Raw genomic sequence first — 72,089 nt, 5'->3', positions numbered from 1 at the left:
TAGACACGGACTACTTGCCCCACAATGCCACTGTGCTGAAAGGATTAAGGCAACGAGTCCACACAGCTGCTGGGACTTAGCGCATGCAGCCAGTGAACAAGGGCATGGAGCCCGAAATATGTTTGGCGCTTTGCTGATGGGGTTCAAACGCGCTGTGCTGGTCACCTGCAATAAACGAAGACTATATTTCCACCTGAGTTGGCGTCTCTATGCAAGGAAACTTGAACTTTGGGATGTTTATCAGCGGCGTGCCTCGTCGCAGAGATGCCCCGCCGCGCAGTAAGCGGTACCTTCGGTGCTTTAAGATTGTGTGCACCGTGTGGAGCTGGAAATGCCGGTATTGCCAGGATTGATATTGACTAGCACTGTGGCAGTTTTTCCTCGCAGCACCCACTTGGGACTTTATTTTTGTCATGCAATGAGCCCTGGCAGCAATCATTTGATTTAGACACGGACTACTTGCCCCACAATGCCACTGTGCTGAAAGGATTAAGGCAACGAGTCCACACAGCTGCTGGGACTTAGCGCATGCAGCCAGTGAAGAAGGGCATGGAGCCCGAAACATGTTTGGCGCTTTGCTGATGGGGTTCAAATGCGCTGTGCTGGTCACCTGCAATAAACGAAGGCTATATTTCCACCTGAGTTGGCGTCTCTATGCAAGGAAACTTGAACTTTGGGATGTTTAACAGCGGCGTGCCTCGTCGCAGAGATGCCCCGCCGCGCAGTAAGCGGTACCTTCGGTGCTTTAAGATTGTGTGCACCGTGTGGAGCTGGAAATGCCGGTATTGCCAGGATTGATATTGACTAGCACTGTGCCAGTTTTTCCTCGCAGCACCCACTTGGGACTTTATTTTTGTCATGCAATGAGCCCTGGCAGCAATCATTTGATTTAGACACGGACTACTTGCCCCACAATGCCACTGTGCTGAAAGGATTAAAGCAACGAGTCCACACAGCTGCTGGGACTTAGCTCATGCAGCCAGTGAACAAGGGCATGGAGCCCGAAACATGTTTGGTGCTTTGCTGATGGGGTTCAAACGCGCTGTGCTGGTCACCTGCAATAAACGAAGGCTATATTTCCACCTGAGTTGGCGTCTCTATGCAAGGAAACTTGAACTTTGGGATGTTTAACAGCGGCGTGCCTCGTCGCAGAGATGCCCCGCCGCGCAGTAAGCGGTACCTTTGGTGCTTTAAGATTGTGTGCACCGTGTGGAGCTGGAAATGCCGGTATTGCCAGGATTGATATTGACTAGCACTGTGGCAGTTTTTCCTCGCAGCACCCACTTGGGACTTTATTTTTGTCATGCAATGAGCCCTGGCAGCAATCATTTGATTTAGACACGGACTACTTGCCCCACAATGCCACTGTGCTGAAAGGATTAAGGCAACGAGTCCACACAGCTGCTGGGACTTAGCGCATGCAGCCAGTGAACAAGGGCATGGAGCCCGAAACATGTTTGGCGCTTTGCTGATGGGGTTCAAACGCGCTGTGCTGGTCACCTGCAATAAACGAAGGCTATATTTCCACCTGAGTTGGCGTCTCTATGCAAGGAAACTTGAACTTTGGGATATATATATATATATATATATATATAATCCCAAAGTGCCTTTGCGCAGCGAGAGAGCACTCTACAGCCTTCCCTCCTTCCGGTTTTAATTTGCAGGCTGCCTTTCATTTCCATCCATCATTCTTCTGTTTTGCCAACGCGTTTCAAGACACTGGGTCTCTTCTTCCAGGGCTGATAAAAGACACATCTGACAGCGAGCATTGCATTCACCTTTTATTCGTGTTTCGTTTTTTGAAACGCCCCCAGTGGGCGATGCTAAGTGCAAGCATTATTTCGTTTTTAGGAACGCCCCCAGTGGGCGATGCTAGGTGCAAGCATTATGGGACATGTGGTCTTCAATGTGCGCAACATTAATCCTTTAGTAAGTTCAAATGTGCGTTTTTCATTTTCATTTCTGTAATTATGCCTTAGTAGGTGACGGACATGAAGGCAGGCTAAGTATGCAAGGGACGCTGTGCTACCGGTCCAGAACAGTCCGGGACCTCGGCCTCCTCAACCGGTAATTTGAAATCCTCACCGGTTGCTGATGGTGCTCATCTCCGCGGCCGGACCGCCGCGTCATATGTAAAATCCCAAAGTGCCTTTGCGCAGCGAGAGAGCACTCTACAGCCTTCCCACCTTCCGGTTTTAATTTGCAGGCTGCCTTTCATTTCCATCCATCATTCTTCTGTTTTGCCAACGCGTTTCAAGACACTGGGTCTCTTCTTCCAGGGCTGATAAAAGACACATCTGACAGCGAGCATTGATGCCATTCACCTTTTATTCGTGTTTCGTTTTTTGAAACGCCCCCAGTGGGCGATGCTAAGTGCAAGCATTATTTCGTTTTTAGGAACGCCCCCAGTGGGCGATGCTAGGTGCAAGCATTATGGGACATGTGGTCTTCAATGCGCGCAACATTAATCCTTTAGTAAGTTCAAATGTGCGTTTTTCATTTTCATGTCTGTAATTATGCCTTAGTAGGTGACGGACATGAAGGCAGGCTAAGTATGCAAGGGACGCTGTGCTACCGGTCCAGAAGAGAATGCTCGCTGTCAGAGACCCAGTGTCTTGAAACGCGTTGGCAAAACAGAAGAATGATGGATGGAAGTGAAAGGCAGCCTGCAAATTAAAACCGGAAGGTGGGAAGGCTGTAGAGTGCTCTCTCGCTGCGCAAAGGCACTTTGGGATTTTATATATATATATATATATATATTTGCTACCAAATCCGACTTTCTCCAAAATCAGACACCGACACTTAGGATGCTTTCAGCCGTCCGGCTTGGGTTTTATTTTCTTACGTAACGCGTTTCGGGACGTATCCCTTGCTCACACCAATATATATATATTACCTACTGGCGGTCGCCAGTAGGTAGTTATAGTTAGGACCACGTTTCCATAGGAAATCCGCAACATTCTATTTTGAATAACTTTGGCGCCGGTCGACGAATCCTCGCGAATTTTTCAAAATAGGTGGGGCGCTACGCTCCGCTCCTACCCTGAAAGTCTCGGGGTGATTCGTCAAGCGGGGGCTGAGATAAAAGGGGGGTCCCAAAACGCGTTTTTCCCATGCATTTTTCCATAGGACCTTTAGACAGGGCTACAGCCCGAACGGCTGAACAGAATTACTAGAAATTTGGCAGAGAGGTAGTCCTCAGGTCAAGGAAGTGCCTTTTGTAGGTTTGGTGTAAATCTGTTCAGTAGATTCTGAGAAAATAGCCTTTAAATCAATATATATATCTGAGCCAGCTTACGGTGCGCTTACGATACGCTTACCGTACGCGTACGGTGGCGTGCGCGAGCGCGATTCTAATTGGCTGTTACATCTAAGTAAACATTCGAATCGGTCGAAACCAGGAAGCGGCGGCCGCCATTTTCTCTCTCGCACTCTGAGGGGGGGGCTGTAAACAAAGGCAAAAAACATATAAAGGGGCTGTTTAGACAGCGCCCATGCACATAGCCATGTTAGTTGAGTCCTCAAAGATCCCCCAAGGCCAAAAACGGTAAATTTTTATTTTTTGAAAATTTCGCCGATTACGCTTACGGTGCGCTTACGTTAAAAATGTTAATAAAAAAAAAAACACTCTCTGTGCATGGCATAATATTGTCATCACTTACAAATTAAATTTAACAGATTACCTATCACAAGGAAGCGCATAATATGTCCTCCATGTGCGCACGGTGCGTAACGTGGGCACGCGGTGCGCGTAGCGCACTGCGTGCCCACCTTGCGTGTACGGCACTAACTGCGTAAAGTGGGCACGCGGCGCGCGAAGCGCACCGCTTGCTCACTGTGCGCGCATGGTGCGCGAAGCGCACCGTGCGCGCACGGAACGAACTGCGTTAAGTGGGCGTGCACGCCACGAATGGCGTAAAGTAACTTAGCATTTAAAAAAACGTACAAATTCACTGAAAAAACCATAGGTTTCACACACGTTATAGTTAGGAATTAGCATTTAAAAAACCTTGCTAATTCAATGAAAAAACCATAGGTTTCACACATGTTATAGTTAGCTGGAAATTTTACTGATAAAAAAACAATGAAATTCCCCCGTTATAGTTACTGTAGGCAACTATAACTCACGCGACCGTAATCCTCTGCTGATGACATATGTGTCTTTATGAAAAAAAAAAAATTGTAAAATATGTATAGCTAAAATTTAATGGAAGAAGACATGGGCAAATAAGTGTTAAATACAGTATTAGCATCAGCAGAGGATTACGGTCGCGTGAGTTATAGTTGCCTACAGTAACTATAACGGGGGAATTTCATTGTTTTTTTATCAGTAAAATTTCCAGCTAACTATAACATGTGTGAAACCTATGGTTTTTTCATTGAATATATATATATATATATATATATATATATATATATATATATATATATATATATATATATATATATATATTTTTATTTTTTTTGCCTCCATTCCTGAAATTCAAGTTCATCAAGCTCATTGTTAGATGAAGACAATGAAAACTGCAGGACATAGTTTGGACTTTTGCGGTAGCGAACAAATCAAACAAGAAAGAATAGGAAGTCTTTATCTGTATTATGTTTGTACAACTGCAACATAAGATCGTGTATATTTCCTTGTATTCCTATCTGTGTAGAAGTGTTTAGGCAAATGTGATCCTCAAGCAGTTTTTTGCTGTGGGGAAAGGAATCTTGAACAAGCATTTGCAATGCAATAGGTCTCGTACTTGCAAGATTTTGACCTATTGGCATTGTAAATGGCAATGCAATCTATTTATTTGTTTAAAAAAACATGCAATAATAAAAGGCATTGTCATTTACAATACCAATAGGTCAAAGTTTCTAAAATGCAAGACCTATTGCATTGCAAATGCTTGTTTACAACTGGCATTCTGAACTCAAATATCTGAAAGTGCTTTCATAAGTGTTAATGAAGAAAAAAATAGTTTCAGTGAAATAAAATATTTGTCTAAGATCACACAATTTAAGCTGAAAAGCCGCAATTTATCCATGTTTTCTAATTTAACTTTGTGCAAATCAGCCAGGAAATGGGCACCAAGGTGTCTTGTTAAGGCTTTGTTTTAATCTCTTTGTGGATTTTTCAGCAGTTTTTATATAGCATGAACTCGGCCCAAATGTATTTGAGCACTTTACACGACTGTTACTTATATTACACGATAAGATGATATTCATTGTTCATAGGCAGGGGGGCGATTAAGTGATTTACCCAAAAACACAGGATTTTGAGCCGATTCCTAAACTAGAAGCTAACATATTGCAAGAGGGAGTTGGGAACTGAAAAGTGAAATAAGGCAAGGGGAGAGTAAGAGAGAAAAGTGGGAAGGGAAATGGAATAGTAATGAAAGTGTGGACGAGCTAATGAAAATGTGGGTAAGAAGGTAGAAATGTAAAACAAAGAAGTGAAAGAAAATAAGTGATGAGGAGTATGAAAGGGAAATAATAGAAGGCAATAAAATTGAGAGGAGTGAGTGGGCGAAAGTAGGATGAGACTAAAAATGAGGGAGGAGGACAGAGGGAAAAGGGATAGAAAGAGATGGAGTGAAATCGAGAGTTAAGGAGAGGGACTGAGTGGCAGAATGACTAGGAGGATAGATAGATAGATATTGCACACTATACACAAAGTTATTTCTAGGCCCTTACACTGATAATGTAGCCTGTGAGGACCAGAGTTAGAACAGGTTATCTTTACGACTTGTCTTGAAGATATAAAAACTTTTCCTGTAAGAGCTTATCTAACAGGACTTTCCACCACCAAATCCCCAAACTTCCTAGTCTATGCCCTTTGACAGTAAAAAGTTAAAAACCCTTCTGGCATAGCAAATTGCTGCCAACTGAAAGCAGCATTCTGCTAGGAAGGTACGCCCACATTTTCATTCAGTGAAGAGGATGGGTTCCCTCTTAGCTTTTTAGAGAGCACGCACTAGCGCTTTAATTGAATTCTAGTGCCTGCAGGGTGCCATAGAAGAGCTTGTCTAACTGGTCTGTTTTAGCTGATCCATAGACGCAGCAGACTCCTGCCTGTTGGCTTTTTTGAGGATTTGAGGCTTTTCTTAACAAAGTGCCAATAGAGAACATTAGTGTGAACTAGAAAGTAGGTAACCACTGCACCAATTAAGGAGGCTAGAAAACCTGGTGGAAGGAGGAATTGTACCCTTTTCAAGCTCGTGGAGAGATGACAACCATTGGGCAGAGAGAAATGGAACAAGTGAACAATGAAACAAGGTAAGGGACAGAGATAAAGAAAGAAGGGGGAAAGGAGAAGATGGAGGGTGTGTGTAAAAGAAGGGAACAAGAGAAAGTATATAGAAAAGAAAGCAATACCAGTGAAAAGAGGGCGGGGGAAAGGAAAAGGAACATGAGGGGTATGCAGTGATAGGAGGGGAAGAAGTGGGAGTAAAATGGAAAAGAGGAAAGGGGGAGGTGTACAGAAAAATTGAGTAAAGAAGAAAAAATGGGAAGAGAGAGTAGAAGGGAAGCAAGGAAGAGGAAGAAGAGGGATTGAGTGAAATAAGGGAGGGGTATGGACAAGACGTAAAGAATAAATAAAGGGAAATGAGGGAGGAGAATTGTGAAAAAGATCAATTTCCCACTCGCTGCAGAGTAACTGAACTGTAGTTGGAACCTCCTTGTCTCAAGCGCTTCGACGCCTCGTCAGGGGTAGTAAGCGCTATATAAATGCAATTACAATACAATACAATGCACCTTAGCTCTCTGTCTTGCTCCACTTGCCTTTGCAATGAATCTTTGACCAGGGTTTCCAGTGCTGCGGTTGGCACTTCAATGTTCTAATTATGTTTTCATATCATTATCATGCACAAATGTGGTCTGCTCCACTCCCTTGTGCTAGCTCAGATGTCCTTGATTGATTGTGATCCTGTTCGAACACTCAGACCTTTGTCACTTGTCTGTGATGCTTAAGCATCCTTTTCTATATAGACCAAAAACATTGATTGGTTCTCTTGCCATTCTGACTGCTTGCCTTTGTCGTCTCAGATTACCTCCTGTCATCACGTGTGTGTGTCTTCTTGAAACACAGATTACTTGAAGTCTCGGAGAGACTGCGCATGCACGCTGCCTAGCCATGACCTAAAAAGCAGATGCCCAAACGGGTGCTGTCCATGTTTGCCCTCACCCTCAGGGTGAAAAAAACAGTAACTCTGCATCAACACTACCCTTCACTGCCTTTGATGTAACTTCAAAGAAACTGGTTATAGTTATTTCAGTCTCATCATTTCAAAACTGTGGCATTTTCAATATTCTAGACAACGAAGCCATAGTTGTTTATTTTTTATCTTATGCAACTAACAACCATTGACAACGCCAACAGTCCTGGCTTGTAGTTGTAATGTTACTTGCGGTATTATATATCTGAATGCAATGATAGAAACAGCAAAATACCAGTCAGGGGCACACTATGCTAAGGGTTTGAGTTTACTTGTTTTTTAAGCCACACCCTAAATTACATAGGCTAGGTACCTTTCAGAGACCCCTCCCCTCCCCCACACACACACAGTTTTTCCTTCCCAGTTAAAGCCCTGGCTCTCATCGAGGCAGCGCTGCTGTTTCTTCAGTGAGCCCCGAATACCACTATCTGGCACTGCACCAGTACTGCTCTGCCGCTCATTACACCGAGGCACCAGTACTGTACGCTCCTGCTCTTACAGTAGGCTTAATGAGCGAACCGCACTGTGTCCCCAGTGATGCCAGTGCCACTACTCCGGTGCTTCCAGTGACGTGCCAGTACTGTTCTATCAGTGGTCACAGTAAATATCGTTCTGTAGGTTGCAGTGAGGACCCAGTACTGTTTTTCCAGAAGTTCCAGTGAGACATCTTGACCACAGCTGTGGTGTCCACAGTGAGGCATCACACTGCTCTTAGAATGGCTGCGGCGGAGCACCAGGACTTCAAGACCAGTGCTCACGTGACACACCATTATTCTAGTACAGACACCAGTACTGCTCTTCCGGGGAGCACAGTAAATCATTCACAATTTGAATCTGTGGAGCTTGAGGTGAAACGCTAGCAAATAAGTCTTAATTCTAGTGCGTGGTCTTACATCACAACATAACATAGGAAAACATTGTACAACATGCCAGCCAGAACAGAGAATGAGAGTTGAAAGTGAGTAGGAATTTACAACAGATAAAAAAGTCAAAAAAGGAGAGAAGAGTGAAACAAGGAGAAGAGGAGGAGAAGCGGAAAAAAATAAGCAGAGGACTGAAGAGTGGTACGGGCTAAAAAAGAAAGTGGACGTGGAGACAAGAAAAATGTGTGTCTGGGAGTAGGAGAGAACTCGTAGAGGTGCAGATCGTCTCACAGTTACGTGAAAAATAACGTCCGTACATTTCGCATTTATTTTGTTACCCGACCAGGAGAAGGCGACCGCCGCAGATGGTGCCTGGCAGCCACCTCCCTTCACAGTGAATAAAGGCAAACATGAGGCATCTCCTGACCTCTGGGGCCTGCAAGCAGCGGCGCTAGGCATCAGACAGGGCTCAGTCGTGGACTGGTCCCCCGTCCCGGTGCCAATAGCTGATTGCGACTCAAGCCGCTGCCAAAGCACCGAGCCTGTGCTGCTGTGGGAGGCAGACGGGAAAAAACATGAGCGGTGCTCAGTGATTTCCCCGGGCTCCTTGGGACAGTGATCGGAGTGGCCTGCCTAGGGACCGCTGCTCTGCTGCAATGGTGTCTCTAGGGGGACCCGCTGATCTCAGCGCAGTTTGGCAGCAATCAGTGTAGAGTGGCATCACTGGATCTCCCCTGGGCCTCCATGGGGATCGTGACCAAAGGTGCCCGGCCCAGAGTTATCGAGTCCAGCAGGTCTCCCCAGAGCAAGAAGCCGTGGCTCAGCAGTCAGAGCTGCAGGCTTCGGAGCTGGGGATCCATGTTCGAGCTCGAGCCTGGGCAGTAGGCTTAATATCCTGGAAATGTTCTATCCACACTAAATAAAATAAATAAACTTTTAAAGTGAATGGCATCCCAAACAGCTTAATTATATAATATAGGCGAGCACCCAGAGCAGAACAAAGCACGGGACTTCCTTCCTCATTACTGACTTATGTGGGGGTCGCAAGTGAGTCTGTGGTGAAGTCGGAAGAGGAAGACTAGGAGACCCTAAAAGAATATAGTGCTCACCAACTACAGATGAACACACAAAAGCGGATAAAAACTGTAGTTGGGCTGTGCTGCTTCTGGAATAACCGAAAGTGAGTATGGGAACAACAGCCAATAAAAAGCCGGATAAGAAGAGCAATGCCAGAGTTAAACCAATGGCAAGCAGCCTGAGAAATTACCTAGAGTTTCACATAACCTACTGATTACTTGATGCCTCGCAGAGGCAGCGCATGCGCTTCTCTATACGAGACCTAAAAATGGAGGCGTTGACTTTTGATATACAACTAAATGAGTCTGGTTTTCCTGATTTTGTTACCTCGGTATAAGAATGAAGGTGTGCTTTCCAGAAGTTTCTGCATCTCCTAATTCTGAGATCCAGTATGGAAAGGTACTCTCAAGAGCTAGGTGACATAAATGACACCCTACGAACATGATTATGCTGTACATAGTGTCGGATCAGGTTTAACACCAGAGCTTCAATATCAAGCTCTCTTCGTATCCTTGGTGTGACAGTTGTGGTATTTCCTAATAGAGGAAGACCATGTCCTCTTATTTTCATTAGGGTAGTGTTTTTAGTTACTTGCTACTATTTTGAGAGCTTTTACTTGTGTTCCGTGAGGGTCATACAAGACAGAGCCACTGTCTTGGAGGATTTCAGCAGTGTAGGAACTTCTAGTATGAAGGCTACTTGAGAAGTGAGAGGGGGACTGTGAGAAGTTGGCCTGGCATATGCTGGTCACTAGTTATAGTGGCCACCTTGCACCAGTCTAATTCGACTCTTATGGCAGATAGGTTTAAGACAACCTTTTAAAGAAAGCTAGTGGTAGCTGTGGAGAGCAGCCTTCAGGCTAAGTCTCAGAGGAATGTAAAGCAGTTTGTTTTACCTTATAATCTCTTGAATTGCCAAATGAAAGGACACCACACAGGTATATATATCAAATATATATGTATTTATTACTAGACACGCTCTACTAATCTCTTTATAAGATTAAAAGCCAGGTACATATTCAAATGTCAATGTTTCACAATAAATTAAGCACAAATATGGCTGGAGCCCTAGGGGCGTACCAGACCATATACTAAAAAAATGGTATAAGAATGTCGACTTGCAAAATGACAAGGCCTAGGGCCTAGGGAATCAATGGGGCTTCACTACTGCAGTATTAGCAGGTAAGTAACAGGCCCACGGGAGACGCGTGCAGTGTGTGAACACAGCCGCGGGTTCCCTATTGATTACAATGGTGCAAGCCGAGGTTGGATTTTTAAAGTTCTAGGGTACTTCGAGGAAGTCTACAAGCAAGCCACTTACAAGGTAAGTACTTTGAGGGCCAACACACACTAGGGCACCGGAGTGCACGAGTTACCTCACCCAGGGAAGCCGGGTGCATAGGTGTCTTTTGGTGTTGGGTCGGGTCGCGTTGCTGTTTTCTATGGAGACCAAAGAAGACTTGCTGCTTGCGTTGACTGAAGAAGTGTCCGGTGGAATCCAAAGGTGGATTCAATATGGAGGCGACCTGAAAAGTGAAGGGACAGTGTTCAAAGTCACTTGCCAGTGACCGGTGGCCAGGAAGATGGCTGACCACAGATGTTGGGTGATTTCAGGTCATCGATGGTGTTTTAAGTCTTTGCTCACGAGGTCCAGGAGAGATCGAGGATGACCAGCAGCTAGATTTGGAGTGTCCCACAAGGTCTGCAGCTGATGGCGGTATTGGCACCCGGATTGGAGTCAACAATCCTTGGCAACTGCAAGACTCGTGTAGACTGAAGAAAGTCAATGGTGCAGACCAGTAAGGTCTGAGGGACTCACCCAGCAAGGGTAAGTGAGGGCAGGCCTGGGGCAACCAGGGGAGCCCTTTTAGTTGATAAGAAAGTCTTCGGGGGACCCACAAGCCAACAGGCAAGTGATCGCGAAGATGCCTCTTCAGGAAATGCTTCACAGGAGCCCACGGTCACTCGGGATGTGGTAGGCATCTGATTCTCGCTGAAAAACCTGCTGGAGGCTTTGGCCACAAATGGTCCAATGAACAAGTCCATAGGACATAGTGAAGGGTTTGCACTTGACGATAGTGCAGGGTCCCTGGGTATTGCTGTTCCTCGTCACTCGTGGGGTCCACTCACCACAGCTTTGCTGGGGACTCACAATGGCTGTCAAGAAGTCAGGAAATTCACTTCCGGTGCAGTAGGGACTTCAAACTCCGGCAGGAGCGGGAACGTTTGCAACCGTTGATTAAGGCTTTTGGTGCCTGCCAAGCAGCGGAGTCACTCCTTGACTCCAAGGGAGATTCTTCTGTCTTCCAAAGGTAGTGAAACATCGAAGGGCCAGGATTCTTCTTTGTAGAGCATCATCCAGGGTTATGTGATTTGCAATGGCAAAGCTTGCTAGCTTATAGTGAAGATAGGGGAGGGACTAGCTCTATGACCACTCCTCTAGGAGGGTCAGGGGAGGGGGTGGTTACACCCACTTCCCTTTGTCCAGTTTCACACCAGAGCAGGGGCAGGTAGCCCCTAACCCGGTTTGAGCTGGCATATGCACAGAGGAGCCTACTGCTCCCCCAGTTCAGGACTTCAAAGCACTCTAGGAGTGCACCCACCCAGCCCCAATACACTAAATCCTGTCTGGAAGGTGGTGACACCTCCCTGTGACAGGATGCCTTTTGTTGGGCTTCCTCCACTGCGAGTTTCAGTCAGCAGCAGGAGGGCATCCCAGTGTCTGTGCTGTGGCATCCATTTTGTTATGCCAGGGCTCTATAGGATTTCCATCATTTTGCATGTCGTCCCCTCTAGAAGGGTGGGATCATGCTCCCACATCATGGACTGATTTGGGGGTAGGATTTCAAGTTGTTTGACACCTAACACAACATGTTTTGATGCAGTCATTCCAAAGTTAGCATTTTAATGCACTTAAGAGTATATGGTTTAACCGCATCCACAAACAGCCATAGAGAATAGACTCTGGTAGCTGCAGAGGGGCCCTGCTCAGGCAGAGGCACCCCCTCACATTGTAAACCAAGCACCCTGCCCTCAGGATTGATAGGACCTGCCATAGGGGTGGCTGATAGGTTTATATGTGTGTGTAGGGTGAGATATAGAAACCTATATCTCAGTGAGGAGCGCTAACACTACCTCACACAGGCTGCAGTAGCAGGCCTGTGGTGTCAGATTGAGAATGCTTCCCAGGGGTGGCATAATACATACTGAAGCCCCTGGTAGGCCTGTGAAGTGCCTATGCCCTAGGTACCTAGGGTACCATATACTAGGGGCTCATAAGGTACCACAGTATCCAATCACAAGTGCATCTAATATGCACACCAAGTTGTTTAGAGAGAACAGAGAGACTGGGGCCCTGATTAGCAGGGACCCAGCCAGACTATAGCCAGAAACCAGTGTATACATCAGAAAAAAAAGTGGGGGCAACATAAGTGCAGATCCTACTCTCCTACACAACCCCCCCCAAACGCAGGGATATTAAACTAACCTTGACCAGTTGAATCTTCATGTTCTAAGTGGAAATACCTTGCGAGTCCATCTGCATTGGCATGGTGGGTCCCAGGTCTATGTTCCACTGTATAGTCCATCCCCTGTAGGGAAATGGACCACCTGAGCAGTTTAGGATTTTCACCTTTCATCTGTTTGAGCCATAGGAGGGGCTTGTGGTCAGTCTGAACTATGAAGTGAGTGCCAAACAAGTATGGCCTCAGCTTCTTCAGGGCCCACACCACAGCAAAGGCCTCCCTCTGTATAGCTGACCAACGTTTCTCTCTAGGGGTCAGCCTTCTGCTTATGAAAGCTACTGGCTGGTCTTGACCTTCTTCATTAAGTTGAGACAGTACAGCTTCCACACCCAGCTCTGAAGCATCTGTTTGAACAATGAACTTCTTTTTGTAATCTGGACTCTGCAAGATTGGGGCAGTACACATTGCCTGCTTAAGGTCATTGTTGGACTTGGCCCTTCTGGCAGGTTCACCCCTGAACTTTTTTTGCTTTTTATTGGTGATATGGTATGGTGATATTTGGTTTCTGCGCACTTTCCCTGTGTCCCAGAGGAAAGTGCGTGCGCATTCTGAGTGCATGTGGTGAGATAGGCCTGTCCTCCCATAGGAATGCATGGGAAATGTATGTGTCCCTAGTAGTTCCTGATGCGTGGGGTGTGCAGGCCTGAGTTTGGTATGTGCGGACTCGTGTGATTGAATGCTGCGCGATGATGTGTGCGGCGTGCATGTACCTAGTGTGGAAGTGCCACTTCTAGAAGTGGGCACTTCGGTGTGCAGTGTAAAATGAGTGCCTTGTCGCGTGATTGGCTGGTCATGTCATGTGACGGGCTAGGGATTACCCAGAGTCAGGATGAGTCACCCAGTGGTGAATGGGGAGATCAGCAGCTAGATGGGTGGGAGGAGTACACCTGGGTCCTGAATAGGGCAGGGTTTTCCCCACACAATGTTGGCTCCGCCCCCTGTGGTGCGACTGACGACCCTAGCCCTGCCAGTGAATAGAGTGAGGGGCTGAGCACATCAAGGGTGCTCCCAAACCAGCTGCGACTGGTTTTCCCCCTCACCCTGAACCCAGAACAAAGGGTTTTACTGTATAAAAATGGGGCTGTGTCCCCACAGAAGTTGTTCTCTGCCAGGATCTTACCTGAGGGGGGCTGCTGCTGCTGCCGCTGGACCAGAGGACCCCCACTTGGACTACCTCCCTGCCTGGAGGCCCAGTGAGCTGGCTCTGGGTCCAGCCTTGCCCCCCAGCCCTGCCCTGCTGCATGCAGGGAGGAACTTTGCTGGACTTAGGTGTTGGCTGGCACCCCTAAGCGCCTGGAAGCGCTTTTCTTTCCCCCAAAGCGCTTGGATTTGCCTTTAGCGCTCAGGAGCGCTTTATCTTTGGAAGCCGGTGCCCACCCGGCGTTTTGCCCTGTCTTTGCCGATTCCGACGTCCACTGGCAGGTGCCCACCCTGCCTGGGGCATTGCCATGGTCATTGGCGGGTGCCCACCCCGCTTATTTGTCATAAATTCACGGCGGGTGCCCACCCCGCCGTATAGTCCTTATCCCGAGGGAGCCTACCCCTCTTACTGCCGTGGAATCACCGCCGTGGCCGGGCTCCTAGGAAGTCAGGCAGCGCTGACCGGGACGTGGGCGGGGCCTCAACACGGAAGCAGACGGGAGCCTACCCTGCGCTCCGTTACATGAAGCAGGAAGCGGGCGGGAGCCCACCCCGCGCTCCTGCACTGAAGTCAGAAGTCTGGGAGGAACGAGCCCCGCAGACCGAGTGCTGCCTTTCGCCACCTCTCCCCCCAGCCAGTGAGTGAAAAAGGGAGTCCGGGTGGGGAGAGGCGGAAGTAGATCGGCCCCGCTGCACAGAGGCTGCTCCAACGGGACTGCAGGGTGGTCTCCGAGTGCGAGTGGCGCTCCGACGTAGGGGGACATTTGCTCAGAGCGCGTGGACGCTCTAAACAATCGGGGAATTTCTCTGATGTGTGGAGCCCACGAGGCTCCCACGTGCCGCCGTGCCCTTGAGCCCCCGAGAGGCTCCAACGACGGGGCCATCCTTATTTTCTCGAGCGCGAGTGGCGCTCCAATGAAGGGGCCCATTGTTGTTCAGAGCCTGCGAGGCTCACGAGTCCCCCGAGTGGGACTCCAACGTCGGGGCCATTATTTCTCGAGCCTAAAGGGTTCCAACGTTACACGGGCACTTCAGCAGTGTTTTGAGTGGCCCCAGATAGCAGCGGGCCACTCCCACCTTGCCCCACATTAGTTTACAGAGCCACAGAGGCTCTAGGATGGCTTTTATTGTTGATTAGAGCCCCGAGGCTCCAACGGAGGGGCACATGGTTGAAAGAGCCTAGAAGGCTCCAAAAAGGCTCATTGTTTGGATTTCAGAGCCCAGAGGGGCTCAGGGGACAGTCTGTGGACAGAGCCTGCCAGGCTCAAGCGTTGGCCCCAGCATTGTCATACAGCTGCCCAGCACTTTGTGGGCAGCTGCTCCGTTTAGGCCCCTGACTGTGCTGGGACATAGGGCGTCCTAGCCCCGACCAGGCCAGTTGGCCCAGGGATTGCCACAGATAGTGGCTAATGTGAGTTTTTGCGCCATTGTACCTTTCCTGCACCTCTGAATGTGTTTATGCGTCATGTGCTTTGCTTTACACCTCTGAATGTTATGCATCATGTGTTTATGTGCTTAGACCCCTACAGGTATTGTGATACTAAGGTGGTTGCTTTTCTCCTAGTACAGGTGGTGCTAGTGAGGTCCTGATTCCCTGCGCAATATTTGCCTAAGGTGGTTAGGGTTGCGTAGGTGGTACTTACCTGATACCAGTAGTTACTGGTTGGGTGCTAGATGTTCTATTTTAGTGCTACAGTGATTGTAAGTGCTATGGTCTACAGTATTATTCCTATGTTCTAAAAAGTGCTAATTCCGGACAGTGGTCCATGTGGCCCTGTCCCCTGTACATATAATCCCTTGTAAATTCTGCCCGTGCCTGTTGGCACATTGTAGAGTGTGTGTTTTTATCTAATGTGTTGTGTATAATACAAAGGTTATTTTTATAGAATACCTTGTGTGGAGTTTCCTTTGTGGTGGGCCTTGGGTGTTGTTGCTGGGTGCGCGCGCAAACGGTTTACACATCGCCTCAGGGATAAGCCTGTCTGCTCGTGCCAAGCTACCAAGGGGGTGAGCAGGGGTTATCTTTGGCGTGTTACTTCCTTGCCCTGACTAGAGTGGTGGTTTCTGCCTGGCTTTGGTGCAAGCCCTAGCCAACCAGAAATCGCCATTTCTAACATTGGTGATCAGCGGTGGGATTTGGACTTGCGTTTGCGCTGTACCGCAGCGGCAACTGGCCGCACTACAAAACTCTGCATTTAGATAAATCACATGGTATAGGGATTATTGTTCTAAGTTTGTTTTTAATTGTCATTTCTTTGGAAATGTGTTTTTGTGCACTCTGAGTTAGGTGTCCCTAGCTCGGGAGGGTAGATCATCCCCCTCAGTGCATTGTGTTTCTGGATTCACCAGAGGGTGGGATCCAGTGGTGGCAGCGTAATAGTGTCCAGTACATTTGTCCCCTGCCCTGCGCCCAGAGTTGGTACCTGTGTCACGTGGTGGTCAGGTTGAGGAATCAGGGGTGGTAGAAACTGCCTTACCAGTCCGAGGGGAGGGTTGTGTGTGGATGGATGGTGTGTGGCACTAGGCAAGTGAGTGTGAGTTCTCTGGGTTAGAGAGCTTGCTGAATCTTTTTGTGAATTGTGTACCCTGTGTTAAACGCAGACCCCTAGGTTCTCTGTGTGATCTTTTCTCTAGAACGTCTGCCAGAATGGAGCCTGCTTTTGATCTCAGTGATCTAATTTATTACAGTATGCAGGAGTTGGAAAGGTTCTGTAGAGAGAGAGGCATAGGGGTGAGAGAGTCAGACACTATGTGTGAACTTAGGGGCCACATGATCCAGTGGGTTAAGAGGCAAAGGGATCTTGAGCGCAGTACGGAAGGGGCCCGGGCCTCACACCTGGAGGGTGGTGGGTCTGTGGGGAGCCCTGAAGATTCAGAAGAGGAGGTAGAAGATGACTGTACCTGGACGCCAGTAGAGAGTGAAGACCCCATAGGTAGGGAGTCCCTGGCTGGGTCCAGAGTAGGAGGCAGCGCCTCATCCCTTTCCCTGTCCCCAGAGGAGTGGGAAGATAGGAGGAAAGAAAGGGAGCACCAGCTGACGTTAGAAAAGCTCAGGTTGCAGCATGCCCAGGCTATGGCGCAGCTGGAGGTCAAAAGACAGATGGCGGAGGCTGAGAGGGCCTTTGCCAGAGAGAAGCTAGCTCTGGAGGGTAGGTTATCCCCTGAGCGCAGTTGTGGTTTTCTGGACTCCCCAGGGAGGGTTGAATCCAGTGGTAGCAGCCAGATAGATTCCAGTGTAGGAAATCCCAGTCCCAGTTCCCCCAGTCTGGTACCTGTTCCCCAGGAGGAGGAGTTAAGGTTGAAGTTCAGGGGCAGTAGGAAACTGTCTCACCAGTCTTGGGAGGAGTTTGTGGATGAATGTGAGGATGCACTGTTTGATTGGATAAGAGTTCCCGCAGAATCTGATTATGACAAACTGTGTGATCTGATTCTCAGAGAACACCTGCTCAATTGTTGTGTGCCGGGGTTGCGCCAACACCTGTTGGGGTGTGGAGTGTCTGCACCATTTGAGCTTGGAGATGAAGCAGAGCGCTGGGAAAGTGCTAGAGGTCCTCTAGTGTCATTAGTGAGTGATTCCAACAATAGTGGGTCAGAGATCCTCCAGCCCAGCGTGGTGGAGGAGGCTCAGTGTAGCCCAGCTAGGTCCCAGGATAGCAAGGAGGGTGTAGGGGCTCACTGCCTGGCTCAGTGGAGCAGGAGTGAGGGGGTGACCGAGGGTCCCCAGACACCCGAAACCCTGCCTCAGGACTTGGATGGTTTCAGGAGGGAACACCAAGTTGGGGACCTAGGCTGTCCTGTTAGTCCACTTGAGGAAGATCTCTTAGTGAGTGGGGGACCTGGAGCGCCTGTAAACGGGGCTCCTGTGGTTCTAGAGTCTGGCAGTCCCGCTCCGGTAGGGAGGGTACAGGAGTCCAGCGTGAGGAGTGATTGGGGGATGAGTTCCCCAGTGGAAGAGCCTGTGGGTCAGGGACTACCCAGTTGGGCTAGGATCCCGTGTAGTGACCAGGGTGACACCACTTCTGTTCTGGGGGATCTCCGTGCACTGTCAGGTGGACAGGGGACGGGAGATCAGCGCCAGACAGACAGTCGCTCGACATATGTGTCATTTGATAGCCTCAGGGGGATGGAGTGGAAATCCCCAGAAGTCCTGGAGTGCCAGGCAATTATTCCACCAAAGGTTCTAGGCCGGAGGTTGGGAGGCCAGGTTCAGAATCAGCCTGACCTGAAGGGTGGGACGTCTGTAACCAGCGTCCCGACTGGTTCTTCTTCCAGAGGTACCGCCCCAGTTGGTAGGGAGCAGGGCTCTGGAAGGGGGTGCAGAGGGTGGGAGAGCCCACCTCTGGCCCCGGTACAACCTGAGGGGTTGAACCCTGGGTTGGAATGGCGTTCTAGGTGTACCCCTCGCCGGAGGAGGAGGAACCCTAGGAGAAGAGGTGGGGGAGGAGAGCCTTCAATGAGACTCCTGGTCCACCTGAGGGTGTAGACCCTAGGCTGGAGAACCAGTGGCAGTCTAGTCCTGTCTTGCAGAGAGGAAGAGTGGAGAATGCCCGCTATGTGCCAGGGGTTACTACCCCCCACTCTGTGATTAGGCAGAGACCGGTGGCACCTGGGTGGCCTAGGGCCTGGTTTTGGCCGCGGACAGCTTGGGAGTACCAGTGGGGTAGCCCAGTTGGTCCAGACAGTGGTGTTAGAAAGAATTCCATGGGTTCACCGTGGCGTAGAACCGGAGGGTGTCCCTGCAGTTGCGGGCCCGCGTCCGTGTTCTATCGCCCCAAGCAGGGAAGTCCATCACGGTGGTGATTGGTCTGCCCTGCGTTTTGGCTGGAAGGGGGTTGTGTTGGACTTGGCCCTTCTGGCAGGTTCACCCCTGAACTTTTTTTGCTTTTTATTGGTGACTTGGTATGGTGATATTTGGTTTCTGCGCACTTTCCCTGTGTCCCAGAGGAAAGTGCGTGCGCATTCTGAGTGCATGTAGTGAGATAGGCCTGTCCTCCCATAGGAATGCATGGGAAATGTATGTGTCCCTAGTAGTTCCTGATGCGTGGGGTGTGCAGGCCCGAGTTTGGTATGTGCGGACTCGTGTGATTGAATGCTGCGCGATGATGTGTGCGGCGTGCATGTACCTAGTGTGGAAGTGCCACTTCTAGAAGTGGGCACTTCGGTGTGCAGTGTAAAATGAGTGCCTTGTCGCGTGATTGGCTGGTCATGTCATGTGACGGGCTAGGGATTACCCAGAGTCAGGATGAGTCACCCAGTGGTGAATGGGGAGATCAGCAGCTAGATGGGTGGGAGGAGTACACCTGGGTCCTGAATAGGGCAGGGTTTTCCCCACACAATGTTGGCTTCGCCTCCTGTGGTGCGACTGACGACCCTAGCCCTGCCAGTGAATAGAGTGAGGGGCTGAGCACATCAAGGGTGCTCCCAAACCAGCTGCGACTGGTTTTCCCCCTCACCCTGAACCCAGAACAAAGGGTTTTACTGTATAAAAATGAGGCTGTGTCCCCACAGAAGTTGTTCTCTGCCAGGATCTTACCTGAGGGGGGCTGCTGCTGCTGCCGCTGGACCAGAGGACCGCCACTTGGACTACCTCCCTGCCTGGAGGCCCAGTGAGCTGGCTCTGGGTCCAGCCTTGCCCCCCACCCCTGCCCTGCTGCATGCAGGGAGGAACTTTGCTGGACTTAGGTGTTGGCTGGCACCCCTAAGCGCCTGGAAGCGCTTTTCTTTCCCCCAAAGCGCTTGGATTTGCCTTTAGCGCTCAGGAGCGCTTTAACTTTGGAAGCCGGTGCCCACCCGGCGTTTTGCCCTGTCTTTGCCGATTCCGACGTCCACTGGCAGGTGCCCACCCTGCCTAGGGCATTGCCGTGGTCATTGGCGGGTGCCCACCCCGCTTATTTGTCATAAATTCACGGCGGGTGCCCACCCCGCCGTATAGTCCTTATCCCGAGGGAGCCTACCCCTCTTACTGCCGTGGAATCACCGCCGTGGCCGGGCTCCTAGGAAGTAAGGCAGCGCTGACCGGGACGTGGGCGGGGCCTCAACACGGAAGCAGACGGGAGCCTACCCCGCGCTCCTTTACATGAAGCAGGAAGCGGGCGGGAGCCCACCCCGCGCTCCTGCACTGAAGTCAGAAGTCTGGGAGGAACGAGCCCCGCAGACCGAGTGCTGCCTTCGCCACCTCTCCCCCCAGCCAGTGAGTGAAAAAGGGAGTCCGGGTGGGGAGAGGCGGAAGTAGAGCGGCCCCACTGCACAGAGGCTGCTCCAACGGGACCGCAGGGTGGTCTCCGAGCGCGAGTGGCGCTCCGACGTAGGGGGACATTTGCTCAGAGCGCGTGGACGCTCTAAACAATCGGGGAATTTCTCTGATGTGTGGAGCCCACGAGGCTCCCACGTGCCGCCGTGCCCTTGAGCCCCCGAGAGGCTCCAACGACGGGGCCATCCTTATTTTCTCGAGCGCGAGTGGCGCTCCAATGAAGGGGCCCATTGTTGTTCAGAGCCTGCGAGGCTCACGAGTCCCCCGAGTGGGACTCCAACGTCGGGGCCATTATTTCTCGAGCCTAAAGGGCTCCAACGTTACACGGGCACTTCAGCAGTGTTTTGAGTGGCCCCAGATAGCAGCGGGCCACTCCCACCTTGCCCCACATTAGTTTACAGAGCCACAGAGGCTCTAGGATGGCTTTTATTGTTGATTAGAGCCCCGAGGCTCCAACGGAGGGGCACATGGTTGAAAGAGCCTAGAAGGCTCCAAAAGGCTCATTGTTTGGATTTCAGAGCCCAGAGGGGCTCAGGGGACAGTCTGTGGACAGAGCCTGCCAGGCTCAAGCGTTGGCCCCAGCATTGTCATACAGCTGCCCAGCACTTTGTGGGCAGCTGCTCCGTTTAGGCCCCTGACTGTGCTGGGACATAGGGCGTCCTAGCCCCGACCAGGCCGGTTGGCCCAGGGATTGCCACAGATAGTGGCTAATGTGAGTTTTTGCGCCATTGTACCTTTCCTGCACCTCTGAATGTGTTTATGCGTCATGTGCTTTGCTTTACACCTCTGAATGTTATGCATCATGTGTTTATGTGCTTAGACCCCTACAGGTATTGTGATACTAAGGTGGTTGCTTTTCTCCTAGTACAGGTGGTGCTAGTGAGATCCTGATTCCCTGCGCAATATTTGCCTAAGGTGGTTAGGGTTGCGTAGGTGGTACTTCCCTGATACCAATAGTTACTGGTTGGGTGCTAGATGTTCTATTTTAGTGCTACAGTGATTGTAAGTGCTATGGTCTACAGTATTATTCCTATGTTCTAAAAAGTGCTAATTCCGGACAGTGGTCCATGTGGCCCTGTCCCCTGTACATATAATCCCTTGTAAATTCTGCCCGTGCCTGTTGGCACATTGTAGAGTGTGTGTTTTTATCTAATGTGTTGTGTATAATACAAAGGTTATTTTTATAGAATACCTTGTGTGGAGTTTCCTTTGTGGTGGGCCTTGGGTGTTGTTGCTGGGTGCGCGCGCAAACGGTTTACACATCGCCTCAGGGATAAGCCTGTCTGCTCGTGCCAAGCTACCAAGGGGGTGAGCAGGGGTTATCTTTGGCGTGTAACTTCCTTGCCCTGACTAGAGTGGTGGTTTCTGCCTGGCTTTGGTGCAAGCCCTAGCCAACCAGAAATCCCATTTCTAACAGTCATCAAATGCCTTTTGACAGCTAGCTGTCCACTGAACCTTTTTTTGGCATTTTCTTAGAGGTCAGATCATTAAAGGGGGTCACTATAGATCCATATCCCTTAACAAACCTCCTATAGTACCCAGTCAGGCCTAAAAAGGGTCTAACCTGAGTCTGGGTTGTTGGAGCTACCCATTCCATGATAGTTTGGATTTTGCTCTGCAATGGTTGAACCTGACCTCCACCTACAAGGTGGCCCAGGTACACAACCTGACTCTGCCCTATCTGGCACTTAGTGGCCTTGATAGTGAGGTCTGCTTTTTGCAGGGCCTCCAAAACATTCCTGAGGTGGACCAGGTGATCCTGCCAGGTGGAACTAAAGACAGCAATATCATCAAGATAAGCTGAGCAATAGGTTTACATACCAGTCAGAACTTTATTCACAAACCTCTGAAAAGTGGCAGGTGCATTCTTCAAGCCAAAGGGCATTACCACAAAGTGATAGTGCCCACCAGGAGTTGAAAATGCTGTTTTGGCCTTGGCATCATCAGCTAACTTGATTTGCCAGTAGCCAGCTGTTAGGTCAAATGTACTAAGATACTTGGCTGAGGCCAAAGTGTCCATAAGTTCATCTGCCCTTGGAATTGGATAGGCATCAGTCCTAGTGACTGCATTGAGGCCTCTGTAGTCAACACAAAACCTCATTTCTTTCTTACCACCCGGGGTATTAGGTTTAGGTACAAGGACTACTGGGCTAGCCCAAGGGCTATCTGAAGGCTCAATAACACCTAGTTCCAACATTTTCTGGACTTCAGTCCGGATACAATCCCTGACATGGTCAGGTTGCCTGTAGATTTTACTCTTCACAGGCAGACTGTCTCCAGTGTCCACCTCATGGGTGCACCAGGAAGTCTGACATGGGGTCAGGCTAAACATATGCCTGAACTGTTGCAGAACTTGTCTGCATTCAGTTTGTTGATGCTCAGTGAGGCTGCTTGCCAAAGCAACACCATCAACTGACCCATCATCAGGGTTCTGTGAGAGCAGGTCAGGGAGAGGGTCACTCTCCTCCTCCTGGTCCTCATTAGTTGCCATGAGCTGGCCCATGTCAGCCCTGTCCACATATGGTTTTAATCTGTTGAAATGGAGCACCCTAAAGGGGCTCCTTGGAGTTCCCAAATCCACCAAGTAGGTGACTTCTCCCTTTTTCTCAACAATTGTATGGGGGCTACTCCATTTGTCCTGGAGATCTGCTGGGGCCACAGGCTCCAACACCCACACTTTCTGGCCTGGCTGATAAACAGTCAGGACAGCCTTTTGGTCATGCCAAGCTTTTTGTAATTCTTGGCTAGCCTCAAGGTTTTTAGTTGCCTTCTTCATGTACTCTGCCACCTGGGAGCGGAGACCAAGTACATAGTCCATCACATCCTGTTTAGGAGGTTTGAGAGGTAACTCCCATCCCTCCTTCACCAGACATAAGGGTCCTCTGACAGGGTGCCCAAACAGACGTTCAAAAGGGCTGTAGCCAACCCCCTTCTGTGGAACCTCCCTGTATGCAAATAGAAGGCAGGGAAGTAAAAGGTCCCATTTTCACCTAAGCTTTTCTGGGAGGCCTTTAATCATTTTGTTGAATCTCTCAACTAACCCATTGCATTGTGGGTGATAGTGAGTAGTAAATTTATAATTGACACTATACTCCTTCCACATTGCTTTTAGATATCCTGACATAAAGTATGTAGCTCTGTCGGATATGACCTCCTTAGGGAAACCCACTCTGGAAAAAACTCAAATGAGGTCTCTTGCTACCACAGGGGCTGTGGTAGTCCTAAGGGGTATAGCTTCTGGATACCTGGTGGCATGATCCACTACCACCAGTATAAATCTGTGCCCAGATGCAGTTGGAGGGTCAAGGGGACCAACAATGTCAATCCCTACCCTTTCAAAGGCAACCCCCACCACAGGTAGAGGCATCAGTGGGGCCTTTGTTGTGCCACCTGACTTGCCACTGGCTTGGCAAGTGACACAGGAGCAACAATACTCCTTGGTGTCCTCAAACATGTGTGGCCAATGAAAATGAGGGACAAGCCTGTCCCAGGTCTTGTTTTGGCCCAAGTGCCCTGCCAAGGGGATGTCATGTGCTAGGGTCAAGAGGAACCCCCTAAACTTCTGAGGTATTACCAACCTCCTGGTGGCTCCAGGGGTAGGATCTCTAGCCTCAGAATATAGGAGTCCCTCATCCCAATAAACTTTATGGGACCCACTAGCACTCCCAGCAGCCTCAGCAGCAGCTTGCTGTCTGAGGGGTTCAAGAGACGGGCAGCACTGTTGCTCCTCACTCAGATCTTCCCTGGATATGGCTGGGTTCAAACTGGAAAGGCATGGTGTGCATAAAAACGATGGATTTTGGCCTAGATCTCTGTACTGGGGTGAATGTATGACATTGTTCTGCATTCTGTCCATCAACTGTTGTTTTTGTATTTGTCACCCAGAGTGGGAAGGGTATGCCCAGACGTGGGTCCGGTGCTCTCCATGCCACTGGAATCAAGCTATCCTGGCTGAAGAGGGGTGAAACCCTGAAACCAGTCCTAGGATGCTTGTTTTCAGTCCAGGGAGGACCTAGCTTGGCAGTTTGGGCTGGACTGTTCCCATGAGGCACATGGCCAAGACTGATTTGCATATGGCTGGGTTCAAACTGGAAAGGCATGGTGAGCATAATAACGATGGATTTAGGCCCAGGTCTCTGTACTGGGGTGAATGTACGACATTGTTCTGCATTCTGTCCAACAACTGTTGTTTTTGCATTTGTCACCCCGAGTGGGAAGGGTATGCCCAGACGTGGGACCCGTGCTCTCCATGCCACTGAAATCAAGCTATCCTGGCTGAAGAGGGGTGAAACCCCGAAACCGGTCCTAGGATGCTTGTTTTCAGTCCAGGGAGGACCTAGCTTGGCAGTTCGGGCTGGACTGTTCCCATGAGGCACAGGGTCAAGACTGATTTGCATATGGCTGGGTTCAAACTGGAAAGGCATGGTGAGCATAAAAATGATGGATTTAGGCCCAGATCTCTGTACTGGGGTGAATGTATGACATTGTTCTGCATTCTGTCCATCAACTGTTGTTTTTGCATTTGTCACCCCGAGTGGGAAGGGTATGCCCAGACGTGGGGCCAGTGTTCTCCATGCTACTGGAATCAAGCTATCCTGGCTGAAGAGGGGTGAAACCCCGAAACCGGTCCTAGGATGCTTGTTTTCAGTCCAGGGAGGACCTAGCTTGGCAGTTTGGGCTGGAGTGTTCCCATGAGGCACAGGGTCAAGACTGATTTGCATATGGCTGGGTTCAAACTGGAAAGGCATGGTGAGCATAAAAACGATAGATTTAGGCCCAGATCTCTGTATTGGGGTGAATGTATGACATTGTTCTGCATTCTGTCCATCAACTGTTGTTTTTGCGTAAGCTACGAGGTTGGCCTGAGCCAGAGGAATGGATGCCGAGCTTCACAGTCAGAGCCACAGTCAAACAGCTGAGATCACTGACCATTTAAGGGATTGGCTTGATCATTCAGTTGTTCAAGGGCTGTTGTCACACTTGAGTTGAGTAACCACAAGGCTGGTGTTCACTCACAAGGAGCACCATCAATTCTGCCTGGAAGGAGATGTTCTGGACTATGCTGCTTCACAAAATCTTTATGGTAGAATAGCTTTTATGTTGCTGATGGCAGGCCTATGTTTTGGTTGGTTAGTGTCCAGGCAAGCTCACCATTTCATGAAGAAACTGATGTCTGAGCATCGACCATCTGTTATGTTTGGAGATTTTGATGCATTTTGAGATTGTGATACTTTTGCCTGGTTCGCCGCATAACCCAACGCCGTGTGATGGTCAGATTCGAAGTAATTTAAGCAATACAATAATTTTAGGTTTGGATGGTATGGACAGAACAGAAAAGGAGGCCTAGTGCTTATTTTCTGTACGTGTTTACTCTCAGATGGACCTTAGTAGGTTGTGTGGATTTCCCAAGGATGAGTGATTAATGATTTTTTGTCTGTCAATGCTGTCAATCTCCTCGGAGCCTAGGTCTGATTCCCTAGAGTATGACCACCTCGTCCTATGATTATTGGCTTGGTAACCCTGAAGAATTGATGGAAATTCTCGAGTTTGCTGGAGTGGATGTAACTATATATTTCTGGGAAGAAGATGCTGGCTTTAATATGTATGTCATCATCCATGTTTCAAATCTTTGAGTTGACTTACAGTGCCATGTGCTTGGATAAAAATCTTATTTTTGCAAAATACATTAGCTATGTGGCTCAGTCTCATCATGTGCATGACATTTACAGGATAGAAATAAGGAGCTTTGAGACTGCTTTCAGAACTTATAAATGTAGCAGGTGGGGTATGTCATGGGGAAACTGACCAGGGTATAGAAAAACGTAATTATAAAGATGATTACGTGAATCTAATTTGAGTGCCTACGTTCACTTTCCACATCACTTTCCCTACCCCACGACGGCGACACAGCTGCTATTCAATTTAAAATGGTTCCCAGGGTGGAAGCAACCGCCTGCTACACTCTTCCAAACTTCTATGCCCCCCACCACGCACAACATTGTTTTGACTGAAAAAGCGTGAGTTGGGCTAAAGGATGGGAACGCGAAGCATTTAAAAATGATGTTCTAGGAAGAACTCATCGCGTCATCTAAAACATGAATTGCTAGGCGGTATTTCTTGTTGTCACAGATTTAGCAAGTGTTGCACCATGCTGCCAGGCCACACCAGTGGTAGCAACACGTTAAACAAATGCCAAATACAGACTTGGGAGTAAACTGGGTGTGCAGGCATAACACTGCACTACTGCAGTTAATGACTCAATTAGAAGAAATGGTTTGATCAGCTGTGGGTATTTCTGAGGCTTTATTGTGCTACTTGCCAGTGTTTCTCCATACGCTGCCAACCTGCAGCCATTCTTCAAACAGTGTTACATTATATTTTCAGGTTTCGCTGGTTCACAGGCACGTGATTCTTATTGTGCTGCATGTGTGGGCCAAGACTTTGCGAGACAAACCATTAAACAATTCTCCCGAGCCACTATTCCAGTTCCCAAAGGCTCCAACCTCACAGCGCTGAGAACAGGAACTAACCTCGCATGAGAATCATTAATTACACAGTGGTTAGGAGCCGTAGTTAGTTTGCCATCGACAGTGCGTAGCTATAAAGTCATGTTCTAAGTGATTATGTGTCAGGCCTGGTCCAATCATTACTGCAGACTTCCACAAAAGTGTGACCTTGTTAGTGGCCACAGAAATAGTCTTGGCCGTTCTCTAATGTCTCTGCAACTCTTTTCACCACTGTGATATATTTGTTTTGGCTAAAATATAATATTTGTAGTACTCACATAAATATGAACGTTTCCCCTTTGAGTCACCTATTGTCATAGAGCTCGAGTCAGTTAGTAGTGTAATCCGTGCATCATTTATAAAATAATAATTATGAAATAAATGCGGTTGCCCAAAGTTTTAATTAGGAGTCCAACGCCATCGCTGCCCAAAGCCGGGGTTGTTGATTATCAAAGGTGCCTAGTTTTGATTTCAACCCATGCCTCTTTCTTTTAGCCTCTCCACGCTTCCTGTCTCTTTTCCTCACTCATGCAGGGTTTTATTACATCCCTGCTTTAGCCTACTTTTCACTTTCACCTTCATTCTATTCTGCTTAACTCTCTTTTGCTCTTGGTCAAAGTCTGATGTTGAAAAGTAAATTCTGGTCTCCAAAAATTAATGCTGGTACCCATTACCTGCACAAAATAAGTACTGGTAGTGTTGAGGTAACCCATGTGAGCGTTGTGTCATACCGTTTCAATAGCTCAATTGCGTACTGATATCTTTTAGAATTAAAAGACATTTTATCCCAGTACAAAACATAACAAGGAAAAGGGGATATTTACAGCACTTTAAATACATGACCACAAAATGATAGGAATTAAAGAAATACATACATAACAGCCGAAAAGCCAGGTATTAAGAAAACATAAAGAACATGAGGAACAGATGAGGAATATTCAGTGACATGTAACATCTTTTGGAACCGGGGCTTCTAGTTGGCAGAGGGCTGCATCTTGTACAAGTAGGGGCCCACAATCTTAGTCATGGCAAGTGTAGTACACACTAAAAGGTTTACCAGTGCTCACCTTCAGTTAGTGTTAGAAATGAGGGGACTCTGGTTGGCGCAGGCAAGTACCAGCGACAAGCAGGGACCCTTTACTTCTAGTCAGGGCGAAGGGTGACTCCTTAGAATAACCCCTGCTCACCCTCTAGGTGCGTGGCGCGAGCAGTCAAGGCTAAACCTCAAGGGGTACACGGTTAAGCATTTGCAAATATACACACAGTAAACCCTTGTATGCACCACAAACGGACACCAATCAGGTTGTATACAAAAATAAGGCTTTTATATATTTTCAGCAGATTTAGTACAAGACCCAGTAACGGTGAAAATGGTGGGGCCACAATCTCTATGAATACGGAAAGTTCTCTTTATACGGAAAGTTCTTATGCGGACAACAAGGTGACTGTGGTCCTTAGCGCACTTCGCGCTGGGGCGGCAACCGGGAGGCACGCGTCAGACGACAGGGAAAACAGAACGTTGCGGACCCTGGATCCGATGCGAGGTCGTGGTCGAGTTCGTAAGTACAGTACCTTGTCTCTTTTCGTGAAGGCGGGTGCGGGACTTCAGCAGATCTTTTAGAAGGGCGAGGCGGCGTCCGGGGCTCCCACACTTCACGAGGGGGGTCTGGTCCTTCAGGCTCATAGCAAGAGCGGGGTGTTACAGGTGGCAAATGAACAAAGCGGGGCAGCCGGGCACGCTGTCTACGTCCGGGCCGTCCGAGGCTTAAAGATGCTCACAACGCCGATTCCGGCGGGAGGGGTGAAGGTGTGCAGCGAGCCTCCGGCGAGCGAGGTGACGGGGGCAGCCCAGCACGGCGTCGGGGGAGCGGCTCAGATCGAGCGAGGCTCTTCCCAAGGCAGGGGCGGCTAAGCAGTCGGGTCACGGCAAGAGTCTTGAAAGTAAAAAATAAAGCAAAGTCTCTAGCAAAAGGTTCCTCTTCTCTCCTTTGGCAGCAAGGTCACCACTGCAGGCCAGTCCCCCAGGATAGGGACAGTGTTCCTCCTTACAGCTTTCCTGGCGCCTCCTCCTCAGGCAGAGATTCTTCTTGGGTCAAAAGCGAATCTGATTTCTTAGGAGCAGGGCTCCTACCTTTATACTGCATTTCTTTTGTTCTCCCAGGCCAGGGGGGCCCTTGCCTAGTTCAGTCCAGTTCTGGAGCACTTTGTTGATGCGATGCAGGCTTCTTCTTTCAGAGTGCAGGGCAGAGTGATCAGACGCTCCACAGGGGGCGGAGCCGGCATTGTGGTGGCAGAGCACAGTCCTATTCAGAGTCCAGGTGTACTCCTCCCACCCATCTACCTGTCAATCTTTCTATTCACCACCAGGCTACCTAGCCCTGCCCATCTGGGTTCCCCCAGCCCTGTCACTCACGCAAGCCAGACAGCAGATACACATCACGCAGAGGCGGGCTGAAATGGTTAGGCAAGCAAAGGCCAACTTTCTAAAAGTGGCATTTGCAAACGCGGAATATTAAAATAAACCTAACGAAAAGATGTACCTTATTATTCCGAGTTCAGGCATACTAAACTCGATCTTCTACCATGTTCCCTGGGGTGGTTAGGATCATAGGATGTAACAATCGTAACCGCCCATTCTGGCCTATGAGAACAGGGTAGCCTTACAATAGTGAACAACCAAAATGGCGGTAATTCATTATTAGGACAGGCCACACACATCAGGGCTTGTCCTACCTTATGCTACAATGCACCCTGCCCGTGGGCCTACCATAGGGGTGACTAACATGAAGTTAAGGGAAGGTTTAGGGACTGGCAAGTGTGGGCACTTGCCAGTCAGCATGTCAGTACCAGACTGCACGCAGGTTCTGCAATGGCAGACCCTAGACACATTTTTACCAGGCCGCTCCTGTGGGTGGCACAACCAGTGCTGCAAGCCCACCAGCGGTATTCGTATTTACACGCCCTGGCACTCCTGGTGCACTTTACTGGGGTCTGACAGTAAACCAAATAAGCCAATCATGGAATCCAACCAACATATACATTTTACATAGAGAGCACTTGCACTGTGGCACTGGTTGGCAGTAGCACAGTGCTCTGAGCGGCCAACACCATAAAAATCCATGAGGCACAGCGACAAAAAGTGGAAGGGAGACTCATGCCAAGGTGCCAGGTCTTACAGATAGCTTGGCTCAGAGCAGTCAAGCTAAACTTAAGAGGCAATGTGCAAAATATTTGTGCATGAATACACAGTAACACGCTGAAAACATCACAAAAGTACTCAACACCAGTTTAGAAAAATAGCTATTATTTATTGGATTACAACAAAACCCAAAAAACCGCCAAAACTCCAACATACACAAATAAAAATATGAATCTCTTGAAGATTAAATGCAGTTTTAGCACTTCAAAACACAATAGCTCTGTCAAAGGCTTTAACAACAGGTCTTTGGCACATCGGAGACTACCAGGATTTTGCAAGGCATAGGGAAGGTGATGCGTCATTGGCAGTAAGGCGGCAGTTCAGCTGGCGGTGCGGGTCGATTAAGCATTGAGGGTCAAGCCACGAGGCGTCAACTTCGCGGTGTCGATGTCACCCAACGGGGCTGCAGGCGCCTATGATGGGGTCAGGCACCACGGACTTCTGTGAAGCGGTGTTCGAGACTCACACTGTGGCCAATCTTCAGAGGCACTGCGGCAGTGTCAAAGCCTGCTTTGTAAGTCATGGCCGTTGCTTTGAGCGGGGACCATGGCTTCGGTGAAGGCAGCGGCACGGTATTTAGGAGCGATACCAGGTCAGAAGTCACACTTGAAGTCAATGAACTAGTTTCTTCTTGTTTAGTTTGGTGAACCCACTTCCAAGGGCCAAGGAACTGGACTTGTTCACCACTTCGCAAGGTAAAGCTTTCAGCAGAAAAGCCCTGGCACTATAGGTGAAGTCTTTGATGGCAGTAAGACTTCCAACAGGAGGCAAACTCAACTTAAGCCTTTGGAGAACCTTAGAAAGCAGGATGCAGAGAACAAAGTCCAGTCCTCTCACTTCCAAGACAGAAAGAGCAGCCAGTAGAATGTCCACAGTCCAACGTGTTCTGAGTCAATGGTGTCAGAGGTCCAGCACTTATACCCATTTTAACCTTTGAAATCGGGAGATTTCAAAGAAAGGTTTTTGAAGTGCACAAGACCCTGCCCTTCCTGGCCCTCACTCCAGACGCACTACAGGGGGTAGGCAGCTCTCTGTGAGGGAAAAGGCACAGCCCTATTCAGGCGCAAGTGTCAGCTCCTTTTACTACTCTTGCTCAGGAAGATCCATCCGATGGATGATGGGTCATCAGGAAATTCAGGGCACACCTCAGCTTCATTCGCATGTGGCTGTCTAGAGTGAATTCACAAAGTCCAGCTGTCATCCAACCCAGACATATATTCTAGGGACAGACACAGAATTGTAAACTAAGAAAATGCCAAGTTTCTAAAAGTGGCATTTTCAGACCTGCAATTTAAAAACTTCACTATAAGATGTGTTTTTAAATTTTGAGTCCTGAGACACCAAACTCCAATTTGCTATCTGTTCCCAATTGGCCTTGCTGTAGTAAAAAAATTATTTAGCAGTTTTTTACTACCAGAACATGTAAAAGTTAAAACCACTTGTCCTACCTTTTAAACACACTGCACCCTACCCACAGGGCTACCTTGTGCCTCCCTTAGGTGCGCCTTACATGCATTAAACTGGAAGGTTTGGGCCTGGCAAGTGGGTGTACTTGACAGGCTGACATGGCAGTTTAATACTGCACAAACAGGCTCTGCGGTGGCAGGCCTGAGACAAGTTTGAAGGGCTACTCATATAGGTGGCACAATCTGTGTTGCAGGCCCTAAATTCACATTTGATTAACATGCCCTGGGGACCTACAGTGCACGGTACTAGGGACGTATTAGTAAATCAAATATGCCAATCATGGAGAAACGAAATCCATTGCATTTTAGACACAGAGCACAGTGACTTTAGCACTGGTCAGCAGTGGTAGAGTGCCCAGAGACCTAACACCAGCAAAAACGAAGTTCATTACTTGGTCAAAAACAGGAGGCCAGAAGAAAAAAACCAAGGGAAACCATGCCTTAAAGATGCCAGGTCTACCTTGGGCCCCCCCCCCAGCAGAAAGTGGGGGGATCTACCATACCTCTTGGAAGTTCTCATCACTAAGACGGAAATACCTGGAAAGACCATCAGCTTTGGTGTGTTCTGTTCTAGGACGATGCTCCACAATGAAGTCCATTCCCTGTAGGGAGATGGACCACCTCAACTGATTTGGATTCTCACCCACCATCTGCATTAACCATCTCAAGGACCTGTGATCTGTCTGAACTCAGAAGTGAGCCCAACACCAGTAGGGTCTTAGCTTCTTTAGCACCCAGACCACAGCAAAAGCTTCCCCTTCCATTGCAGTCCACCTGTGTTCCGTGGGAAATAACCTCCTACTAATGAAGGCTACAGGTTGATTTAGTCCCTCTTTGTTTATCTGTGAAAGCACTGCCCCCACACCATGCTCTGAGGCATTTGTCTATAGCAAAAAAATGACTTGGAGAAATAAGGACACTTGATCACAGGCGCTGTGCACATGGCTTCCTTCAGGGTGTCAAAAATGGTCTGTCACGCTGCTGTCCAGATCACCTGACGGGGCTGCTTCCTGGAAGTCAGCTCTGTCAAGGGAGCAACAATGTTGCCATATTCCTTGACGAATCTCCTGTAGTAACCAGTGAGACCTAAGAAGGCTCTCACTTCGGTCTGGGTCTTCTGTGGGTGCCCAGGCCAGAATGGTATTATTCTCAGGTTTCAGGGGCTGCACCTTGCTTCCCCTTACTTGGTGTCCTAAGTAAACCACAGACCCCTGCCCTAACGGGCACCTACTGGCCTTGATAGTGAAGCTTGTGTCTGCAGCTGTAACGCCCTGAACGTCTCGGGATCGTTCAACAGACACGATAATGAGGACGCAACCACTTGTGAAGGGTTAGTTATTTTAATGAAGGCAAAAATAATACAAAGAACAAACAAAAGATATAGTCACTGGAATCCTCCAGGCTAAGTACGTTACCAGCCCACCGCACGGATGGTCCTAACCGTCCTCTGCATATACGCCGATCCCGGCGTATGCCAACAGAGGGCAGAAATGAAATGGCCGACAATGCCAATCGGTAGGCTGTGAGGGGCACGAAGAGTGTTGGGGAGAATCGAGGAGTCAGGGAAACACCCAGCCGGGGTCTCTACCTGAAGGGAGCAGCCGCTCAACCTCTTCCTCAGACTGCACCGGGACGCGGAGTCACCTCCTGGTGATGCGTCACCGATACCCCAATCAAAAAGCAAGAAGACTGAACCGAGAGCAGCCGCTCGATCGATCCTGTGGACTTCCGAGTCTGTAACGCGGCAAACACCTCCTGGTGTGCGTTACAGCTGGCAGTCCCTGTATCTCTGGTCTGGCTGGGAGTTACGACTCCAACCAGCAAAAGCGCCACTGCGCTTTGACTCAGCCGAGTCAAAAAGCGAAGCTCAATGGTTGACCGGTAGAGCTTCCGGGTCCTTCACAGGTGACGATGGGGCAAGACACGGCCCAGGGAGTAACGACTCGACCTACCTCCGTTCTTGCCTTACTGGAGCACCACTCCGGAACACTGCTCTTCACGAAGCAGGTACGTCGGTGTAAACCCAATATCCGACAGCGTTGTACCTCCCGGTTCCTCCCTTTATAGGGCGTGTTTTCCTTGAGTTATGTAACAGCTCTCCTGTTTACATAAGGGCGTGTTTTCCTTGAGTTATGTAACAGCTCTCCTGTTTACATAAGGGCGTGTTTTCCTTGAGTTATGTAACAGCTCTCCTGTTTACATAAGGGCGTGTTTTCCTTGAGTTATGTAACAGCTCTCCTGTTTACATAAGGGCGTGTTTTCCTGGAGTTATGTAACAGCTCTCCTGTTTACCTAACCTCTCAACCGCTAAGCATCCTGGGAGATGTAGTCCGTTTTCGCTGGTTACCATTTTCTTCCCCTCGCATGACAGGAATTCTTGACAGCAGCACCTTTAGCACTACCCCCAAGTGGTGCAAGTGGTCTTCCCAACTGGAGCCGAAGACTGTAATGTCATCAAAGTAGGCGGCACTAAAATTCTCCAACCCAGCCAGAACCTGGCTATCCAAACATTGGAAGGAGACGGGGCATTCTTCAATGCAAAAGGCATGACAAGGAACTGGTAGTGCAATTCTTTCATTGAGAACGCTGACCTCTCTTGTGCTCCATCAATGAAGGCAATCTGCCAGTACCCAGATGTTACGTCAAACTTGCTGATGAACTTGGCAGCTCCAATCTTATCATGACCTCATTGAGCCCATGGTAGTCCACACAGAACCTAAGTTCCATTGTGACGCAGGGGACCAGAATCACTGGACAGTACCAATGACTATTGAAGGGTTCAATAACCCCTTACTCCAGCATCTTAGAATCCTCCCCCTTGATGTTGGCTCTCACTCGGTCAGACAGAGTCTTGTGTTTGACAGGCAGGCTGTCACCCATATTCATATCATAGGTGCACCAATGGGTGACTCCTGTGTGAGTGAAAACAGTGGGGCTTACTCCCAACACCTGGCAACAGTCTCTCTGCTGTTCTGGGATCAGTGTAGGGGAGAGGATCACACCCTCTACTGACCCATCCTACTCTTTGAAAGACAGGAGTTCAGAGAGAGGTTCACTCTCCTCTTCCACCCTGTCATCTGTGACCAAGAGCATGGTCAACTTTGACCTCTACAAATGTGATTTGAGGCAGTTCACGTGTAGGACTCTTAAAGGGTTCCGAGGAGTCTGCAAGTCCACCAGGAAGGTGACCTCACTCTTGTGCTCCTTCACCTCAAATGAGCCAGACCAATGGTCTTGCAGAGCACGGGGCTCTACGGGCACCGTCATTCACACCATTTGACCAGACTGAAACACAACCAGGGTGATATTCTGGCCATACCAATGTTTCATGTCCTCCTGTCTAGCTTCCAGATTCTCCTGGGTGAGTTTCCAGCCCTCCTTCACCAAACTGAGAGGTCCTCTCACCGGGTGCCTGCACAGATGTTCGAATGGGCTGAAGCCAATCCCCGTCTACTATACCTCCTGGTAAGCAAACAGAAGGCATGGCAAGAGGTCAACCCAATTATGCCTCATGGGTTCCAAGAGACCCATAATAATCCCCTTCAGGGTTCGGTTGAACCTTTCAACCAACCCATTAGTTTGGGTGTGAAAAGTTGTGGAGAACTTACAGGTAACTCAAAAGGCATTTTTATATGACCTTCATGTACAAGGACATGAAGTTGGTACCATGGTCATTGTAAAAACCCATGCGGGTAAAGATCTCCATCAGTGCCTTGGCCATGGCAGGCACAGTCACTGTCCTCAGAGGTATAGTTTCCAGGTACCGGGTGGCATGGTCCACCAAGACCTGGACAAACCTTTTGCCCATGGCTGTTTTGGGATCCATAGGTCCCACAATGTCAATGCCTATCTGCTTAAAAGGGGTGCTCATGACAGGAAACGGTTGGAGGGGAGCCTTGCATCTACCCCTAGTCTTGCCACTCACCTGGCAGGTAGGACAGGACCTGCAGAACGCATCTAAAGCCTTCCTCATTTGGGGTCAATTAAAGTGGGTGGCAAGCCTGTCAAAGGTCTTGTTTTGCACCACATGACCTGCCAGAGGAACATCATGAGCCAGACCCAGTAGGAAGGCTCTGAGGCGCTAGGGTACCACCAGCACTATGGCTGCCCCAGGATCAGCAACCTTAGGCTTGCTATGCAGGAGATAATTCTCCCAGTAAATCAGGTGAGTTCCAGAGGCATCACCAGCTGTGTGGGCACCAGCCTGCTTCTGAAGACCCACAAGAGTAGGGCACTCTTTCTGCGATACACAGAACTCTTCAATGGAGGGACCTTCATTCTTCTGTCACTCGGACAGTTCAGGCAGGTTCCCACAATTTGGCGACATCTTCCACTGTCTGCTCCAGGGCGTCCCCCTCAGATTCCACCTCCTCCCGGTACATCGGAATTTCTGGAGTGGGTTTCCTACTATCCTTGTCCGTCCCCTTCCTAGCAGTAACCCAGGCCACTATTTCAGGCTGTAGGTCCTTCTGCCCAACCTCACGTGCTGCCATGGACCATGTGGTCAGGCACAGCCACTCAATCCCAACATCTGCAAGTGTGACCTGAGCTCCACCTCCTTCCAGGTGTTATGCTCCAGGTCATTGCCAAACAGACAATCCACAGGCATGGATTGATCCACAGCTACCCTCAAGGAACCTAAGCCCCCTCAATCAAAGGGAACCTAAGCCACCAAGCAGTGGCGCTCAATGTTGTCTATCGCAACTACTTGCTGGACCACATTAGGGTCTACCGGCTCTGAAGACACCAGATGCCACCAAATGACACCAGACGCTCGTCATGCTGGTTCCTGTGTAACTCAGAGTCTCCACCTTCCTTCCATTGATGGTCACCCACTGCCTGTACTTCCTAATGTTGTCAGACATGAGGGTTCTCTGGACCATCACACTGTACACAAGGGAAGCTAGGGTAATCTCAGCTGGATTCCAATTTCTAGCTGGGACAACGCCCTTCCCAAGTGCTACACTCAACATCCCCAGTGACTGCTCACCAGTGGGGGTCTGTGATCACTTGGAAGACTTGGCACCCCCTTGAAGTGCCCTTTCTCATTACAGGTGAAAATTTTCAGGGGTCCTTTCCCTGCAGGGTTTCTTGTAGGGAACCAACTCTTCTTTTCAAAGGGGGTTGGGCATCATGACCCTGAGAACTAGTTTGGGACCCTTTAGAGGACTCCTTACTTTTATTTTTGTCCCCTCCTTCTTCTGTTGGGCATCCTGCCCACCCTTGGTGGAGTCTCCCACAAACAACTTCTTGAGGACCCTGGTGATGAGTCAGAAGTCTGCCTCCTTAGCAAGCTTCCTGGCGTCAGTTAGCATATTATCAACCAAGTGCTGGTGCAACTCTGGAAAACATAGACCATATATGTGCTCATGTGCAATCAAATTGTACAGAACCTGATAATATATTACCTTGCTGCCCTTCACTAAACCATCCAGTGCTCTGCAAAAGGATTCAGCACATTCTACCCATGTCTGAGGACCAAGTTTCTCACTTGTCCTAAACTTTATAGGATTCTGGGGTTAGAACATATCTCCTGATCAGGGCTGGCTTCATGTCAGGGTACCCCATACGGTCTGCTGGCCCTAATGCTAACAACCCCTCTATCGCAAAATGCTTCCACAAACCTGCTTCCTGAGCTCTGTTAGGGACACTGCGCATGTGTAAAGCTGCCTCATAGCCCCCAAACCATCAATCTATGTCATCTCCGACCTGATAATCATTCACCAGACTCGTGGGCATATGTGCCTTACCCTCTGACTGCACTGAAGATACGCTGTCACCATCGGTGCTGGACTTGACCTTCAAATCCAGCCCTTTCAAACTCAGTTCTTGAGCCAAAAGCATTTTCTTTTCTTTCATGGCCAATCCATTTTTCTCCATTGCCAGTCTTTGCTTCTCCACATCCACATTACATGTTGCCAGCTCCGACTGGAGCTTCCTTTCTTTCCACCTGTCTCTCAACTCTGCTGCAGACAGGTTGTTAGAGGAAACACTGCTCCCTGCCCTAGAGGGAGCCTTCAACTCAGGCAGATCCTGATTTTCAAGAACATCACTATGCAAACTCTGGTCCTCCTTATCCACAACCACATTCCAATCCTCTGGATGCCCAGCTCTCTCCCTGGCTGTCAAAATGTCCCTCAGTGCCTTTTACAGCTTCTCCTTTTTAGTGAGGCCTTTAAAAGAATACTTTAAATTCTTGCAGAACTTTTTGAGCTGATGCACCATATAGGTTTCCAACCTCTCCTGCTCAAAATCCAAATCTGCAGGTGCAGCTACTGGTTCCCCAGACTGAGACACGATTGTAAAAACTCAAAAGTTTGCAAGAAGAGAAAAATAAAATCAGTATGTTGGTACGTTATGGTCTGCAATATAGACATTTTGTACACCAATCACTGTATGTAATGAACAAATACACATCTGATCCTTACTGCTGGTCATCAAAGTTAGAACCTGGGTCTCTAGCTTGGAGAAGGTTTTCACCTATCCTTGTCAGGGTAAGTGTACTGCACACTAAGGGCCCGATTACAACTTAGGTGGTGTGGCGCCGGGTCCACACAGTTGCCGAACTGCCAAAGCTGTGGTCGGACAGCCTCCCACATTAGGAGTTTCCTCCTGTCTGGCGTGCTTTATTTTTTGACATTCCCACGGTGGTGCCTCTAGAAACGGGTACCAAAATGGGAACGGCAAAAACTGTTCCTGCGCAGCATGGACAGAAAAGTCCATGTCGTGCAGGAACTGGTGTGCATGCACACAGGGGGTCACATGATAGTGTGTATACCCTACATCCATGGCTAATGACCTCATACTTAAACCCTTAGACACAGAGAGAAAGTAAAAGGGATGAATAATAGAATAAACATTTGGACTGTTGAAAGTCAGATTTTGATATCCGCACCAGAGTGGGGGTGCAATTGAGTTTGATACCGGTAACTGCTGTAAAATTGTACCCAACTGTAATGTGCTGCACAATAGTGCTATCAGAAAGGTAAGGACTATGGATCCTTGAATTCATGATTCTGATGAAGAACCACCCTCGGCCCCCAGCCCCAGGACAGGATGCTTTTAAATGCTGCTGAAGGACCAGTGTGCTGGACTGATGTTACAAACAATTACTTTTGGGGTACATGAGAAAGAGGTTTGACTGTAGATATAAACGATATTTTGCGGGTTAAAACATATTTGTATATTCATTCATATTATGATGAATAATCCTCATTAAAGACGGATAGTGACAATGGGAAGTGTTAACAAAGAAAATAAAAAAAGCTGTACATGTTATTTGCTGCTTGGTCTAATGCCAGCTGTTTTCTATGTGGAGTGCTAAGTACACATACTATATCCCTCCCACTGGTGTTCTTCTACTCCTGTAGTGCAAGGCTCAGCTGTCATAGACACACTACTAAAACTTGAAGTATCTTCACTCGCCACTTCTGATTTGTTAGACATGTTAGCTCCATTAGGTTTTCATTTTGTCAAGTATACTTGCCATTTGCACAAGGCATCTGTTGGATCTGTGCTGTAATGAACCATTTCTACTTCCATATTTGCTGTGCATCTGCACTTGGTTGTCAACAGGGCCGGACTGAGAACAGAAACCGGCCCTGGAAAACTGATCAGCTGCCCCCCCTCTGGGGTGAGGGGGAGAGCAGCCGAGCAGTTTGCGAGGGCCGGTTTCGGCAAATTTTGTTACCGGGGGCCGCGTTTGACGACCCCCGGTAACAAAAACGGCCTCCCAGCGGCCTAAAACCGGCCCCCACCCTAGCGGCCTACCGGGGAAACGCCCGGTGCCCGCTATGGCCAGTCCGGCCCTGGTTGTCAATGTATATGCAACACTCCACAGAGCAGCCAATAGTATGTGAGCAGTTTTCAGTGTGCCTCTGCCTGTAGCTGTTTGCATTTGAATCAGCATCAATGACTTGACACCATTCCCTATCAACAGTTGTTAACATTGTAACTCAAATTCCATGAGTTATCCCTCAAACATACAATTTGCTGCAAAAGCATCACATAATTAAATTGCAAAAAGCTGGCTAATGCCCATGTTCCTCAGTAAGCCAGGTTTCTCAAAGTAACATTTTCAACAATTTCCATATGTATAAACTGTGCACAATACAACCAACCCTGATCATCAACCCAAAATCACCTACCACCACCCCACACCCCTTGTTCCCATAATGTAAAACCATCCCACCCCCCTCAAAACTATGCCCGAAAAAGGAAAAGGCCATTAACCCTCGACCTGGGGTTATCAGTTATTGAGGCTCATAGCCAGGGTCGGCCTCTGGCCTGCCCCAACGGAATGCAAAGAAAAGCAATAACCACAACAGAGAACAAATTATACAACCGACTCATGAAAAAAGAGAAAGAAAAGAGAAGATAAAAAATGGAAAAAATAAAGGTGGATATAAAGGAGGAACGACGCTTTCCCCCCAACCCTGTCATCAAAAAGCTATAGCACCGCTCCTTATAGCAAGAAGCATGGCCCGTTAAGACCCCCAGGTAAAGGACACGTGAGCTGGTAAGAAAAGGAAGCCGTATTGAAGAAGAAAAGCATAGGCAACAGTCAGAACAATCTCAGCCACTTTGTTAACAACTCTTGAACTTTTAGGCCTTCATGACAATAAAAGGTATGACCCCCCCCCCCCCCCCAACAGGATCCGCAGAGTTGCTGGTTCAATTTAAGAGACAGTTGCGGGTTCCATTAAAGAGACAGTTGCCACAACCTTCTGCAGTGCTGGGATATGCTCCTGGAGCTGTCAATGCCTCACCACAATTGAGGCGAACAAACAAAAAAATCAACACAACAGTCTTTTGCAGGCAACGCTGAAGTGGAGGTTCGGTAGATATCTTGCTGCAGGATAAAGTTCCCAATATAGATAAGAATAGTCTGAGGATAATGCACCCCCTGGATCATTCGAATCCAAGTCCTAGTCACTCAATGCTGAGAAGGCTTCTTGGAACAGGCGGACAACAAAGCTTCTAAGGTCAAACCCTTGTGTGCCTTAGGGGACCCCCAGAATCCACAAGTTATTTCTGTGTGACCTATTCTCGAGATCTTCCACCTTGCATGAAAGAGTGGCAAGCTGTATATCATGCCGGGCAATCCCAGAGATGTTCTCTTCCACCACTGCTTGGAGGGCCATCTGAGACTTGTGTGTTTTCAGGTGGAGTTCCTTTAACCCCTTCTGTGCCCATGACGAGCTGGACTCGTCATGGAGCACAGTCGCACTGTGCCCATGATGAGTCCAGCTCGTCATGAGGCATTCCCTGCCCCCCCCCCCCTGCTTTCAGTGTAATGACGATCGGCGCGCATGTTGCGCCGACGTCATTACATTGAAACTGAAACTGAAATGAGCCAAGAGGCTCATTTCAGTTGCGTGCTCAGGGGGCTCAGCCCCCTGAGCACGTAGAAAGTCGGGAGAGGTATCGTTGGAAAGGGGAGAATCTCCCCTTTCCAATGGTACCCCTCCCCAGTGGATCCCTGCTTGGGGATTGCCACAGGAGGGCGATCCCCAAGCAGGGATCCACCCACTAGACACCAGGGAGGGGGGAACGGCCCCTTGGGCAAGGGCCTTTGCTCCCCCCTAATTATTTTGGCACCATGGAGTCTTTTTGCCCCCCGTGGGGGCAAAAATCCCACTAGACACCAGGGAATTTGAAAAAAAAATAAAAATAGGGGTGGGGGCTGCCCAAAACGGGCAGGCCCATGCCCCCACCCCACCCCCCAATTATCACAGTCTTTCTGCCCCCCGGGGGGCAGATGGGGCATTGGCCCCTAATCTGCCCCTTCGGGGGGGCAGACAGCCCACTATACACCAGGGATTTGTTTGTAGTTTTTTTCTAGGGTGGGGGCTGCCCGAAACGGGCACGCCAATGCCCCCACCCACCCACCATCATTACAGCCTTTCTACCCCCCCCTGGGGGCAGATGGGGCATTGGCCCCTAATCTGCCCCTTCGGGGGCGCAAAGCCCACTTGACACCAGGGATTTTTTTCGCACAATTTCATTTAGGGTGATGGATTTTATTTAGGGTGGAGGCTGCCCGAAACGAGCACGCCAATGCCCCCACCCCCGCCACCATTACAGCCTTTCTGCCCCCCAGGGGGCAGATGGGTCAGTAGTGCCCAATCTGCCCCCCCGAGGGGCAGAAAGCCCACTATCCACCAAGGATGTTTTTTGCGCAATTGTTTTTAGGGTGTGGGCTGCCTGAAACGGGCACGCCAATGCCCCCACCCTCCCACCCACAAAAATAACAGTCTTTCTGCCCCCCAGGAGGCAGATGGGAGCTGTAGCCCCCAATCTGGCTCCCCCCGGGGGGCGCAGAATGCCCACTAGAAACCATGGATTTTTTTGTTTTATTAGTGTAGGGGTAGGGGCTCCCCAAAATGGGCATGACAATACCCCACCACACCCCCAGAGAAATTCCAATCTTTCTGCCCCCCCGAGAGGGCAGATGGTGGCAGTGGCCCCTGATCTGCCCCCTGGGGGGGAGAAAGCCCACTAGGCGCCAGTGAGTACGCAGGCTTTTTTTATGCGTGGGGGTTGCCCAAAATTGTCATACCAATGCCCCCACCCCCACAAAAAATAGCCACAGTCTTTCTGCCCCTTTAGGGGCATATTGAGATGAAACCCCCTTCCCCGATTCACCCCCAGGGCGACAGAAAGCCCACTGGGCTCCGAATTTTTTTTAGCAATGTGCATACCTGTGGATTTTGGGCCCTAGCGCAGTTGGCACGTAGGCAAACCTAGCAAACCTGTTCATTTTTTAAAACTAGACACCGAGGGGAATCCAGGATGGGGTGACTTCACTGGCTCTCAACAGGTTCTGTTACCCAGAATCCATTGCAAACCTAAAAATGTGTCCAAAATAACAAATTTTCCTCACATTTCTGTGGTGGAAAGTTCTGGAATCTGCGTGGGTCCACAAAATTCCACACACCCTGCATTCCCCAAAGTCTTCAGAGAAAAATGGTACCTCACTTGCGTGGGTAGGCCTAGTGCCCGCATCAGGCAAGGGCCCAGAACCTCAAGACATCAAAATTACCTATCACAAAACAACCTGGTTTTGCAAAGCGGGTCCCATGAGTTTTTGGCCCCGGGCTTGGCGGCCATCTAGGGAAACCTACCAAACCCACGCATTTTTGAAAACTAGACACCCGGGGGCTTCCAGGGAGGTATGGCCTGCATGGGTCCCCCAATGTTTCCTTACCCAGAATGCCCTGCAAACCTCAAATGTAGCTGAAAAAACTTACCTTTTTCACACATTTTTGTGGGGGAAAGTTGTGGCATCACCGGGCTGACACAAATTTCCTACCACCCAGCATTCCCCCGGGTCTCCTGATAAAAACGGTGCCTCACTCGTGTGGGAGGCCCAAGTACCCGCGACAGGCAAGGGCCCAAAACGTTGTGAGGCGACATGAAATTTGCCTCTCTCAAATCGACCTGATTTTGCAAGGGGGGTCACTTGGGTTTTTGGCCTGGTGCTCGGCGGCCACCTAGGGAAACCTACCAAACCCACACATTTCTGAAAACTAGACACCCAGGGGATTCCAGGGAGGTATGGCTTGTGTGGATCCCCCAACGTTTCCCTACCCAGAATGCCCTGCAAACCTCAAATTTAGCTGAAAAAATCACCTTTTTCACACATTTTTGTGTGGGAAAGTTGTGGCATCACCGGGCTGACACAAATTTCCTACCACCCAGCGTTCCCCCGAGTCTCCCGATAAAAACAGTGCCTCACTCGTGTGGGATGCCCAAGTACCCACGACAGGCAAGGGCCCACAAGTAGTGAGGTGACGTGAAAATTGCCTACCTCAAAACTACCTGGTTTTGCAAGGGGGGTCACCTGGGTTTTTGGCCCGGTGCTCGCCGGCCACCTAGGGGAACCTACCAAACCGACACATTTCTGAAAACTAGACACCTGGGGGATTCCAGGGAGGTATGGCTTGCGTGGATCCCCCAACGTTTCCTTACCCAGAATGCCCTGCAAACCTCAAATTTAGCTGAAAAAATCACCTTTTTCACATTTTTGTGTGGGAAAGTTGTGGCATCACCGGGCTGACACAAATTTCCTACCACCCAGCGTTCCCCCGGGTCTCCCGATAAAAACGGTGCCTCACTCGTGTGGGAGGCCCAAGTACCCGCGACAGGCAAGGGACCACAACGTAGTGAGGCGACATGGAAATTGCCTACCTCAAAACGACCTGGTTTTGCAAGGGGGGTCCCTTGGGTTTTTGGCCCGGTGCTCAGGGGTCACCTAGGGAAACCTACCAAACCCACACATTTCTGAAAACTAGATACCCGGGGGATTCCAGGGTGGTATGGCTTGCGTGGATTTTTTAGGTTTGCAAGGTATTCTGGGGAGCAGAACCTGGTGGCAGGCAGTCAAGTCACCCCATCCTGGATTCCCCTGCATGTCTAGTTTTAAAAAATGTATAGATTTGCTAGGTTTCCCTAGGTACCGGCAGAGCTATGGTTAAAAAACTACAGCTAGGCACTTTGCCAAAAAAGGGTCATTTTTCACAGCAAAATTGAGGTGTGTCCACGTTGCGTTTTGCGCCATTTCCTGTCGCGGGCACTAGGCCTACCCACACAAGAGAGGTACCATTTTTCTCAGAAGACTTTGGGGAACGCGGGGTGGGTGGAAATTTGTGGATCCACGGAGATTCCAGGACTTTCCACCAGAGAAATGTGGAAAAAATGTAGTTTTTTTGGCAATTATTTAGGTTTACATGGGATTCTGGGTAACAGAACCTGGTGGGAGGCAGTCAAGTCACCCCATCCTGGATTCCCCTGGGTGTCTAGTTTTCAAAAATGTATAGGTTTGCTAGGTTTCCCTGGGTGCCGGCAGAGCTATGGTTAAAAAACTACAGCTAGGCACTTTGCCAAAAAAGAGTCATTTTTCGCTGTGAAATTGAGGTGTGTCCACGTTACGTTTTGAGCCGTTTCCTGTCGCGGGCACTAGGCCGACCCACACAAGTGAGGTACCATTTTTCTCGGAAGACTTTGGGGAACGCGGGGTGGGTGGAAATTTGTGGATCCACCAGATTCCAGAACTTTCCACCAGAGAAATGTGGGAAAAATGTGTTTTTTTTGGCAATTTTTTAGGTTTGCAGGGGATTCTGGGTAACAGAACCTGGTGGGAGGCAGTCAAGTCACCCCATCCTGGATTCCCCTGGGTGTCTAGTTTTAAAAAATGTATAGGTTTGCTAGGTTTCCCTAGGTGCCGGCAGAGCTATGGTTCAAAAACTACAGCTAGGCACTTTGCCAAAAAAGGGTCATTTTTCACAGCGAAATTGAGGTGTGTCCACGTTGCGTTGTACGCTGTTTCCTGTCGCGGGCACTAGGCCGAACCACACAAGTGAGGTACCATTTTTCTCTGAAGACTTTGGAGAACACTGGGTGGGTGGAAATTTGTGGATCCAAGTAGATTCCAGAACTTTCCACCACAGAAATATGGGGAAAATGTGTTTTTTTGGGCAATTGTTTAGGTTTGCAAGGGATTCTGGGTTACAGAACCTGGTGGGAGGCAGTCAAGTCTCCCCATCCTGGATTCCCCTGAGTGTCTAGTTTTCAAAAATGTATAGGTTTGATAGGTCTCCCTAGGTGCCGGCAGAGCTATGGTTCAAAAACTACAGCTAGGCACTTTGCCAAAAAAGGTTCATTTTTCGCTACGAAATTGAGGTGTGTCCACGTTACGTTTTGCGCCGTTTCCTGTCATGGGCACTAGGCTGACCCACACAAGTGAGGTACCATTTTTCTCGGAAGACTTTGGGGAACGCGGGGTGGGTGGAAATTTGTTGATCCACGCTGATTCCAGAACTTTCCACCAGAGAAATGTGGTGAAAAAGTGTTTTTCTTTGGCTATTTTTTAGGTTTGCAAGGGATTCTGGGTAACAGAACCTGGTGGAAGGCAATCAAGTCACCCCATCATGGATTCCCCTGGGTGTCTAGTTTTCAAAAATGTATAGGTTTGTAGGTTTCCCTAGGTGCCGGCAGAGCTAGGGTTAAAAAACTACAGCTAGGCACTTTGCGAAAAAAGGGTAATTTTGCATTGTGAAAATGTGGTGTGTTCACGTTGGGTTTTGAGCCATTTCCTGTTGTGGGCACTATGCCTACCCCTATAAGTGAGGTACCATTTTTATCGGGAGACTTAGGGTAATTCAGATTTGTAAAGTAACTGTTATTACCTATTGACTTTCGATGCATTTCTGCCTTCCAAATGAAAGACATTGTGTAAAAAAGAAGTCATTCTAAAAAATGACTGATAATTCTCATGTTAGTATGAGTATTCCCAATTTCGGAAATGTGCAAATATCTACTGTTTCTAAACTCTATATTTTGTTCCCATTTCAGAAATACATAGGTGTCTTTCATACCGATCTTTCCATGTACACATTTTTACAAAATAATTACTATATACCCGGTACATAATAAAAAACCATTGCAAGTTGCTGCTCAGTTTTTGGCTCTGGGTTCGTCGGGTTCTTGGTGAACCTACAAGTCCTATATATCCCCACAACCAGTAATGTCCAGCGGATGTAACGGTATATTGCTTTTTAAAGAGCTGTCATAATTAGAAGAAGTTACAGGTGAAAACGTTGAAACAAAAGGATTTGTTTTTAACAAATTTTCAATTTATCCTATATTTAACTGTTAGTTTCTATAAAGAAACCTTGATGTATCTACACAAATGACCCCTTGCTGAATTCAGAAAGTTGTCTACTTCTCTAAAATGTATAGCTTTCCAGGATCCATTATTGCTTTCGTACCCATTTCTACCATTAACTGGAAGGAGGTTGAAAGCACAAAAAATAGCAAAAATAGGCTATGTCCCAGAAAAATGCCAAAACTGTGTAAAAAATGTTGGGTTTCTGACAAAAGTCTGGTATCCCCTAAAAGCTGGGAAAATGGTGATTTCAGCCCCACAAACCCCTTTTTGATAACATTTGCAGGGAAAAACCCAGATGCTTTCATTTGCAGCCTGTTTTTCCCATTTTCCCCAAAAAACCTACATTTTGCTGTATTTTGGCTCATTTCTGTGACCCCTCCAGGGGAATCCACAAACCCTGAGTACCTTCAGAATCCCCATGATGTTGGAAGAAAAGGACGCAAATTTGGCGTGGATACCTTATGTGGTCAAAAAGTTACAGGGGCCTCAGCGCGCACTACCCCATATAGCCTAAAAAGGGTGTGGCACAGGAGGGGGAAAAGGCCTGGCAGCGAAGGGGTTAATGCGAGCAAATCTTTTTGATAGTCCTCCCTATGCTACAAGATGAGATGGCAAATAGCACCCAGAGTAGGGGCATCTTGGGCCAATTCTGCTGTTATTGATACTAACAAGGCAGGGTAATCTGCTGCTGGGGAATGGTGATTAGATAAAGACTAATCTGCAGATGATGAAATGATAGGGGCACTGACAGATTTGGAGACCAATTGGTGGGCTTCAACTCTGTCCATCCAGATCTTATAATAACTCCGCTCCTCCATCCAGCAGGGGGACAGGATTGATTACCAAATAAAGCAGTTAATATACCCCCAACCCACTCAATCTACTTGAGGGGAGCAATGTAATGGTGGAGGGATCAAATCTCATAGAAGAGTGTAGTATTTAACGTTTTAACTGTTTTGGGTCTGATGAATGCTTTACACATTTACCCTAAGTTAAGCTTGTCTCCTTTGTGCTACAGCTACCTTGGGTTGAGCACAGGTATAAACATTTTTAGACCTATTGTACCTAGTCATGAATAGTGCCATTATTACTTGAAGTGCACTACCACCTACTTCAACAAACAATCTACTTTTTCACACTAGGGAAATTAATATTTCAACTCATGTTTTCGAGACCTGGGCCTCTGCAGACAAAAGCGAACACTTGTCCTATCACTGAAGTGGTGTATGTCAGTCAACACCTAATATAGTATTGTACTACTACCCAATTCTTCATTAGGCATGGAAGTCATGGAGATGCAGCACTTTCAGTACCAGGGATCACTGAAAATGTTGATGCTAATATTTTGATTCACCAAAATATTGGGAAATAAATATTGTGCATACAAATATTGGTTTCCTATACTTAACTAACATAAACACAAATACTGTTAACCAAAATATTATTGTTAAAAATGTTTATTTTCACTTCTATTGATTTCAAAAGTTTTGGAAACAAAAATATCGTAACCCATACATAAATATATAAATAGTCAAATATATCGGAACACACAATATTCACTACATTAACATCACCAAAAATGAATCATTCTACTTATATAACACAAAAATAACACAATTTTACTTTGGACAAATATGTAAACTAAACATTAAAAAATACATTCATATTCTAACAGCAATATAACAATTTTAAGTCACTAAAATAAACATAAATAGCCATCCAAACATTTATACATTTCAATACATCGAAATAGTTTACAAAAACAATATTTCCAACAGGTCAATAGTACATCCAAATTAAAACTAAAATATAGACATACATTTTCAACAGTATAAAATAAACACTAATTGGCATTCACCATAAAAGGTAATAACTGAAATCAAATTCAAACTAAAAGAATACTAATGAATAAAAAACCTGTAAACAAAATTAACCAATGAAATTCTACAATCAATTAAACTAACAGGCACACAAAATGTGACAATTTACTACTCCAAAAACTACAAAAGCTGCAAGAAAATGATACACTGTCCGATTTCCAAAACACAGCCTGAAAAATACTTTCCAAAGTGAGTAAAACATTTATTTATACTAACTTATGAATGAATTAATTTTAAAAATGAAATATGACAAATAGCTAACCAAACACTCTTCTGCTTCTATGTCTTTAACTTTAAGTACTACAAAGAAATTACTACAAGTTCAGGAAATTTCTAAATTACTGAAAAACAACATCAATTACATAACCTGGAAAATGGCACACAAAAAGTAAGCTAAATTTAAATATTACTAAACACCAACGTACCCTAAAATGTTAAAAATGAAATGAAACTCCCTCAGCCATCTCTACCTACCAACAAACAAATCTTTAAAATAAAAGAAAAGCACTTTTATATCCCCAATAGAAAAGGAGCCACCTGCCCCATATTACAACTTTTCCAACAGAAAATCAGAAAATAAAGACTGCCATTTACAGTAAGAACACCTATGTAAGTATAAAATAGACACCAGAACCATAATAATGTATATCAATAAGGAATGTGTTATAAATGTAAAACATTTAGGGCCTCATTACAATGGTGGTCGGACCGACTGTCCTACTGCTATGGGTGCAGTCTAATTCTGGCCGCTGAGGCCGAAAACTAACCTCGGCTGTATTATGATGCATGCAGGCGGTCAGAAAGTACTTGGCATGGTGTGCGTCAGTCAGAAAGCACTCGGCATGGACCTCGTTGGTCGGAAAGCATTCAGCATGGAGTGCGGTGGTCGGAAAGCACTCAATGGAGCGCAGCGGTCGCGAATCTCCCAGCATATACCGCAGCACTTGCTAAGCTCTCGACATGGACCATGGCGGTCGCAAAGCTTGCCGATACAGATTCACAGGCTGACAGGTCTTTGGTACCACCGCCGATCAAATGATGACGAAACCATTGTACTGGCAGTTTCTAGTGGGCGGTTGCACCACGGCGATAGACTGCTGCGCTTTTGCAAACACGAAACACCGCAACAGTGTCCATTAGATGTTTCAACAAATACTCAGCTGATGACCATTGCTAAAGTTGACACACCTACAATTCAAAGTAGAAATCACACTCCATCCCAGACCATGATCCTTTGCTACTACACTCCAGCACAGGGAGACACATCACATTGTTTGGGAGAAGGCACCCCATAACACACAATCCCATCACACACACACTCCACACAAGTTTTATGCACTTATATCTTTGTCATACCTTAGTTAGATCACATTGACCATTTCCCTCACTGTCACTCACTGATTTATATTTTTGCACAATGTCACTTGCCAAAAATCTACTTTTCCAGACACCGAGTTAACAGTGATGGTGCATGAAATCATTAGAGTAGAGCCACAAATCTTTGGATCCCAAATCCAACAAACTCATCTCACTTGAAGAAATGAAATGTGTGACAGGATAGTCAACAAAGTGAATGCTGTTAGTACCACCCTGCGCACAAGGGAGGACATCAGGAAGAGGTGACACAACCTGAAGTTGAGGGTCAAGAACCTGGCTTTCAGACACCACCTGGTGGCCCTTAAGACTGGCGGTGGTCTTCCCGGAACACCATTAGAACTTACACCCTCAGAGGCGAAGGTGCACACCACCCTGCATTCTGAGGGCTTGATCGGATTACCTGGGGGATTGAAGTCTGGTAAGAAACACCTCAACAGCAGTTACAACGTATCTATGTTTAAATGCACACATCACAGCTCTTGCCATAGTAATGTCCATCTGCTTTATAAACATGCATTAGCCAAAGTATCAGAGATGTGTAATGATCTTTAATGATCATTAGCCCTGCACATAAGATCACATGTACCTATCTCCATCACATCCCACTTGTGGAAATGTTGCCTGTAAGTCCATTGACATCAAATCACCATCACAGGACCCTTATCATGTGTTAATATCTATGTGATAATAATCTAACTACTACATCTTGCAAACCTGTATGTAGCACATATCCAGTTTAGCTATTGTAGGCAAGATTGAGAAGAAATTACTACAACTACCATGAGGCCCTGCTGCTTGATAACTAACCAAGATGCACTAGTGGTGTTTGCCCACACTCACTTGTCAGCCATGTCCCCACTGAAGTTCCGCTCACATGCAGGTAGCCATTGGTCAAGTGTGGGCTACAGGAGACTGAAATGACTGCATCTACCATGAGGTCCTGTTTTTTTTAACACTAAACAAGATGTACTAGAGCTGTTTGCCCACACTTACTTGTCAGTCTGCTCCCCATTTAAGTTCAGCTCACATGCAGGTAGCCATTGGTCAAGTGTAGGCTATGGAAGACTGAAGTGACTATATCTACCATGAGGCACTGTTGGTTGAACATTAAACAAGATGTACTAGTGCTGTTGCCCATACTCACTTGTCAGCCATGTACCCACTGAAGTTCAGCTTACATGCAGGTAGCCATGGGTCAAGTCTGGGCTTTGGGAGACTGAAATGACTATATGCACCATGATTTCCTGTTGCTTGAAGACTAAACAAGATATACTAGTGCTGTTTGCCCATACTCACTTGTCAGTCAACCATGTCCCCACTGAAGTTCAGCTCACATGCAGGTAGTTATTGGTGCATTGTAGGCTACTGGAGATTGAAGTGACTATATCTGCCCTGAGGCCCTGTTGACTGAACACTAAACAAGAGGCACCAGTGTACTTCCTCCATACTCACTTGTCAGCCATCCTCCAGCTGGAGTTCAGCTCACATGCAGGTAGCCATTGGAAAAATCTGAGGTATGGGAGACTGAAGTGACTACATCTACCATGAGGCCCTATTGCTTGGACCCTAAACAAGAAACATGAGTGTCTTCTTCCATACTCACTTGCCATCCATGTCTCAATTTTTCCCCAGGTCATTTGGGCTGAGCACTCAACACACAATGCTCTTCTAAGACGTGTGCCACTCAGCCTGACCTTCCCCTGGCCTCCATAAATGAAAAGAATGAGGCCATTAGTGACACCATATCAAGTGTGAACATCAAATATAATAAACGCATCATGGAGACACAGCTGATATGATTTACCTGGTGACCCAATGATAATTCACAACACACACGAGTATCAATGCTAAACAAACAACCAGGTTGTGTGCATGCCTGTATTGTACACAAGTAGGAATTGGATTTTACATAAACAGAACTTACTCTGACACACTGTTCTGTGAAAGGCATTGGAAGATGGCATGTCCATCCCTCATTTCTACAAGATGCACATCTGGACAGCAAAATATCCGGCCAATACCAACTCATATAAAGGATGTCTCCCAATGTCTAGAAACGAGTCAAACACAAAGGGGAGAGTTCTCAGTGTTAACCTACACCCCAAAATGACCTTCACAGGCCTAAACTCACTGTGTTAATAATGATTTGGATATACAAAACACACTTACAACTATAACAATAGACTCTTTCTAAGGACAGGTGGATCTAGCACAACATCTGCCCAGCGTCAAGATACTGCCCAGGCTCCACCTCCACCCCTGGATCAAGCCTTCAGTGATGCTGAATTTCCTGGAGAAGTGGACGTGGAGGACCTAACTGACCCATCTGGTGGGGCTGGGCAGACAGCAACAGTGAGTCTCATCATGCCCACAACAAAATTTCCCACCCCAGCTGCAAAGTCTGTGTTGACCTCTGCCCCAACAACCTGTGCTCCTAGTACAGGTGGCAACATCTCCTGTCTCACCCTCCCACCTCAAGAGTTGAGGATTAACAACCCTCTCACTGAGGGCGTAGAAGGCAGTGGGAGGGTGCAGGCTGTGTCAAGGGCACAGGCCTGTAGTGGCAGTTGTGGTGGGAGGATAACAGTGGGCCGGCAAAGTGAAGCCACTGGTGATAATGACATTCAGGCCAGCCTTAACCGACTCCTGGGCACCTATGAGGACAACTAAGGAGTGATAAACCAAGTACTTGATAAACTCCGGGAGATGAAGCAGCTACAGAGATCCATAGTTCAGCAGCTTGACATACAGAATGACAACATGGACCATCTGATGAATATATGAGGTTAAAACGCAAACAAATACAACGCATGCTTTTACAACGCAACTTTTACAACGCAACTACCATTACATCGCAAGTTTTTGCAACACATACCATTACAACGCAAATGTAGTATGATAAATTGAATGATCCATTACAAAGCATACTACAACAACGCACACATTTACAACACAATATATATATATTTGTTGTATAATAAACCCCTGGAGCGGGATGCAGGGAAAATCGGGGTTTTGGGTGGGGAAGTGTATTAAAACGTAAATGTTGGAAACTAATACACAAGCATTAAAATCAATACTCGAGTATTAAATTAATACTCATGGTTAATATTAATAACTTAGATAATAAAATGTATATACATTTATTAAAATAATTGCTATAACACAATATTTAATTAAATTACCCATTGGTAAAAAAGTACCCGGGTAACAAAATTAATACTCCACTACTTTTTCAGGATTATTTTTTTTTTACTTTATAATTTTAATAAACATTACCAAAATGCATAATACACATATAAAGTAAATATAAAACTTAAATTAATATAAACTAATTTATTTACTACATTTTAACATAATATACCTTTAACCAACATTTTCAAAATTTTACTATGTATACACAAAAAAAGACAGAAACATGAAAACACTACTTAATAACACAAATTAAACTACTATTAATAAATCATTAATTTTCACATAACAAAAACAGTATACCACAGAACTAATGCCAACACCAAAAAGAAAAGTTCCGTTTTAAAAATATGAGAAAATAGGTCTTACAACTCTTTCAATTAAATTACTTTGACCCGGAAATAGCCAAAACGGATGTTAAAACATACTAAAATAAAAAGATACAAAAACTAACATAACAAAATAATTATTTATATTCTCACACACCATTAAAAACACAAGAAAAATTAAATCAAAACATATTTTACTTTCAAATAAAGTTCAAGACAACAAAACGTATAAAAGGACCCATCCACCATTTTTTAAATTGTAGTTACCTGATTATCAGAGACTGCACACAGGATTACACTTTGCAAATTCTACTCGTCGAAGAAAGCCAGCTAAAACTCAAAGTAAGTACAAACTATAGAAATGTATAGCTACTTAACAATTTGTAGAGACGCAAATAAAGTAAATTCCAACATATATATTTTTTTTCAGTTTGTTACAAAATTTTACAACCTCCAACCAACTTTACTAAATACTCTATTTGGGACAATACATATCTAAAGCAAGTAACAACATATTTTTTCTCGTTTAAAACAAAATGTAAAATAGCTGTTTTATAGTAAATAATGCTAAAACGAACAAGACTTCACCCAAAAAAAAATTATTATTCACTTTACAAAATATATTCAAAGTTAAAATAATGTTTCCGTTTAAGTATTTTAATACACTTGATTCTGAAAATGTTCAGGATAATACTGTATTAAAATTACTATTCTTAATCCAAAGGGTGCTTGCCTGTGAGAAAATGCTGGATAGTGTTTACGTTAAAATAACTATTCCTACACCAAAAGGTGTTTGATTCGGAAAATGTGCAGGATAATAATGTATTAAAATTACTATTCCTACTCCAAAGAGTGCTTGCCTCACAGAAAATGCCGGATAGTGCTTAGGTTAAAATTACTATTCCAACTCCAAAAGATGCTTGCCTGAGACAAAATGCTGGATAGTGTTTAGGTTAAATAACTATTCCAACTCCAAAAGATGCTTCCCTGAGAAAAAATGCTGGATAGTGTTTAGGTTAAATAACTATTCCAACTCCAAAAGATGCTTGCCTGTGAGAAAATGTTGGATAGTGTTTAGGTTAAAATAACTATTCCTAATCCAAAGTATGCCTCCCTCTGAAAAAATGCTATATAGTGTTTAGGTTAAGATTACTATTCCAACTCCAAAAATACTTACCTAAAAGAAAATGCTGGATAGTGTTTAAGTAAAAATAACTATTCCAACTCCAAAAGGTGTTTGATTCAGAAAATTTGCAGAAATGGGTGCTTGCCTGTGAGAAAACGCTGGTTAATGTTTAGGTTAAAATAAGTATTCCAACTCCAAAAGGTGCTTGATTCTGAAAATCTGCAGGATAATAATGTATTCAAATTACTATTCATACTCCAAAGGATTCTTGCCTATGAGAAAATGCTGGATAGTGTTTAGGAAAAAATGACTATTCCTACTCCAAAGTATGCTTCCCTCTGAGAAAATGCTGGATAGTGTTTGGGTTAAAATAACTATTCCTACTCCAAAGTATGCTTCCCTCGGAGAAAATGCTGGATAGTGTTTAGGTTGAAATAACTATTCCAACTCCAAAAAATGCTTACCTAAGAGAAAATGTTGGATAGTGTTTAAGTTAAAATTACTTTTCCAACTTCAAAAGGTGTTTGACTCAGAAAATATGCACGACAATAATGTATTAAAATTACTATTCCTACTCCAAAGAGTGCTTGCCTCACAGAAAATGCTGGATAGTGTTTAGGTTAAAATAACTATTCCAACTCTAAAAGGTGCTTGATTCTGAAAATGTGCATAATAATAATGTATTAAAATTACTATTCTTACTCCAAAGGGTTCTTGCCTGTGAGAAAATGTTGGATAGTGTTTAGGTTAAAATAACTATTCCTACTCCAAAAATTGCTTACCTAAGAGAAAATGCTGGATAGTGCTTAAGTTAAAATAACTTTTCCAACTCCAAAAGGTGTTTGATTCAGAAAATATGCAGGACAATAATGTATTAAAATTACTATTCCTACTCCAAAGACTTCTTGCCTCACAGAAAATGCTGGATAGTGTTTAGGTTAAATTAACTATTCCAACTCCAAAAGGTGCTTGACTCAGAAAATATGCACGACAATAATTTATAGAAATTACTATTCCTACTCCAAAGAGTGCTTGCCTCACTGAAAATGCTGTATAGTATTTAGGTTAAAATAACTATTCCAACTCCAAAAGGTGCTTGACTCTGAAAATGTGCATGATAAAAATGTACTAAAATTACTATTCTTACTCCTTGGGCTCTTGCCTGTGAGAAAATGCTGGTTAGTGTTTAGGTTAAAATAACTATTCCTACTCCAAACTATGTTTCGCTCTGAGAAAATGATGGCTAGTGTTTAGGTTAAAATAACTATTCCTACTGCAAAGTATGCTTCCCTCTGAGAAAATGCTGGATAGTGTTTAGGTTAAAATAACTATTCCTACTCCAAAATATGCTTCCCTCTGAGAAAATGCTGGATAGTGTTTAGGTTAAAATTACTACTCCAAATCCAAAAAGTGCTTGATTCAGGAAATGTATATTAAAATTATTATTGCTACTCTACAAGATGCTTGACTCTGAGGAAATGCTGGATAGTGTTTAACTTCAAATAAGTATTCTAACTCCAAAAGATGCTTACCTGAGAGAAAATGCTGGATAGTGTTTAGGTTAAAATAGCTATTCCAACTCCAAAAGGTGTTTGATTCTTAAAATGTGGAGGGTAATAATGTATTAAAATTACTATTCCTACCCCAAAGAGTGCTTGCTTCACAGAAAATGCTGGATAGTGCTTAGGTTAAAATTACTATTCCAACTCCAAAAGATGCTTGCCTGAGACAAAATGCTGGATAGTGTTTAGGTTAAATAACTATTCCAACTCCAAAAGATGCTTGCCTAAGAAAAAATGCTGGATAGTGTTTAGGTTAAAATAACTATCCCAACTCCAAAATGTGTTTGATTCTGAAAATGTGCAGGATACTAGTATGTTTAAATTACTACCTACTCTAAAATATGATTGACTCAGAGAAAATGCTAGATTGTGATGAGATTAAAAGAAATCTTCATACTCCAAAAGCTGCTTCTTTCAATAAACATGCATAATATTAAAACGTTAAAATTACTATCCCTACTCTATTTTTTTTATATCAACAGATTACTACAATACTACATCAAAAATAAACAACATCTCAACAAAGAAATCTCAAAACCCCCTTTACACCAACAAAATCATATACCAAGGTAATTCTCTCAAACATAACCAACTAAGGGGTCGATTCCAAATCGGGTCGGACAGCTCTCCGAGAGATGTTCGTAGCCTTACCTTGCAACCAACCCGTACCCGGAGCCGGTCCGTCCTGTTGATGAAGTACGATGCGCATAACTGCCAATAATCCGACCGACACGTAGGCTCTGAGTCAAGCTCCATTCTCCGTCCGAGCTGTAACTGCAAACGCCGAACCGAGTCGCCCGGAAGCAGTACCCATAGAAGTTTCCGCCCGGACAAGTACGATGCGTGCTTCCTACGCGCCAGACGGGTCGCCATGTACAGCACATCACAGCATCCGGAAAAGAAGCATATCAGGTACGATTTGCGCCAGAACTCAATCCACGGCTACGAGACGGATCAGCTTGCAACGGGTAAGAGACGGAGCAACAAGCAGCATGTAGGAGACGACATATCATGAATCCCATCGCGCAGGTCATACCAGTACTCTACATCTATGACCAGATCAGGAACAGACGCGGACAGCGCAGACGGTAAGTCAGACACCCACTACACAAACAAACGACACGTACCCGCAAATTGTCACAAACACACAGGGGTTCCATATGCTGGCCACTAACAACAGGCCACCATAGGGGTTGCATGGCCAGCACCACTACCACCCCCACCCATAGGGACTATGTTGCCCATCACTACTGCCACCCCCACCCATAGCGGACCTGTTGCCCAGCACTATTGCCACCCCCACCCATAGGGCTTATGTTGCCCATCACTACTGCCACCCCCACCCATAGGGCTTATGTGGCCCAGCACTACTGCCACACCCACCCATAGGGCTTATGTTGCCCATCACTACTGCCACCCCCACCCACAGGGGACCTGTTGCCCATCACTACTGCCACTCCCACCCATAGGGACTATGTTGCCCATCACTAATGCCCTCTCACTCATAGGATGGGTGATGCGCCACACATCCATCATACACCAACATTAGGTATGTCAGCAAAATACGTCCCCCCTAACATCATGACAACAGTGTGTAGTCTGTGACAAATGCCCACAACAGTGATCATGACTTCGAACATACAATGTAACTACCATCACATGTGTGACCAAAAACTGAGTGTGGCCTACACAAGGCAAGCATCACTAGCACTGTGCCAATGTAAAAATAACACCCCCTCACTATGTAGAACAAAAGTTAAGTGTGTGCTTCCAAACTGCAGCAGATGTTGAGCATTGTGGTGATGGGGTCCTAAACCCCCCTCATCACAGTGACCAAAAGGTAAGAGTCATCATGGACAAAGCTGCAAATACCAAACAGCATGTATGATTTCTGGTCCCAAAACATGAAACACTTTAGGGGCAAAGTAGTGGTTGTGTCCCATACCCACAGAGATGTGGTGAGGCTAACAGTGCTGTGAAAACCTAACCTCGGCCATGTGCAGACAAGCAACACCCATGGGGCCTGACAATGCATACAGTGTACAATGACACAAAAGTAGAAGTGACCATCACAAAGCACACACATCTCGGAAATAGACAAACAAATCAAAACATCCTGGGTAGACTGTAGGTGTCCGGTCACAAACTCCCATTCCATGCCAGCAATGGCACCTAACTACCAGGATGAATGTGCAGAATGATGTGATACAACTCACAGGGACAGCAGGGTAAATCTAAAAAACAACATCCAGACAATGGCCCACAACAGCAATACCAATGCACTGGTGCAGATGCACAAACACAAACAGGCAACCTCACACTGCACATCTGACACAACATATGTGTTTGTGTGTCTCAGTATCCCCAGGCAACTACACAACACATGAGGGGGGCTTAACCACAGTGAGACAGATGTGGACACAGTGCTATACAAAAGTAAACCATCAATGGGCCCCCCTTAGTGGGCAATCAGGCATTGTGAGATGAGACAGAGCACAACAGACACATGTGACACAAGCTGGAATGAACAGCAACTAACACAGCAAGAGACTGACACACAACAGCACTATCCCCAGGTACCAGACATTGGGGTGACACAAGCATGCATGGCACCTCCACTGTGATGACAAAGGTAGATGTCGTACAAACTGTGAAACCCAGATAGGATAGGATAGGATAGGATAGCCACTTGTAAAGCGCGAACGAATGCCGAGGCGTCTTGGCGCTAGTGAGTAGAGAGAAAACAGCACCATCTTAACACCGGGTCACATCAAACAGCCGTGTTTTTAAAAGTTTTCTGAATACTTGATGGCTGTCTATAAGTCTCAGAGGACTAGGGACCTTATTCCAGAGCATGACAGCATGGAAAGAAAAGGCTCTGCCGCCCCATCTGGCTTTCCCAACACGATTTAACTTAAGGAGGCATTGGGAGGAAGACCTGAGTACCCGACTCGGAGAGTAGGGGATAAAGAGCTTTTGAACCCCCTTGGCTCCCCCCCAAACACCGCCTTATGTACTAGGCATAAAGCCTTAAACTCTATGCGTTGTTGGATTGGGAGCCAGTGAAGTGCCCTGATTCCCTCCGCCACAGACTGATCCCTAGGAACGTCCAGCAAAAGTCTGGCTGCCGCATTCTGCAGAACCTGCAGTCTCCGCATCAACGTCTTGTTTATTCCTAATAGTAGAGCATTGCAGTAGTCGACTCTAGACAGCACCAAGGCCACCACTACATTCCTGCGGAGCTCATATTTAATAAAAGGAAAGATCTTCCGCAATATCCTTATTAGATAGGAGCAGGATGAAGCTAGATTACTGACATGTGCAGAAAAATTAAGCTGGTTATCAAAAACCGCTCCCAGGTTTCTGACCTTCCGCACGGGACAGGGGCATTCACCGGCCTCTTCTGGCCACCAAGAACCGCTCCACACGGAATTTCCGTGGCCAAACTCTATTATCTCCGTTTTCTCCGTGTTGATTTTGAGATAATTTTCTCGCATCCAGCTCATGATTTCTGACAGGCAACTGTGGAACTCAATAGCCGTGTCATTGACTTGTTCCCCAGCAGACACAATCAGCTGGGAATCATCGGCATAAGAGATGATCGTAAAACCGTGAGCCCTAAACAGCTTGGCCAAGGGGGCTACATAGATGTTAAAAAGCGTGGGAAATAAGGCGGAGCCCTGCGGCACTCCACATGGTAAGTGGAAGGGGTCAGACTCTAGACCCCCCCAAGACAGGCTCTGCTCCCTGCCCTCCAAAAAAGAGGCCAGTAAGGCCAATGCAGTTCCTTGGACACCAATCTCCTGGAGCCTCTGGAGCAGTATCGTATGATTCACGGTGTCGAAGGCGGCCGAGAAGTCCAACATCACCAGGACCACCCGGCCACCCCCGTCCACTATAGTGCGAACATTTTCTGAAGCCAGTAGGAGTGCTGACTCGGTGGAGTGCTGGGCACGAAATCCGTGCTGAGACACGTCAAGCAACTCATGGGCCGTGAGATATGCTGTCAGAGAGCGATTTAGCTCCCTCTCCAGAATCTTGGCCGCCATGGGTAGTGCGGCAATTGGCCGGTAGTTTTTTAAACCAAGGGGGTCTAATGTAGTTTTTTTTAGGAGAGGCTTAATTATTGCTCTCTTCCAACTTAAGGGGTAGCAACCAGATTGTATGGCTGTATTAATTAGCTGAGATAACTCTTCCGCAATCACCTCGGCAGCAAGATGAAAAACTGATGGCGGGCACGGATCTAAGGGTGATCCTGAGGTGGCTGAAATGATCAACCTACGAGTTTCCTCCACTGTGATGGGGGCAAACTCGCTAAGACCGGTAAAGCCCCTGGAGCCAAGTTCCTGCCTCTGGCCGCACGACTCTAAACTGGGAGACACACTACTAAACTGATTGTAAATATCTTGGACCTTCTCCTGGAAATATACCGCTAACTTTTGGCAGGTTTCCAGGTCCGGTCGAAAGGTATTGTCCTGACGAGTTTTAGCCAGAGCTATAATGGTCTTAAAAAGCTCCTTAGCAGAGTTGCCTGCCTCACTAATTTTAGTGGCAAAATAGGCGCTTTTGGCTGCCACAATTGCTAGTTTGTACGCTGTGAGAGTGCAGTTATAATGTGCTTTGCCCTCAGTGCTATAATCTCTTCTCCACAGCCGCTCAGCTCTCCAACATGTCCCCTTCAGGATCTTGAGTTCATTGTTATACCACAGCGCAGACAGTTTAGTTCTCCTAGAAACCAGCGGCTTCTCAGGAGCTACAATCTGTACCGCGGCCGCTAACCAGTCCTTGAAAAGTATTGCCGCCTCCGTGATGTCTTCAGTGTAGGAGGGGCGTGATCCTCTCAGGATAGGGAGGAGCTTATCAGTGGTCACCTGAGACCATGGTCTGATCATATGTTTTTCTGCCCTATAACCTAAGGGAATGGACGATATTCCAGTCCTGAGAGTAAAATTCCCGGCCATATGGTCTGCCCAAGGAAGTGGCATAATAGTAGCCACCTCCAGGTCCATATTATTAATAAAAATGCCGTCTAAGGTGTGTCCCAAGCTATGAGTGGGGCTCAAGACTACTTGATTGAAATCGAGTGCAGCTAAGTTCTCAATTAGCGCCGCCACCTCTGACTGCTCCACGCGTTCTAAATGATAATTGAAATCCCCTAGGATCATAAAAGGATGGTATTCCATCCGTGATTCTAAAAGATGCATAAGCATTGCTGGGAACGTAGATTTAGGGCCAGGTGGACGATAAACTAAAATTCCTTGGAATTTGTATATATTGCCTACATAAATAGTAAAAGACATTGCTTCTGCGGGGAGGTCCAGATGCGTCTCCACGCGAATGTTCAACCGTGTTGAGTGGACAACTGCTATTCCCCCCCCTTTCTTGTCCCGTCTATCCTGTGGAGAGACAGCGTATCCACTGGGTAGAGCAATATTCCAGTCCGGGCCAGATGTGTGGTCTGTCCAGGTTTCGGTTAAAAAAATTAGATCATACGCCCCATTCTCAATCAAGTCGTAAACTTGGTAACTATGTTTGTGGAGCGACCGAACGTTCACCAAAACACATCTTAATTTTTGGGGCGGCAAAGCCCTGTTAGTCGGAGGGGACTTTGCTCCCTTAGCGGCCTTTTCCCTATGACGCCTGTCAGACAGGGACCAACCACCAGCCTCATTGTGATACTCACAAAGCTGGGCCTCACAGTCCATACAGGCTCTTGTCCCCAAAGCCGTCCGACCGAGCTCCCAATCATGGGGCCTGCAAAGGGAGCTATTCAAAGCTAACAGCTCCCCTCTGCTGTATAAATATCGATACAGAGGGGCAGGGGTCCTGGCGCTGGGCGTGGATCGGGCGCGGATGGGCGCAGACGGGCTTGCCTTTGGCGCGACGCCAGCGCGCCCGCTGCGCGGCAGTCCCAGCGCCATATTTGAGTTAGGGATCGTCACGCCCCCAGCTGATGCGTCGAGCCCAGGTGCAATGCGGGACCGCCTACAGCCGGGTCCGCTTGGGTCGACCGTCGGAAAACTTAGCTGTGTAAAATGGGTAAGCCCAGTGTGTGCAAATAAGCAATGTGCAAAAGAGCAATGCCCGCAATATTTAAAAATCGGCAATGTTAATTTCCGCAATATTAAAAATCGGCAATGTTAATTCCCGCAATATTAAAAATCGGCAATGTTGATTCCCGCAATACTTAAAGTCGGCAATGTAAATTCAAAAGGTGCAGGCAACAATTGTATGTCTACAGAACAAATTACATGTGTCCTGTACCAAAAACGTACATCACACATACACAAACAGAAATCACTCAGCATGGGCCGACATCCATGGACAAACGGGAGCTAGGGGCCATCCATGCAAACATTTACATCAGTCCACCATCAACACCACACAACCTGAACTGCATCAATGTGCATCGGTGAAGCCCACATGGACAGGTAACATTGCGCATGCACCCATGACAAACACAGTAATGTTGGGAGGGACTAAGGTGCACAGAATCATCACACAAGGACACTTTACAACCCTGGTGAATGACAGACATACTGCACAGTATGCGGTACATGGCCATGACGTCAAAGCTCCCGTAACCTGCACAATACCTGCCACAGTCCCAGGACAATGCAGAAGCCAAGGAGAACCACAAGGCACACATGCTGACACCTGCAAACATTGCAGCCCTGAACCGGACAAGTGTGAGCACTCACACACACATACACATGTCTCAATCACTGAAAGGTACCACCTAGGGACAAATACATGATATTGCAAACAAACAAGTGCCTTGGGGACCCCTGACTGTGTCCCATCTGTGTCTGACAACATCATCACCACTCAAAACTGACAAATCCCAATGATGAAACACCAATTAACAGTAGTGTGTCATGCACCCACACATCTGGTAGTCCATGGCAAAGTTGTGGGATGAACACAGTACCACTCAGCAAGCATCAACAACAGGAACATATCAAGGGAACACTGCCTGTGTATGAAAAGGGATATGGACACACACACACATGCCCATACAACACACAACATGGGCCCAGGCAATGTCACGGAACAACACACTTACTTGAGGGGACTCAACTCCGGTGGAAGCTCAGCTGTACCAAACATAGCCCCAGCAGGTCTCAGTCATGTCACCAGAACACTTGGTAAGTCAGCCATCAGTTACCACACAATGAAGGCTCTGGTCACAACAGCCTGGGTACGGTAGTGTCCCTTAAGTCATCTGCACATACTCAATACACATGTCCAGCAAGTTGCACAGAGGACCCAGTTGCTCCTACACCAATGATGTCCACACTTAGATGTCCAGTGGAGATGCGTCCACAGTCAGGGAAATAGACAAATTGGACAATGGGAAGCACATCATATTAGCATGTGTGCAAGCCACAGATGTGACCGTGCAAACGAAATGTTTACAGTGTCCACTAATTGTTAATCATGGCACACCCAGTTAGCTGCAAAGGATGATATGGATAACGACCAGAATAGGATACATACTTCATGGACCACATGGAGTACCTCACATCAACACCTCAGTATTCAACATTTGAAATACAGCATTACAACTGCAAGGTCATGCTAAACATCATCAACATAATGTACATCTAAATCAGATTCACAAGGATAAAGAAAAAAGCTTTATTCAGCAGATGAAAAATTAAAAGTCTTTTCAAAACAAAGGCCAATGGCCAGTCCATATCCAAATGACAAGAAGTTAACTTGAGTGACAACTGTCACAGGTTGCTTGCCTGCACTGTTAAGGACAGGGGACATCCCCTCGGAGGGGCATACATGGGGGCAGGCAAGGCACCGCAGGGACAGGATCAGGGCATAGCAGAAGGAGGCAATGAAGGGGTGGTGGATGCAGGAGAGTCATTGGCAACTGCAGTGGAGCTGACTGAAGTAGTGTGTGCAGTCACAACTGTGGGGCACAGGTCAGATGGGGTGTGTGCCGGCACAACTGCAGTGGGCAGGTCAGATGGAGTGGACTGGGTCCCCACTGCAGTGCCTAAGTCAGACGGGGTGGTCGTGGACTCCGCTTCAGTGCCTAACTCAATGTGAGGGGAATGGGGTTCAGGTGAGGTTGGCAGGACAGAGGAGGGGGACACAGTCCCCACATCAGTGGCACTAACTGTCTGACCGGGGGTGGAAGAGCAAGTGGTAGGGGGGAGGGCCTCAGCATTTTGGGGATGGTGTATCTGTGGGTGGGGGAACCTGGGGCAGGGTGTGGTGGGGGAACCTCTGGAGTGGTGGCATGGGAGATGGAGGATGGAGACTTCGCCGTGGAGCTGCATGGCGGGGTGGAGGGACTTGTGGGTGGGGGCCTCAGTCTGACTGTGCCTGGGGGAGGGTGTCCGGGTGTGAGGGGCACTCCCCTCTACATGTGGGGACTTCCTCTTCCCCTTGTAAGCTGTATCTGCTGGGTCGGTGGGAAGGAAGCCAAGGTCATAGAGGAAGAGCTTCTGTGGAGATGGGGTTGCAGATAAGGCAAGGGAAGGGGGCTGGGAGGGAGATGTATCGGAGGACTGTGGAGTGGTTGTGGATGACTATGTGTGTGTCTGCAAACCATCCTCTGTGAGTGTGGTATCAGTCCCCTGTGCTTGCTTGTGTGCACGTCTAGCCCTTGGATTGGGTGTTTGTGTGCTGTCCGTGTCTGTGGGTTTGTGAGAATGTGCAGGTGTGTGTGTGCTTGAGACAGGTAGGGTGCTAGGAATCATGGGTGGTGCAAGGGTAGGAGGGGTGCGGGACTGTTGGAGGAGGGACACTGCTGCCGTCAGGGAGGAGGCCACGGACTGATTGGTTCTCTGTAGGGCAGACATGCCCGATGAAATGTCCTCCATGAACGACACCAGTTGTGTCAACAGACTGGTGTGTGCATGGAGGACACTCTGCATTGATGTCCGCCCTACATGAATCTGTCTAAGCAAGTCCACAGACTCCTCACTCAGGGCATCAGGGGACACAGAGGCAGGGGGTGCGGTGCCTGGCACAAAGGAGACATGCTCCCGAACACGGGAGCCTCCACGGACCTCTGGGATGTGAGCCGATGGGAGGGTGGTGATGGTGGTGGTGGGGGCGGCGGTGGGTACAGCCCCACTAGCTGGGGTTTGGTGGCTGCTGACACCTGCCTCCACAAGGGAGTCATCATCCGAGCTGCTGTGGCCCTCAGCTGGGGTGGATGGTGCTGAGGACTCCTCAGTGTGGCTCCACTCGCCCTCCGTGCCACTGGGTCCCTCCGACTCCTCGTATTCTGTCCCAGTCAGACTCTGTGCTCCTCCTGGTCCATGGAGCTGTCCCCTATTGTGGCTGTGGATGTATCTGGATAGAAGTAGGAAAAAAGAGAACCACATCAGTCACCTGCACTGACTGCACACACCACAGTGAGTACATCACATCACAGGGCAAGCCCTGGCATCATCAGCTGAACACTGCTCAAAGTGCACACACTGTTTAGAATAAGCCAATTGTCAGTCTCACCATCAACCATGGCACTCATATCCCTCCTGGACTTGCACCCACATGTCTGTTGCATGTTGGATGCTAATACCGCAATGTGCCGACATGCACCACCCACACATTTGTTGGACATGCAAGTGAACATGTAGGAGTATGTCACTATACACACAGCACATCTCATGCCACTGACTCAGTACAGGTGTCAGGATGAAGGGATGGGCAAAGACTCATTTCACCTGCTTGTGATGCATGCCAGCAACACACACTATGATGTTCTCATGTCCTGATAGTCAAAGCCACAATGGGGCGCATGGAGCATACTTGAACACAATGCAGTATCACTCATAGCAAGTTAAATGCCATGGCACTGGCATGCCTGGAAAGCCAGTCAACACTGTCTCCTGTCACAGAGGCAGGGCATCTAGACAACAACAGTATGCACTGTGTCACAACCATAGCTCAGGGGTAAAGCAAACTCTGCAGCTGACAAGTGCACTTGCCCATCCCCTGCAAACAACATATCCCGGACCCAGAAGAACCCACATCACACAAATCAGACATAAGAGTCTCTGCGAACACAACTCCCTGTACATTAGCACATCACAGTCTGCTGTGCATGTAACCCAGCTGCCTGAAGTGCAGAGTTGCATACACCATTGGGCACTGTCAAATGATGACACACCTATATGTCACACAGGTCTTGTCTCTCATAGTCACATCTCAGATGTCATGCTGACCCTCAAACTCAGGAACACCCCAGTTGTACATAACAGGAAGCCACACCACAATGACACAGAGGCAGACACCTGAAGGCACGTCACTAAGCACAACCTGTAAGTTGATACACAGGAGTGGGATTACAGAGTGTTTCTAAATGCCCTTGAGTAGGCATGACTGCCCAGGTCTACATGAAACAGTGTTTAGCCCTGGACAGTAGTCAGGTGGCTAAGCAAGTGTGACACACTTGATATACATACTCCTGAGGTGCACAAATTGGAGTCCCCTGCTGCATGTGTTTGTTTGAAATACCCCAATCACATGTGGTGAGGCAGACCAGCAATTGGAACACATATCAAGGGCACACACAGATCACATGTCAGATCTCAGGCATTGTGTAAACAATTGACCCACCCATGAAACACACAACAGAGTCACGGGGACAGGTGCTGTCCGGAAGCTGAAGCATAGCTGACTGCAAGGACACAGTGCCCTAGTGACACAAGCAACAGACTGTAGGGGCCACACCTGTGGATCAGATGAGGAGGGTGCATCACACAATTGAGGGACATGAGTATTGGACAACAAGACCTACATAACATGGAAGTGTGACCAGACCAAAGGACTGCAATTAGCATGTCAGACATAGTACACAGCTTAGGCATGGACTTACCCCCTCCTTGCTGCTGTCTGGCCTTCAGCTGCCCATCCAGTTCCGAAAGACCACCGCCAGTATCCGGAGCATGTGGGGGGTCAGGGTCCGGTGTCCACCCCTCCTGCGAGGAGACAACAGCTTCAGCTGGACCTTTGCGATCCTCCTGGTCCAGCCCCGAAGGTCCTGCCACCTCTACTGGCAGTTGCGGATCCGGCGCTTGTAAACCCCCACCGATCGAAGTGCCTGGGCGATGGTCAGCCCTATCTCCTGCTTCTGGTGGGCACCAACCTGTGAGGATGACAAAGTTCAAAGTCCATCAACACAAATGCCCCATATTTGTGCTGCACACAGTTGGATATACATGTCATCATCACAAAGGAAAATGAGTGACACAGGTAGTGCACCCATGGAAAAAGACAAATGCCCTGCATGTCTGACATGTTAACAATGCCGGGGAAGTTTAAGCTTGCACAAATGCACTTTAGCTGCAGAACACCTGTTCATTACATGTACCTACACATTTTGGGGGATCAAAGTACTCAGTAAGTATGCTTGCCACTGGTGTACACACTGCTAGTACTGCTAGTCAGACAACATGCACAATTAGGAAGGCAGTGGACTGCACACTCACCTGCTCCCCTGGTTTCCCATACAGCTTGCTGTACTGTGGAAGGAGCCTGTCTAGCAGGGCCTGGTTCTCCTCCTCAGTGAAGGATGGGGCCCTCTCCAGAGTACGTGCCATAGCAGAAGCCAGAGGATGCAGAGACAGCAGCAGTGGTAGCAGGGATGTGGTCCAGTAGCATGTAGTGCAGGCAAGTGAGCTCCCTGGGGTCCGGCCAGCCTTATATCTGTGCTCCAGAAGCAGAATCTGTGTCATGTGTCCCCAGTGATAGGTCCAACACGGTTGCATTCTATGAATCTGGCCAATCCATGGAAATGTACGACTCGTACACGTCTTCCGCATCGTTCAAATCTTCACCTTCATAAAACCCTAGGAACTGCAACATTGTTGTAGGCATTCAACTGAATTTCCAGCGCACAACTCGTACAAGTTTTGAATCTGCATTCATCTCCATGACAGTCCAGAGCCAATGGGTGCGCCCGACTCAGTCAACTGACTGTACAACGCGTATTTTGAAAATACACATGCACCCTTCTCCATACGATTCAATGGCCAAGGCGTACGCCTGTCTCGGACCATGCCTGCCCGATGCGCATGAATGATAGTCACCCGCGTCGGGCCTCATTGCAGTCCATGTCAAAGCGTACGCACGGCTCGGTCATGAACCGTGCAATGCGAACGCATTGTCACCCACGTCGGACCTCATTGCAGTCAATGGCAAAGCGTACGCACGGCTCGGTCATGAACTGTGCAATGCGTACGCATTGTCACCCGCGTCGGACCTCATTGCAGTCAATGGCAAAGTGTACGCACGGCTCGGTAATAACCCGTGCAATGCGTACGCATTGTCACCCGCTTCGGACCTCATTGAAGTCAATGGCAAAGCATACGCACGGCTCGGTCATGAACCTTGCAATGCGTACGCATTGTCACCTGCGTCAGACCTCATTGCAGTCAATGGCAAAGCGTATGCATTGCTCGGTCATGAACCGTGCAATGCGTACGCATTGTCACCCACGTCAGACCTCATTGCAGTCAATGGCAAAGCGTACGCCCAGCTCGGTCATGAACCGTGCAATGCGTACGCATTGTCACCCGTGTCGGACCTCATTGCAGTCAATGGCAAAGCGTACGCATGGCTCGGTCATGAACCGTGCAATGCGTACGCATTGTCACCCGTGTCGGACCTCATTGCAGTCAATGACAAAGCGTACGCATGGCTCGGTCATGAACCGTGCAATGCGTACGCATTGTCACCCCCGTCGGACCTAATTGGTGTAACTATTTGACAGCTTCAACAAACAATTACTTGCCAGGGACTCAGGTGCACACCTACCACACTACAGCATTAGCCACACAGTGTCCCATGGCATGTAAGGCTGCATTCCCTGTGTGTTGGGGGGGCAACATTTGGTTGGTTGTGTGGCACTTTTGTTCAGTCACTCCCAGGCTGGGCACATGTTCATGGGGGCAGAATCCTTTGTGTGTTGTGCACATTACTACTGTGATGTGCAACTGTACAATTATGGGCATGAGTCATGGACACAGGTGCAGGTTGGATATGTTTTGGACATGTCACATACACCCTGAGTCCTGAGGGTGATGGCATGTACGTCACAGTGAGACCTGTAACCACAATTCTGATGTACACCCATAGTCTATGTGCATGTTGTGTCTCAGATGTAGCTGATCAAATGTGCCCAAAGGGAGACAGTCTCCACATCCATGTGGTTTGTGCATCACCTTGATGTTGTGTGTGTGTCTAAGATACGTACATGTAGGACCTGCAGAGACAACAGTGGCCACTACATGTGGGACTCACGGTTGCCTTGTGGCATGCACATGATGCGCCATGTCATGCCAGTGTTGATGTGGCAATACAGGGAGCCTGGGTATCTGCATGGCAAAGATCTGTGATGCCTGGGAGACATCAGGCCTCACTTGTCACTCTGGTGTGTGTTTGTAACGTCACAGCAGTACATAGGTAGTGTGACACAGCCAAATGATTGGCCATTGCACTACATGAGACTTATGTGGACATGTGGACTTGTGAGATGTGAGGTGATGGCCATGTTGGTGACATATGTGCCCATGCCCAACAGCACACACCTCAGTACATTGTGTATTGTCATGATGTATCATGTGATATTTTGCTTGGTCATAGCCACATGGGTGGATGAACCGACAATTGTCCTTTGTGCATCTCTGTTCTGCAGGGCATCAGCTGTCCATAGACCATTCCCAGACCTAGAAACCATGCAGGAACATGACTGTATCCAACGGTACCGCTTCACCAGGCCACTGATTGAGGAGTTGGCGGAGCAGTTGGCGCCACATCTGCTACCTGGCCGGACATACCCTACAGCACCGACCCCAGAGGTGAAGGTGATGGCAGCCCTGCACTTCTTTGCTACTGGTACCTTCCAGTACACTGTGGCGACTGCTGGTGGTGTGTCGCAAACTATGTTTAGTCGTGGGCTACGAGATGTCTTGGAGGGGATGTTGCATTTTCTTGACCTGTAAATCAAGTTCCCTAGCCCAGGTCAACTAATTAACCCCTTGAGTGCCCCGCCTTTTCCACGCCCTGTGCCGGGCGTTTCATTAGCGGGCGGGGCTCATGACGAGATAGTCTCATCATGGGCACAGCGCAACCGCGGCCCATGACGAGACCATCTCGTCATGGGCACTCAAGGGGTTAAATAAAGGATGCCTTTTACACACTGGGGAGGATGCTGAACGTCATCGGATCTATTGATGGTACACATGTGGCCCTGATACCACCACAGGCACATGAGCAGGCATACCGGAACAGGAAACATTTCCACTCCATCAATGCTCTGGTGGTATGTTTTGCAGACATGTGTATCACACATGTGTACACGTTTCCCCGGTTCTGCACACGATGCCTACATCATGAGGAGTAGTCGCATTGCAACGCTGATGTCACAGATGTCAGACCAGCGTGCCTGGCTTGTCGATGTGTACTGACTGTTTACCATTGTGTGTGTTTGACAATGTTGTATTCCACCCTCCTTCAAAACTCTGCTGATTGCTCAATTGTTTGTGTGTAGGTGACTCCGTATACCCCAACATGCCGTGGTTGTTGACACCCCTCCGAAACCCTGTGACGGCAGCCGAGATGCGCTGCAATGAGGCACATGGTCAGAGCAGGAGGGTGATTGAGCGGACATTTGGTCTCCTGAATAGTCGCTTCCGCTGCCTGGAGAAGACCGGAGGGGCCCTCCCATATGACCCTGCAAAGGTGTGCAAAATTATCCTTGTATGCTGCATGCTACACAACATGGCAGTGCGGAAGAAGTTGCCTCTCATCCAGGAGGACGATGACCAACCTCCGCCACTTGTGGAGGATCCAGGCCTGGGACACGATGCCAGTGATGATGATGATGAGGGTGACGTCCCCACACAGCTCATCAACAACTTCTTCACCTGAATGTGAGTTTACAGGGTTGTTATGTCAATGTGTGGAGTTAGCCTGAAATGTGTTGTGGCTGCTCTGTTGCTGTCTGAGTGTGTCTGTGTGACACTTGACTGGATACGTGCAGTGATGTGTCCATTCAGGTGGTCTGTACTCCATAATAGTGTAATACTGCTAACTTGTTTCTGTGTAGGTTTCTTGTGACATGTTTTGTGCATGTGTATTGCATTTCTCTCCTGTTCTGCTGTGCTTTTGACTGTGTCTTGTGTCTGTCCTTCCCGGGGTACTTTGCCTGTTGTTTGGTCAACACTGGCCCCCGACACATAGAATCCGACACCAGTGTGGGAGTAGTCAATTCCCATCAAGTGATGTGCCACACACCCCTGCACTTCAATTCTCAGACACGTTGTGACCGTGTGTCCACTGTAACGTACAATTACCTTGCAACTATTTTAGAATAAACATATTGCTGATGTGTAATGAACCTGTGCTATGCTTTGTTAGGTGCGTTGTCTGTCTTCCCACATCTGAGTGACATTTGCTTACCTCACCTGTGGACTTGTTAGCACTGACTGTGGATAGGTGTTGTGTCTGTGCATACCAATGTGTTTCAGGTCAACATCATTGTGTGGGATGAGTAACATGGACATGGTGAGTATGTGTTGTGGTGCCATAGTGGTGTGTCTCCCTCACATGTGTCACATCACCATGACTCACATAACGGGGGTCACATTGTTGTAGTATTTGGCATGCACTGTGTTGTTTAGCAGATCAACATCTCCATGACACATGACAAGTTGGAATAACAACAGAGGCAAGTATGGTTTACTGGTGAGTTTATTTACGAACATGTGTGAGGATAGTGCACAGGATGGTGGGTGCTGTACATTGGGTTTTGAATCCAAAGTTCACAGTAGAGTTGGAAGTTTTGGTAGATGAAATGTCCAGAGTAAAGTCCACAGTCATCTGCTACATTGGACCAACATGAACCCTCCATGTCATGTAGGTGAGTTGTGTCAGATACGACAAGGTGAACGGGTTGCGCACTAAGAACATTGTCCACAACAGGTTAAGAGGCCCTGGGGGATGTGCAGGGACATCTGCGTCTCACATGTCCTTCTTCGGACGACCCCTCTTCTTCTTGGGGAAGGATCCTCAGGTGCAGGCCTCTGCGGTACAAGGGACTCTCCGCCAGAGTCCTCCTCCCTCCCTGTGGCACTGGCAGATGGTGTGGCAACAGATGTTGTGGCCACACAGGGAGGTGTGGACACGTTTGTGCTGATCTGGCGGAGGCATTGGAGTATGTCCCGATGCACCGCAGTAAGTGCATCCCACTTTGCCTCCTTGCGGCAATGGTGGGCAGCCTGCTCCTGTTGTATGTCCTTGAGGATCCCCACTACCTGGCCAAATCCTCCCGTGCTATCCTGGTACGCATCTATGGGGGTCTTCATGCAGTCCAGACCCCACTGCAAGGCGCGCCCTCTGCCTCCCACCCCTCCCAGCACCCCTATCCACACAGGCAGGACCAGCGGCAGCACGCACAGGTGACACTGGGACCCCTTTGGTGGTGTTGCTGGTGGTGTTGTATATAGCTTCCGGGGGGTCCTGTGTCCGTGTGCTGTCGGTGTTCTGTGGCCTTGGTCTGTCCGTGTTGGTGGGGGTGCCCTGTCTGTTTCCAGATGCTGGAGGCGTGGGTACAGGGGGTGCAGATGTTGGTGCTTCTGGTGCTGCATGATGACTCACACTAGAGGTGCCTGGTTGTTCGTCGTCATCCGAAGAGGACAGAGACAGATTCAAACCAGAGAGCTGAGTGTCCACCAGAGTCTGGGACTGG

The sequence above is a fragment of the Triturus cristatus genome, chromosome 5_1, assembly GCF_964204655.1.
Source record: "Triturus cristatus chromosome 5_1, aTriCri1.1, whole genome shotgun sequence".
Lineage (NCBI taxonomy): Eukaryota > Metazoa > Chordata > Amphibia > Caudata > Salamandridae > Triturus > Triturus cristatus.
The sequence above is the reverse complement of the archived record's forward strand: the minus strand, read 5'-3'. Positions refer to the sequence as shown.